Source organism: Poecile atricapillus, chromosome 13, assembly GCF_030490865.1.
Source record: "Poecile atricapillus isolate bPoeAtr1 chromosome 13, bPoeAtr1.hap1, whole genome shotgun sequence".
Taxonomy (NCBI): Eukaryota; Metazoa; Chordata; class Aves; order Passeriformes; family Paridae; genus Poecile; species Poecile atricapillus.
In genome coordinates this window covers 2,698,963-2,764,324 of record NC_081261.1, presented here as the reverse complement: position 1 = coordinate 2,764,324, position 65,362 = coordinate 2,698,963, and the positions used below count along the sequence as shown (strand labels likewise).

Below are 65,362 nucleotides of genomic sequence, written 5' to 3'. Positions count from 1 at the left end.
CCATATCAGGGAAAGGTTCTTTCCCCAGAGGGTGCTGGCACTGCCCAGGCTCCCCAGGGAATGGTCCCGGCCCCGAGGCTGCCAGAGCTCCAGGAGAGCTTGGACAGCGCTCCAGGGATGGAGCTGGGATTGTTGGGGGTCTGTGCAGGGCCAGGAGCTGGATCAATGACCTTTGTGGTTCTCTTCCACTCAGGATATTGTGGTTCTACAATTCTCAATTCCACTCCTTCACAAACCCAGACTCCCTCCTCCTCTGTCAAAACCTGCACTAACCAACTGTACCAGTGAGGCTGCAGCCAGTGAGTTCAGTTTGGGATACTAAACCCAAAAGCTTCATTAAAAAGGTCCTGGCCTACAAACTTCACCAGGTCCATCCATCCCAAAGCCCTGGTAAAGAAATCCCTTCTTTAGCTTCAATGCTGCCCACACCACCACCCCCCAGTGAATCCTCACACACAAACCTAAAGAGCCCCCGTGTTCATTCCATGACTGTCTCTGCATTGTGCAGGAACACTCGCTGCTGTATCTGCCAGGGCAGGAGCTGCCTGTGCCAGCTGGCAGCTGCTTCCTTCCTCCGGCCTCCTCGGGGCACCACGGCTGCCAAGGCAGTGGTTTCTCAGCACCTGTACTCACAGAAATGCTTCCACCCTGCTAATACAAACACACAGACCTCGTGGGGCACATTTTGTCCACTTTTCCCAACAGCACATTTGCCAGCGCTTTGATCTCAAATGCAAATTCAGCTCAGATCCTTTCTAGGATCTGCTGCTACTCAGAAAAATCAATGCCACCTAAAATCTCTCTGCAGATCTGTCAAGTTCAGCTATTTTAGCTGCACGCTGCTCTTCACCCACCTTTCCACATGTGTGAACTGACTACCAGCTGGCCACTATCTCTGTGTGAATCACTCTGAGCAAACATCTCAGCTTTTCACCACAGCTGCAACTGTCTGGTTAAAACCAGCCCAGATTCCAGATTTCAGCCTGCACCTCATCGTGCGCTTGCTTTGTGCTCCAGTGGCAGCTCCTCCATCTCACGACTTGAGCCGGTTCCTGAATTCCATTGTTTCAGTTTTGCTTTGGCCAAGGATGTGTCATCATCCGTGAGCTCTGACAGCCCTTTTAAAATGAGGCAGTTTCTGGTGCCTACAGCCGCTGCCAAGGAGAAGGAAGGAGCCATTGGGACATTGCTGCATGCATGGTCGGTGATTCCCTGCAAAAACCCACCCTTCTGCTGCTGGTGGAGATTTAGCTTTCTCTGAGTGTTCTTTGCAGTGGAAAGTACTGACATGATTCCACAGAATTCATGGAAACACAGAATGGGTTGGGTGGGACCTTTAAAGATCATCTCATTTTGGCCATTCAGGGACACCTTCCACTGTCCCAGGCTGCTCCAAGCCCCATCCAACCTGGCCTTGGACACTTCCAGGGATCCAGAGGGCAACCTGTGCCAAGGCCTTCCCATCCTCACAGGGTGAAATTTATTCCATACATCTCACCTAAGCTCACCCTAAAATTCAACATACGCCAAGCAAGGCCATTGCTCATTAACTGTAACATTATCTTGATCAACTGCAAAGGGTGAATACATCTGAAGTAAGATTCTGACACTGTGAACAGGGAAAAGTGTGCTCATTCTGACAACAGCTGCACTCAAACCTTGTTAATTATACCCTCTGCAGTAGCACAAACAATTATTCTATCACCTTCATTTTCACAGAATATTTAATAAGTCACTGGAATGAGGGATTTCATTAGTATGTGGTTACTGCACAAAAGACACTGGGGACCATTTATTAGTGTAACTAGGAATCATTACAAAAACAAAAGTCATGCCTTCAGCTTCTTCTTAGTTGTAAAATTTCATCATTTAGCCTGGCTAAATGGGGTAGCAAAGAGAGAAAATGGAACAGCACCTGCATTTCACAGCAGTGAACCTGCACAGCTCCCACTGCTTTACAAACCACACACATGGGAATCCCTTCCTCCACACCACTCATAAGGAGAAGCCAGTTCTCCCATCTCTTCATGCTGTGCATAAAAATATTGAGCAGACTATAAACTGTGTTACATAAAAGCCTGAGCCTCCCCTAGAGAGATTCCCAAATCAGTGAGAAGATCCATAGGCTTTACAGCAAAACCCACGTCAAGGAGATCAAACCCTCTGGCTTAGCAGAACTTTGTGTTACAGCATTTCAACAGATTGCCAATTGGAAATAAAACTATAGGGAAAACTCAAGGAGACAAAATGAGCCCTGATATTGCACCAGAATGACACAGCATGATTTCCAGGAAAGGCTGGTAGTCAAGTGGATGAAGCAGAAGGCAGGTGAAGATTTCACTTGCTCTGATTTCATTTTCCAAATGAAAAATGAACTAAATGTTAAAGTTACTGGTATTTGTTTCCAAATTGGAGACAGGGAAACTTTCCCAAGCTTTAGGCGGCAGAGACTATGATATTAAAGATTAAAAGTCTCCTGTTCAGGGGAATGTGCAGTTAGATCCTGAGAGAACACACAGCTGAGGAAGTTCAGCCCTTCCTGCCATTACCCTCCAGATACTGAAAGAATCCTGGTCCATGCAGATGTAAAATGCAAAAATCTCCAAATCATCCCCAAATTCAGCATTAATGTAGATAACCCAAGATCAAGCACAGAAAGCTCATGATTTCTTACTTCTCCTCTGAGATCCAACAGGATCCCAGGCCAAGGCGTGACCACCAATGCACCTGGCTGCAGGAGTGCCCATCCCTGGAGGTGTCCCAGGAAGGGCTGGAGGTGGCACTCAGTGCTCTGGGCTGGGGACAAGATGGGCATCGGGCACAGCTTGGACCCCATGGATTCTGAGGTCTTTTCTGACCCAAAAGGTTCTGGGATTCTCAGCAGCAAGGCCACCCTCTAATGGCACTGAGCATCCCCTCCTCCCTCCCCCAGAGACAGCAGGCTGCTGCCAGGGAAGGAGCAGAGCAGGGCTCTGTCTCCATGGATTGCTCTCTCTGCAGAGAAAATGGCAGCAGTCACTGCTTTGTTCTGCCCTCACATTCCTCCACAGACACCCCCTGTGACAGCAACGCTTGAGCAAATTCCCTTTCCACTGACTGAAGAGCTGGGCTGATTTTGCCAGTGTGTACAGAGCATCTGTCCGTGCACAGCTGGCCCAGTGCAGCAGAGCTGGGGGCTACTGCTGCTGCTTCCAGGAGAATCCCTCAGAAACTTAAGGGATCCCACTTAAACTCAGAAACACTCGGCATGAACGAGCTCCCAACCCAGCCCAGCACTCAGCATCAGCTTAAAGCCACAAGCAGTGCCTTGCAAAGTGACACTTGGCCAAACTGACAACTTAATGCACAGCAAGGCCTGAACAATCCCTGGGCAAACTGATCCTGCTCTGTGAGTCAGCAGCGATGTCAGGTGGTGATTTACACTGAGCAAACATTTTTTTTCAAGCCTTGCATTGGAGAAGACTGGCAGGTTTGTTTTTTTTTTAATGCATTGCTCTCCTTCCATGGATTTCAGATCTTGTCTGAGTTACTGAGGCACACAGTCTGTGTCCACTGCATTTACCCCATCACTCTGCCATTTGAAACCAACGTTTTTCACTCCCATGAAAATCAATGCAACTCATAGTTTTGGGATAAAAAAAAATATTCCATGGCTAAGAGGAATAAAACTATGTCCCTTTTAAACATTAAGAATAATACAAACCCAAAAATGTGTCCTCACAGTCATCCTTGACCTGTGCAGTGCCCAGAGGAGTTAATCTCAGCTTTCATGACTCACCAAAATTAAATTTCAGGAGGAAGAATACAATCAAACACTGACTTAACACATCTCTATATTTTATGTTTAGCAGGAGGACTGAGAATTTTGGACCAGCAAATTTAGTGGAGGAACGTTAACGGAACACGGTCTCCCACGCTCCATAAACAAAGTGACTGAGACAGCTTCCCTTAGGGAGAGATGCATTCAAATAAATCAGCATTTAGTATTAAATTGTCTCTCTGACAAGCCCTACAAGAAGTCAGGAAATTATAGTTCCTGTGCCATGAAAACAGGTGATATCTGATGGCATCAATCAGAGCATGGGGATGCAGGAAGACTTTCAGTGATGTATTCAGAGCACTGATTCACCCCCTTCAGTTCCTCTGAGTGCACAGACAGCTGCGAGGATATTCTTATCCCACAGGCTGTTTTTCACTCTGACAAACTGAATCAGCTCATTTCACACAGGGAAAAGGATGGCAGCGCTTCTCCTCATCTCCCCTTTCCGAGGCTATGACTCGTCCCAGATTCCCTGGAGCCGCACGGAGCGTTTTGGGAGAGTCAGGACTGAGCAGAAAGTGTCCCAAAACAACCTGACAGCTCAGAGCCCATCCCGGAGATCAGCTTAGCCTTGAAATCAGGGGGAGATTGCTTCCATCCACCTCCTGCACCCGCCTGGAATGTGGCAGCTCCTTCAGGGCAAGTGGCACCTGAGAGAGCTCGGGGGAGTGTGATGGGGGCAGCTCCTGGTGGAAGGAAAAAGCTGGGATTCACACACGGTGGGAATTGGGGAATTCCACCCAGCAGGGCTTACCTCCATCTTCTGGAGTCTGCCTGCAGCTTTTACTTACAGCTTCAGTGCAAAGTGAAACCCAAAACGGATTTGTTGTGTCATCTGCCCAAGAAACCAGCAATTTAGAATCAGCCCATCACTCCCAACAGTGATTATTCGGAGTTTTGAATGATCCAGACCTTTCCCCTTATTGATTTCAATGTTTTAGGGTCTGCCTAGTAAGAAAACTTAAACATTCACCAAGTATTCCGCAATCTTCAGAACAGGAGAATTTTAGAATGAATATACACTATAATCCCCAGCTGTAAATCAGATATTGGATCCTGAGAAACTCTCTTAAGTTTGCAGGACTTTGAATTAGAGTCAGGCAGGGAGTGCCCTGTTTGTGAAGGATGTTGGGATTCCACCACCACAGCATCCAAAGCCTTAAACCTTCCATACTCCAGGACCAGATTTCAAGTCTGTCACACTTGCATGCATCCCAGCTTTCTGTTCTAACAGTCATGGCAAGGGAATTGGGAATATCTGCGTGGAACCACCAGCAAAGCTTTGCATTCCTGTTAAAAAACAATTTCCAAAGGCAGAAGCTGCTCCACTGCACCAGATGAAGGCAAAAGCAAGTGGAGTGATCAGCACTGGCAGAACTAATCCCATCAGAGCTGCAGGATCTGCGGAGCACCCACACAAAGGAATGAGACTCACCATCCACTGAGCATTTGCACCACAATTCCTTCAGTGATGGCACTCGAGATTAGCGGCACAACTGGAGATTCCTTAAGCACCTGTTGAACAGCCCTTGAGGAGCACATCTGGAAGGTAGCAACACTTCACACGACTTTCCAGGTATTTCAAGCTTAGATATTTTACATTAAAGGCTGAAACAAGCAATTGTCTAAAATGTCAGATGCCTTCCCTCTGTTACTGTCAGATCACAAGGGTGAGACAATTAAAAGGATTCCTTGTCTGTCCCTGCCTCGCTGGGCTCTGCCCTGGCTCCGCTCTGGCTCTCTCTGTGTCCCACTGCTCCGTGGTCTCTGACAGCCTGAAGGAGCTGGGATTGTTCAACCTGGAAAAGAGAAGGATTTGGTTGACCCAGCTGTGGCCTTCCAGTAGCTGAAGGAAAGATGGAGAAAGACCCTTTTCCAAGGGATGGAGTGTCAGGACACAGGGAATGGCTTCACACTGACAAAGAGCAGGTTTAGATGGGATATTGGCAAGAAATTCCTCCCTGTGTGGGTGGGGAGGCCCTGGCACAGGTGCCCAGAGCAGCTGTGGCTGCCCCTGGATCCCTGGAAGTGCCCAAGGCCAGGCTGGACAGGGCTGGGAGCAGCCTGGGATGGTGGAAGGTGTCCCTGCCATGGCAGGGGCGGCTCTGGATGATTTTTAAGGTCCCTTCCAGCCCAAACCGTTGTGGGCTTACCTGTACCTCGGTGGTTCTCTCCTCACCTGCTCCATCTTCACCTCCCCAAGGAACTTCTGCTGCATCTGTGACCAGAACAGGGCAGCAGAACTTCCCCTAAAGCCCTTTTCACCCCACACTGCCCAACAAAATCCCCTCCCCAAGCCTCAGGAGCTTCGGCCACAAAGGAACGAGTTCCTACAGGAAGCTCAAAGTAAAAAGGTTAAGGAGAAACATTGAGTTAAAAGTTTTATTCATTCAACATCTCACATTACAAATATTTAAAAATTATATGCATACTGGTATAAATAGTCATTTGCAAACTATTTAATAACATTAATTTTCACTAGCACTTCAACAAATGAACTCTTTAAAAAAAGTAACTTGTGTTATATAACTTAGAGTAGAACATACAAAAATATGAACTTAAACGTGAAAATGACTTTAATAAAAAATGAATTACCCTTATTTAAAATGCTATAATAAATACTACAACCTCCCCATACACAGTAAAAACTATATGGAAATTCAGCCAAGTAGTACAATTAACTGACATACTTAAATAACTTTTCCTTCTGATAATATGAGCAATACATTGGGGGAAAAACATATTAGGGATTAGTAAAAACTAGACACCCACTTGCTAAAAGTTTCACTTCCAAAAAATATAACAAAAAAATCTGATGAAAATTATAAAAACTAATTATACTTTAAAATTTAAAAATATAAAAAATAAAACAGTTGAATACAATATTGTCCCAATTCTTACAACGCTATCACAGTAGCTTTAAAATAAGATAATAAAATAAAGCAAATGACCAAAACGTTTTATTCCATTTTTTTTTAAAAATAATCTCAAATTTACATTAGTAGAAAGATTGATTTCTGATTCTTTTCTTTAGAAACACCAGCAAGAAAGAGGATTTACTAGAACAGTAGAAAATGACATTTTTAAATGTCTGCAATTAAAAACAAAGAATTACACTGCAAAGATCTTCCAGAAGTCTGAAATAGGTATTGCACATAACTTGAAGTTAACTTGCCACAATTCATCACATTCAAGTTTTAAATCACCTTTGAACAGAAGGTTTGAACTCTTCAAAAAACACAAGGGGTGAATTATCAAGTCTTTCCAACAGCATCCTTATAAAACGCTAAATTCAGTCACTGCAAGGTTGAAATTTGCATTCTGCAGAGGTCTGTGTATGGAGAAGTAGAGACTATACCAAAAAAGCACGGGGCAGTGGGGTTCCTTTACATATAAAATAATCAGAAACACTTTATTTTACATTGCAAAAATAACCATGGAATTACTCTGTCACTCCCCCGGGCACGCCGCTGCTCATTAATGACACCCCCCCCACCGGTAGCTAATTACACGTTAATGAGCCTGGGGCTACACGGTAACCCCAAAGAGCCCCGTGCAATCAGGAGGCTTGGCCAGCACTGCTGAAGCACAGAGTAATGGAGAGAATTGTTTATGCCCTGTAAATCGAAGTGTAACCAAAGGATCTGTAAACACGCTTGTCACACAATCACAAGTGAATATTAGTAGAATAACGATTTCTTACATTAGTCATGCATACTAACATTACATGCCTGCCACCTAGCAGGCTCTCTTTTATTCTTTAAATATAATTTAAAAGAGCAGACACGGTTCTGCATCAAACACCTAACATCGATTCTTTATTAATAATAAAAATGGCTAAACATTCACCAAAAACGTCTGCATTTGTGTATAATTTTTAAAAACTCAGTAAGAAGCGGTAGACAATTTTGATGGTTCTTGACTTTTAAATTTCTACACTATATTTATGCATTTAAATTTCATGGGTCTAAAGACAAGTGTCATTTGTCACTTTCATGCTTTTTCTTCTTTAATTCTCAACTTTACATATACTATTTCTTAAATTATATGTACACCAAATACCTGGTGCTGGGCTAAGATGTTTAAGCAACATGCTTTCTTTTCTCTGCAGATTCTAAAATAGCATTGCCAGTGCACAACATCCATAATTCAAAATGTATGCAGAGCACTGAAATGTATAAAAAGCAGAATATAAGAAAATAAAATTTATTAAAATTATTTATATTAAAAAATGAAGTATATGAAGATCTCTCAGTAATAAAAGTACAAAAAGCTACTCTTTGCAATATGAAAAATTGAGGTATTGCATAAAGAGATATCCCGTCAGTGAAAAGTGTGCCTAAAAATGCTCACTGTTGGAAAAACAAGATATACAAAAGTAGTGCATAACAAATATACATTATGTGCATGACAAAATAAGTTAGCTACAAAAACACTGTACCGAAATTCAGCAGGTCATGTACAAAGGGAAAAAATTATTATTCAAAGCTAGTTCTCAAACAGTGTTATTTTCTTGTAATGGAAACCCACCTCACCTGTTTGCTGGGTAGGATCGGCACAATAGCACACCCCAAGCCACCTACAAGCATTAAAAAAATGAAAGGAACATTCCAACTAGAATTATGTACTTCAGAGAAAAAAAAGGTCCCTGACAATCTACACAAGAGCACTCTGCATTTGCATTACTGTTGTCAATATTTTCAGGGATTTCAGTAAAAGCAGCTCCCTTGCTATACTTGACTAATAGACAGCAAATGTCTCCATTTTGACCTTTGGAACTTGGTAAGGTATCAGTTCATTAAAGCCTGTATTGAACAGAAAAACTGCTTCTCATAAAGATAATGGGGGCAGGGGGAAAGGGAGGAGGGGGGCTTTGAAGGGAGCAGATGTTTTTTCCAAGCAGTGCCAGGGCAAATCTTTGGTTTGGGAGACTCTCGGGTGGTCCCAGGCCCCGGAGGCCGGGCAGAGATTGCCACAGAATCACTTTGTTTGCACACTGCTACATCCTTGGTGGAGAAGTTGGCCAGGGCATTTAGTTCAAAAGTACTAAAAATAAATTTTCAGAACTACTCCTTCATTCATCTGTTTCAAACTAAACCCTCTGCACCCACAGCGTTCGGTTCGCGTGTCCCGGGCTGATGCTTCTCAAGGTAGGACTGAGTTCCAATAAAGCCGGCGTTAATTAGCGATGTTGGCACTTCCACCTGCGTGTCTTTATCTCCCCACAATTAGTTCTGAAGAGCTGGGATCTGAGCTGGGATTCTTTCTATGGGAAGAGTAAGAAAGGCATCTGCACACTCGCACCATTCCACGCACAGAATTCGGCCAAGGGTGCAAAGCGGGATTTGCAAACTCCTTGGGTTCATGCCTTCTGTTACAGCTAAATTTGAGGGGATCGAAAACTGACTTTACAGCCAAGATGGGAAACCAATAAGCAGCCAATTTGAGTTTGTGTGCCACAATGGAATATCAAAACTCCAGTAAAAATCAGTGATATCCTTGAGGTATCTTTAGGTTTTCTATTTTTTCACGTCAAAATGGAGAGCAAAGGCTGGCCCCTGATGAATGTTAGTATATTAGGATATAGAGTTATATATAGCCATCAAAAATAAAATCTATATATTTATCCTTCAGGAGAGGAAATGCCAGTTCACTAGTTGTCATTACTCTAGCTTTGGTAGGATATCTAGGGCTGTAACCAGACAATTGAGTTCTCTTAAAGAAAAAAAAAGTGCACTCCCCCCTCAGTAGTAACTTTACTCAACTTTTACATTCAGGAATTCTTAAAATGTAATCATTTTGATGAAAATATAGTAAGCTCTGCCTATCTTGTTAGTAATTTGGATGTGGGTGGTAGCCAGAGGCACGGTCAGATACACACCGAGCTAAAATTTCAGCCTCAAAACCCTTAAAAGAGTTTAAAAAAAACAAGAAAAACAAAAAAAGATCATTATTATAGTGCTGCTTCAACTTTGCTCATGCATTTCTGTTGCTTTAAACATGCTCTTTCCTGTTGGTAGGTAAATGCTAACTTCATCTGTTGCTGGAAAAATCCAAAGTCCAAACAAAAAAAAAATAAAAAAAATAAAAAGAGAGGCAAAAACAGGCTTCCCTGGGGGAAAAGTGTCAGAACAGACTGATAGTGTTATTGTTACACGGTTATTTAATAAAAGTATTATTATGTTCTTTATTAACAATAATTTAATTAAAAAACCAAAATACTCTATTGTTTCAATTCTCTTCTCTTAATATTTTTCTCTCCTCTAAGAAAACGTTGCAGGAAATTAAGTGTTCTCTCGGTAGTAAAGACAAGAGAATGCAACTCGCTTGCAACATGTTATCGATACGAAAAGGAGTTCCCAATACAGTTTTCAATGACAAGATTCTATAAAATACCCATTTATAGGTCATTCTTTCATTAGACTATTGTTAAATTACAGACTACTACAAAAGGACATGCTGTGAGTGAGGGGAGGGGTGGGGAGGGCAGTCGGGGAGAACAGAAGAGTGCACTTAATTGGAGGCCTGCAAATGAGCGATCCTTTAGTTCCAGCGGAATGAAATATGTCTCGGGCGGTCCCCTCCCTCCTTCACCAGGGGCTTGTGGAATTCCCTGCCGGCACGGGAATGGATAGCAGCCCAGCAATATTCACAGTAATACTGCAGACACGTCACGTTAGCGCAGAAGAACGGGGCGAACTTCCCGCCGCAGCGGGCGCCCTGACACTCGTCACACAGCTGATCGTCCAGGACATATGGCTTAACTTCCACCTGCAGCCACAAAACGAGACAGGGGGTCATTCTTCAGGGCAAACTCTTAATTCCACACCTGTGTTTTAGCAGGGCAGACAGCAGTTATGCAGGAGGGAATGCTGCACGAAAGATTTCCCCACCATGATGCCTGATTGTGGCCGCTGAACACCCAAAATTCCAGGCATTTCAACACTTCTAGCCCCTCCTTGATCCTTAGGAAAAAGCCCAGAAATCAGTGCTGACCATCAGTCTCACTCCTGCTGCCACTGATTTATAGAAAAGCTCTAACAACCTACTGACTGACACCAAAACCTTGGATAATATGGGAGTTGTTTTTGATGCCAAATTAAGCTCTGTCCCTTTCAGGCAGGAATGGAAACTGTTTATACAACACTGCAAATGCTGATTAAATGTGGCCTGCAAATTTCAGTGTCTGAATTTCCAACGTTAAGACAAGTCCTTTATTCTCTAAATAAACACTTCATTTCTGTATTTTTTCCATGGCTTAGTCCTCTCAGCAAAAGGAAATCCACCTGATCTTGTTGGGATCAAGTGAGAGGCTTACCATGGGACTGATGCCCTCCTACGCTGCTGGCATTAAGGGCCAGGTGATGGGCAGGAATTCAGAATGGTAGAAATAAATACAGGTACAACTTCTTGCTCCAGAAAGGTTTGTGAACCTTCTCTAAAGCTCATTTAATGTGATGTTTTCACCAACATTTTCAAACACCCAGGCTGTGACTGGTATCTCTGCTGATATCTCTGCATCTGGCCCAGGACTGCTCCTCTCAGCACCTCACAGGCCTCGGACACACCTCAGGCAAAGAAGGACATTCACCATTTCCTGGGTTTTTAAACCCACCCAATTTTATCACAGTCCAGATGGCACTGCAGTAGCTTGATGTCATTTTTGCTTACAGGACACATAAACTGCTCAGACACGGCACAGCAGCCTTTTTAATGACCTGGTTTTCTCCTCTTTCAGTGCTCCACTTGCATTTCCCAAAACCCCGCCCTGACAACTCAGTCAATTTGTGGAAGAGCAGAAAAGCAGGCAAATATTCCTAACACCACATTCCCCATGCCCTGAGCTGCTGTGCAGTGGGAGGTTGAAGGTTTTTTGAGGACTGCTGCCTTCTCCAAGCGCTAAAAGGACAAAGATGCCACACAGGCCCCACTCATGTGGTGGCTCTGCTCCCTCTGCTCAGCTGCCTTCAGAGGTCAAACTGCAACTCAGGTGTCCTTGGAACATTTTTTCTGAGTGTGACACGGCTGTAACTGCTCCCTGAGCTGGGCACAGAGGATTTCCCAGCTCCAGAGAAAGCCTTGGACACAGAGCTCCATCAGGCCCACTGAGGGTGGGAGGCTCAGCCACTGAACCCTTCCTGTTCATTATCTCAGGGCACACCCTTCAGCAGAACCTCCTTGCCTAATTTTACAGGAAATCCCATCTTGTTGCTGTTTTTTGAAGTAATTTTATTTTTCTTTTCACAGAAAAACAGTTTGGAAATTGTTAATAAATAGAATCTCAATAAAAACCAGTGCTGCTGGATTTTTACCTCCCTCATGCACCCAATCTCTCCTAGAATAAATCCTCTCTGAGTATTTATCTCCCCACACAAAATTTATAGAAAAAATGAGGAAATAAGGAGTGGGAGGAGAGAAGGAAGGGGAAATAGATTGCAAAAGTTTTTTTTCAGAGTTCACAAGTACTTACTTAAATTTGTAGTCCCTCCAGTTTCAATGGACCTATTCACCCAAGTGTCTGCTTATGCAAGCACAAGTTGCACAAGGGCAGCCCAAATTATTTGTTCAAAGCTGTACAGAACTTATTTCAGAGCCAAGATTAGAACAAAGACATTCCAATTCACAGGCCCACAGTCAAATTGTTGTTACAATTCTTCTGCTTTATAGCCGAAGCAGAAGTGAAATGATAATGGGCTAATCAGCCAAGTTTGGAGGTTTTCCACTGTATTAACTATAAAATTAAGATCAGCAGTGACAGTCATGTAGGAAAAATCCAGAGACAAAGGATAAATTACAAGAGGAGCTGTGAGCATCTGAGTTTCTCAAAACTGTGGTCTGAAGATCACTGTAACTGGCAGTTATATTTTAGAGAGATGAAGAGGGAAGAAAGCTAAGTGCTGATCCATTTGGCATATTCCTCTAATTTAAAATAAGAAGGAGCACAATAACAAAGGGATGCAATAACCAAGCCCAGCCTTTGCACAGGCTGTGGAGGGTGACTGCAAGGCTGCAGGGCACAGTAACAAGTTTACAAGGCACTACCAGGATGCTCTTGGACACCCAGCACACACTGGGGTGGTTCTGCCTGCTCTAAAATCTGCAGAGCAGGAGTAAGAGCTGCCCCATCCTTGGCAGGCACGTCCCTCCCTGCATCTCACAAACACTACAAATCCTTGCAGTGGGTGCATCTGAGGAGCCCAGTATTCTTGGAAAAGGCCAAGGCAGCTGCCACACTTCCCACTACACTCAGCAACTCGAGAAAATCTTTTTCACAGTCACCTCCCACGTGCCAGCACCAGCAGCTCCCCACCACTCCGGTTTTACTCTGTGCTGCATTTAGGAGTCCCTAAAACTGGGATTGAGCCGGTGTGACATTCCCAAGGAGCCTGGTGAGGCAGGGAGGGGCGGAGGGGGGCAGGCCTTACCCGTTTATCAATCTCCCCGTGCTGCAGCTGGACGAAGCGGGCGCTGATAGCAGCAATGTAGCTCTGTTGGTTGGAAAACGCCACCCGCCCGGCTCCCTTGGGGTACTTGAGCTCGGGGTCGGTGTCGATGCCGGCGTAGCAAACCCCTCCGTAGAGCCGGTCCATGATCATCGCCAGCTCCACTGCAGCACAAAGCAAAACCAAACAGCTCTAGGCTCGCTTGTTTCTCTCAAAGCACCACCTCAGGCCGCTCGGTGTCCCCCACTGCGGCACCACGCTCGATATTCCCTCGCTGCCAGGCTCGCTTCCCCCAGTGCTCCCCAAACCAGGCTGCACATCCAACATGCCCAGTGCTGCAGTGTGTACCTGCTCGTAAAGGCCGAGGAACACCACCAACAAAAATGGTTTTTCTTGGGTCAAGAGGCTGGGAACCATCCATAACAAAATCACTATCACTAAGGTTCCAAGGCCGGATCTGAACCTAAGGACAAAAAGCCTGGGTTTTTTAACCATTCACAATTCAAAGTGTCTCAGTAATATAAATTACAACAGTGTCCTACAGAGAAGAAAACTTCTTAAACAGCTATACTTTCTAACTCTACTTGTTCAGCAATCATTTCTCCAAATGAAATGGTAACGAGTTCTCTTAAGACAGACCGTTTGAGGATGCTAAATTTCATCACTTGCTCGTTACCTAAGTTTCTGGGGAAAAAGCCCTCACCCTCTGCTGACACATTTACTTAATCATGACAGAGCTGTGCTGTACAACCCCCCTGGTCACACAGATCTGCACTGCTCCTCTTGTCCCAGCCTTATCTCAGTGCAGCAGACTCCAGACCTGCCTGTTTAGTTACTGTGCTGCTCTGTATGTGGTTACAGCTGGCCAAAATTTGAAGCACAGGACTAGAGCAGAATTCTCCCCAACTATTGACAGACTTGCATCAGCCCCCCAGCCATTTGTGTATTAATAATTTACAGTTCAGTGCCATGGTATGCTTTTTAGGATTTATCTGTTACAGACAACACTCAGACAATATGAATTCTACATGTTCATCATTAGCAAGCATAAAATACCTGTCTGGAAATACATTTTTTTCTAATAAAAACAGGCATTGTAACTAGACTATAAAACTTCCTTATGTCTAGTTCAAAAGCAGTAAGTTGGTCTTTTGCTTATTTGACACCTTAAAGAAATTTTAACATTAACGTTCTGAGGACAGAAAAAACTGCATGTGAAGAGCCCAGTTTGTGATTATCACCCAGGAATTGTGCAGGCCCTGACAATTCCACCTACCGGTTTGTCTTTGATAGTGGGGCTGGAAACACAGAGATAGAGCTTTCCATCTTCTTCAATGCATGCATCAATCAGTGCCTGCACAGAGCTTTCATCTTGGAACAGCAAAAATGCATATCCTGGCCAAGGGAAAACACAAACATCACTGCTGTCTGTTTGTCTATAGGATCAGAACTTGACTCAGAATTAGCTTTGACATCATGCTGCCACACAGGAAGGGAAAAGATTTAAGGTGCTCTCAGCACACATTTCCAAGCCACAAGTGCTCTGGTTTTTCATCCCAGCTGCTGTGGAAGGCATTTAGTGCCTTTAAAAAGCTCTTATTACATGTACAACAACGGGGGGGAAGAGGGAAAATGGAATAAAGTAAAAACAGGAAGTTAAGGAAGAATTCTTTTAGTGAATAACAACTGCAAAGCCATATTCAAAACCAGCTGAGAACAATCCCAAGGATTAAATTCTTTTTTCCCCCTAAACATCGTGCCACTGTCAGACCAATCTTATGTTTTCTCACAAAAAGATATTCTAAAATGCTAATTTTATTGGTTTGCAGGCATTTACCTTTAGGAGGAAAATAAGATTTGCTCTCTGCCTTGTGTGGCCAGTCTACAATCAAAGGTCCAAAGCGCCGAAAACTTGCAGTGATCTCATCTGGAACAGGAGAGAAGGGAAAAGGCATTAGCTTAAAATAAACTGAACTTCAGGCATTTGAAAGACACTGATTTCAGGTAGCTTCATCCATAAATAAACATTCTGTGACCCTCCAGGTCCAGCAGCTCACAGCAGTGCTCAGTAGCAGATGGGGAATCTTTGTGACAAGTCAGAACACTCCTTATAAAACAAGACAGGCCAAAGCTCAAACTTTTCTTTCTACTGATAATTATAAATAAAAGCTCATAACCCACTAATTCAGAGAAGCTGAGCCACTCCATCTTTACAGTTATAATAATCCAGCTTCAACTACTCTCATGGATGACATGAAATTTAAGTTGCCATGTCCCAGCAGTGCATTACAAACTCTGACACAGAAAAAGTGGGGAGTAAAACAATTCTGTGATTAAGAAAAAAATCTTTTCAGCTTTGTAGTTGTATTTCTTCTAACCATTATCCCAGCAGGCTCATACCCACACAACACAGAGCTCTGGTGAAACGTAGCTTCTCAACACCTATAAGTGACTTTTAAATTTTATTTTAACAACTGCAGTGTTCTGCCACCTGTGTCTTGTGATGGACCCACCACAAACCCCTGGTGCCTCAGGAAGCCCTGCACAGATCCAGTCTGGGTTCTCACCACACACAGGTCAGAAGTTACCACAGGACAAAAATCATTGCTGGAAACAACCTCAGCTACACAGGAGGAACCAGAGTTAGGTCTTGGTACCCCACACAGACCTTATAAAACTACGAGCAGCTTTTCCTGCTGCTGACTTCTGGGGCCTGTAAAATGATTGCAATGGATTTATGAGTTTCCACAGGTGATATTGGCTTGTTTAATTTTGCACTTCTGTACTTTTTATCCTGCTGAAGTCAGTTTAAATCATGGCAAGGTGAGGCAGAACAACACCACAGCCTAAACTCAGAAAGATCCATTTCCATATCAAAGCTTGGAAAACACCCATCCCATGAGCTGGCAGCCAGAAGGTTTCCCAGCCCAGCAGCTGTTCTGGGTGAGGTTTTGTACCTTCATCGATGTCCGGAGGCAGCCCCCCAACAAAGACTTTTCGGGAATAGCGTTCCACACGCTCCCCGTTCTGGTGGGAGAAGCAGTGAGGAGACCCCAACCCGCTGTGCAGGCTCTGATCCCCACGCCCATCGTCCAGGAACCCATCCTCCATCGGGAACAGCGAAGACTGACCTGAAGAGGGGGTTGGAAAAAAAGAAAAACAGGGAAAAAAAACCATACTAACAGAACAAAGCGCACACTGTTGGAATAATTGGGGAAAATGCACCAGTTGCTGCATCAGCAGAACTGGGAGTGCTTTGCACTCTGAATGAGCAGTTATGTTCTCGATTTCATTGCACCCTTTTAGTTTTCAGTATCACCCAGCAGATCAAATGCTTCATTTCAGAGGAAAGGTCCCTCCTCGTAACAAACCAGGATTTCTAACGGGTGCTCGAGCTGACTGCTTTCCATAATATTTTGTGTTTCCAATGAGGTTTTTTTTTAAAAGTACAAAAAGGAAAGGGAACAGCCAATTTGGTTTCTGGAGCTTTCACAATATCAAGCCATATATTCAATTTTCCAATGAACAGCTTCTTCCAGGGAATAGATACAATTTCAAGATGAAAATGGGAAAATAAGAATTCTACCAATTAAATATATTACACGTTTAAATTACCTGATATGAAAACATATCATAAACCACCCACTAATAAATAACAAAAATAACCTGAGGAAAACAGGAAAACCCACTGTCATTTACAGCAAACACTGAAAATTTTGTCCCCCCTACAACTTTTCTTCAGTGTTACAACAAAGTTTTGTTAATGGTCTCACCCTAAGACAAAATGTTGTAAAATGAGAAATGTTCCCCTCACAGTCCAGCATCTTTCTATGATAATCCTTTATCATAGAGTTCCTTAATAATATTTCTTTTAAATAAGATTATTTGTTATAAATGCCGCTGTATAATATCATAAACAGAGCACAGGAGCTGTTCTCTGCCATGAATTCCCTGTTTAGTTCCAATATTCAACAGCTACACAACAAACTATTCATTTAAGGAATAAATATATATAGGGAGAGTAAGTAATGAGGCATGCTACAAGTTTTAGGATACATTTCCTTTTGTCTATGATGTGATACACTGTGTCTGCTTTTTCAGGATTCATCCCAATCTACCACAGAAATGTACTGCTGAGGTTAATTTCTCCTGGTTTTGCTTCCTGGCCTTGAAAGAAATTGATTTTAAAAAAGAAAACATCTTGAAAACAGAAAATCTGACCAAGATACAGACATTTTCCATGAAAAAAAATCAAACAGCTAAGAAGCTGAAAGAAAAAAAAAAAAAAAAAGGAGTAAAATCCACGGTCCATAGAATTTACAGGAATAAAAAATGGAAGGCTCGGTCAGGTTGCCTTATTTGAAATTTCAAGAATCTTTTACACACCTTTAATAAAAATAACAGCCAAGTATAATCGGGCCTCTTTCTGTAGCTGGGCAAACTTCATTCCTACTATGATAAAAATATTGTAGTATTGACTTTAGCCTTGTTTTTCCCTAAGGAACTGGTGCATATGTGATTTGTTTCATCTCTCAAGACCCCAATCCTGCAGGTATTGTTGGGAGGGAGCAATTCCCAAACCTAACCCCCCATTCCAGGCTCCTCAGCTGCTCTTGGAGAACTCCACACACACACATTGAACCCAGCAGGTCAGACACTCACTGTCTTTATGCTCCATCAGCACCCAAAATTCCCCAAATAAACTCCTCCAGCATTGGCATTCATAACACACACACACACACACAAACACAGCCCCCCAGGGTCACAAACCATCCAGGTGATGTCCACTGTGATCGTTTCAGCCTCAGGTACTCCCTAATCCAGTTAAAATGCTGATTTATGGCATGCAGACTATGCAAATGTATGTGAAACTGCTCCCTTATAAGCTTAAAGTTTGGACTTTGCCCTCTAGTAAAACTTAATGTTATTTCTCCCATGAGACATTGTCAACATTAGAAAATTAAAGAGGAATATTGTTACCTCGCCTTCTCCCATATGTCCTTGCTGCATGTTAAATGAGAAAGAAAACAGTCTTTCAATCATTGTTATAAGGACCAAAAGACCTCGTTTTATTGCCTTTATACTGACTCAGTGATTCTCAAGCCTTTGTAGATCCAGGTCATTTAAAATAAGTGTTCACAAGCTGTCCCTCCCCACCCCCCGTGGCCTCCTCAGCCCAGCTCTGTTACTTACTGATAAACCACGGCGACAGGAGGCTGACCAAGTGGATATGGATAATCAAAGAGACTTTTGGAAGCAATTTTAGCTCCGAATTTGCACATTTATTTATTTATTTGAGCTATTCCTGGGCGTGTGCCTATAAGCAAATGGATCTTTCCTCATGCACCAGGCTCTCTCTGCCTTGCCAAGCTCCAGAATATTCCAACACTGCTCTCCACCCGAGCTGGAGGAGAAGCCCTGACACAAGGAAAGTGCAAGATTGGTGTGATACTTTCTGTTTTGAAATCAGGTTGCTTTGCACAACCCACGAAATCCTTGGTTCAATTCTGACTGGCAAATAACCAGCTGAAAAACAGGAAAATCAAGGAGAAAACTGGGCCACTAAAGTTGCCTTCTAGACTCAGCAGTGTATCCAACAGGATGGATTCTCTCACACCAACCCAAGACACTGTGCTGGAATAATTCAAGTTACCCACTCATTCCTACTTTTCATGTTTCAGAACAAATCAATTCTACCCCTAAAAACAACAGCATTTTCTGTGCTGGCTTGCAAGAACCCATTGTCAGAGCACGGCCAAACTTTCTAATCAAACTTGCACATTCTTTCTCTTTTAATCTCATTAAAATCTCTTTCTGAAAGCAGGCCAACTGTTTTCAAAACTTGGATTCTTCCTGGCAAGTGCTGTGAGAAACTCTGAGCACATCATGTGCTTGATTTTGCTTCCCCATTCAAAATTGAGGCCAGCAATTAGTTTAAGCATTTCAATATTTGTAAACCACAACAATACAGGAGTCATTTCCTCTTTCCAAATAAAAACTGTATCAATCCAATTTACTTCATGATTATTTAACATCCATAAGATCATTTCACTCCTCTGGTAGAGACTCAGAATTAGCACCAAGAACACAAAACAAAACCCTGGTCTTCAGACTGGAGCATATTCTTGAGGCAAAGGTTTTATGGGAGAATCTGAAGGGCTGAAGACCTTTACAATTACAGTTTTCCCATGGTAATTTTGAATTTAGAAATGCAGGAGGCTGATGTAGTCCTCAAAGGAGAAATGTAAGGAAATCACAAAGCATCAGCAATCTTGCTGTGTCCCTGACTGAGCCCAGCAGCCTTTGCACGTTTTGGAGCACATCAAGCACTTTAAAGCCAGCTCTGCCTATAAAGCCATAAAAATCCTGCTTGTGGTTTCTGACTGAGTGACAAAACCACGCAGCCTCCTCCTCTCTGTGCACTCACTGCTGGCACCAACACCCAGACACGACTGCACCGTGGATGTGAGAGCACAGCTCAGGCCAGGGGACTCCTCACAGCTTCCCCACTCAAGACAAGAGGACTTTTCTCCTTTACCAGGACAAAAAACACCCCAAAAAGGCTCAGCCACCAGCTAGGAATTATTTCCAATGCCAAATGCTACGTTTGGAGAACCAAATACTACGATTTTTTTTCCTCTTCCTCTTCTTAATTTACCTCTTGTTTTCAGCGTTTGCTTCACGTCTAAGCCGCAAAATACCAACATCTGACATTTCAAAACATTTCTCAGGAGCCACAGTTTATGAACTCACCCAGCACAGCACAGATACAAACTTTCTCTGCTCCCTGAATGCAGGGTTCATCACACGCCATTAATTTCACACAATGTGAAACTCTGTGAAATACAAACAGCATTGAGGCAAGGAATGCTCTCTTGGCAGGCCAGGAAGGCAGCTGAGTCCCCCCTTGTGGCTTTCCGAATTTCAGATTAAGAGGAGGCTTTGCTACAGGAGTACCCAGCTAAGCTGCTGCACAAATTAACCTTAAACTGCCACTGACCACAGGAAAAGGTTTCATTTGTAGATCACAACATTTGCCCATCCTTTGCTGAGAAATGAGACAACTGCAGCCTCGGTTTGGATTCCTCAAAGTTGTTTTTCTCATTCCTGTTTCTTCAGTGGTTCAGATAATTGTATAAAGGGCCTAAGATTTATTTCTCATGAGATATCTATGTGAGAATTTCGCTACAAAACCTAAAAAATACAAAGTGTTCATGCAACTGGTTCAACTGCTCATTGATAACCAATGCAGAGATGTTTTTTCAATAAGAGCAGCCTGAAATTTAAAATGCTATTAGCAGCTGCTTCAATTATTTTGTCCCTTCAGCTCTCCCTTTATTTCTGTGTCTAAAATAAAGCCACAGAGAAAGTCAATGATCTTTTGCAAAAATCTGCTGCTTTTAGTTTCATTTTAAGGAACATCAGGAATAAACAACCCACTCAAATTTTTGTGTCTTATCATTTGAGACACTTACTGGGCTCCTGGCCCCTTCCCTTTCTCCTTTCTTTTTGAAAAATTCATATATTTTGTGTCTATACCTCCAATTAAACGTGCTGAGCTCTCTTCCCTCCATAGGAAACACCACAAAGCCTGTCAGCATCTTGGGCATAACCCCAAAAACACATCCTGCTGAAAAACCTTGAAAAATCCAGGGATCCTAAATCACTCAAACCCCAAACCTGCTCTGAGTTTGTGCTGCACAAATTGAGCACCTGGTTCTTGCTGATTCCAGGTGCATTTTGTATTTACACCATCAGCAGCTGTTTGTTAAATATTATATAAATGGAGAAAAGTGTCAGAGGTCAGATTTTTTTTTTTTTAAAGGGTATAATAAGGTTTTCTCTATTGTTACTAAGATTGTTGAGCAGTTGTTTATGTTGGAAAGTAAATATGACCACTATCAGAGAGTTTCAGGCTTTCACTGAAGCTGGGAAGGTGATTTGTGGCCAAGCTGTCCTTTGTTTCCCTTAGGACTTGTACAGAAACAGAAGTATCAAAATTCCACAGGGTTATTTCTAAAAGTGAGCTGGATATCCTTGAATCTACCAGAGAAAACATTTTGACTTGCCTGAATTTTACTTTTAAATTATAGAAAAATAACTGAAGCACAATCTGCTTTAGCCATTATAGCAGCAGAGCTTTATTCCTACTTTTACACTCAACTCTACTTTGCAATTATATCAAGATTGACAACACTGTGCACAAGGCCATTAAAAACATGAACTCTAATATTTTACTACCTTTTCCCCCCACTACTCCCTGAGGGCAGGCACGGTTGGTTCTAACTCCAGAGTGAGATTTTATCATCGCTTTGCATTTCACAACTTTAAGTTTCATGGATCACATGTTTCTGCCACAGGTAAGAGGACATTTCACAAGAGGTTCTGTAAGGTCACCTCGAGCCCTGTTTCACCAGGGAACAAATTAAACATCAGCTTAACCAAACCAAGGGAAGAAAAGGGAAAATTCTAAAGAACATCTCTATTTAATATATATTGGGTTAAATTATCTCTATTAAATGTACAGACCCAAATGGGGATTTTGCAGAGAGCTATATATACTTTGTTAAATTAGAACATACAAAACCTTATCTATCTGCATGTATTACACATATAAATATGTCTTTCTATTTAGTAGAGCCTTACAATTTAATTCTTAGATGACATTTTCAGCATGAAAGCAGGTAATGCCATGAAAAGTTGTTGGAGTGATGGGACAAGGGGGAATGGCCTCAAACTTGACAGAGAGAAGGTTTAGATTAGATTTGGGAAAGGAATTATTCCCTGTGAGGGTGGGGAGGCCCTGACACAGAGAAGCTGTGGCTGCCCCATCCCTGGAAGTGCCCAAGGCCAGCTTGGACAGGGCTGGGAACAACCTGGGATAGTGGAAGATGTCCCTGTCCATGGCAGGGGGATGAAACTAAATCACCTTTAAAGTCCCTTCCAACCCAAGGCACTCTGACTCTGTGGTTCTAAAGCAAGCAAAAAAAAAGTCCTGTTTTTATGCATTCCTTGATTTCAGTTCTAAGCCATGAAAGGATCCCTCACCAGTTCCATGAGTGTCAGCATGAGACATTTGCATTTGTGCAAAAACGTTGCCCAGTTCAGGCACTTAATCTCATTCCAGGCAAATTATTCCAAGCACATGATGTGGAATTATTCCATGCTGGCTGTGGAACAAGAGCCCATACATGGCAGTGGCAGCAGCCCAGGACACCTGATCCAGGAGAAATTCTGTCAATACAGAATAAACTGAACAAAATGGTACCAAATTTGTACTGACAGTGAATCTATTCCTTGTCAGAACTTTGCATTTTACAGTCCCAGCCATCTCTGACACTGTCAAATGAGATCCCTGCCCTAAAAATTGTTTTCCAAACCAAGCCACTAAAAGGGAATATGAGAGATTCCCTTTTTTGTGGATTTCAAGTGCTACCAAACTTCAAAGAGTGAAAACTATTCCAATAATATTTTATTAATCTTAAAACAGTCTTGGAAAAATTAAGCAGCTCTATATGTACATCTGAAGAATGTATATTTGACACACTTTTAGCAATGTCAAAGTCAGCATGAAAACAGCAAAGAAGCCTAAATTTCAGTGCACAAAGCCAAGGATTAGCACCTTTTGAATTACTGATTCTGCAAAATTAAGCAGCTGAGTTGCCAAAACTTGTATTTTTCCTCCTAATTTACTTTTAAAGAAACACAATGTAAAAAGAGAGTAAAAAAAAACCAAAAAAAAAACAAGTAAGAAATACAGCTCTACCTTATGTCCAAAATGTCCAAACAAATGCTGAAAAACAGGAGTATTTTTGTAGATGCAAATATTATGCTTTATTTCAAGTAAAGCCAGATGCCTGAAGACAAGTATTTACCATTCCTTCTGTCAAGAACAGGAACAAAATGAAGTTTCTGTTATTCCACAGCACTCAAGTACAGGTCTGAGTAGAATCTTTAATTTTCAGTTCCAGGTCACCATCACAAAACAACTGACAGACAAAAAAGTAAAGAGGTTTCTTTCCTTTAAAAACCCTGTGGAGAATCATCCTGCAAAATCCTTTGGTAAGTAACACTGTTTTTACCTGTGATTATGTTGAATTAATTGGGTTCACATGGTAGAAAGGTAGAACCTGAATGAGTGGCAGAAAGCAGATTCTCAGCATAATAACTGCGAACAGGGAGTGTTGACAACTTTATACATCAAATAAGCAGGGCTGGAGGAGAGGCTGAGAACACTGCAAGGGAGAGCGACTGTTTCCAAGGCTTGTGGAATGAGCTGCAAGTTTAGAAGGCTCTAATCTGCCTAAAGAAAATCTCACTGGAGAGAAGGGGCAGTCACAGCCAGGAAAGAATTCTCCCTGGGAGGAAGCCCCCCAGACTGTTCTCCCTCTCTGGAGACTTTCCAAACCCCCCTGGATGTGTCCCTGTGTCACCTGCTCCAGGTGACCCTGCCTTGGCAATGGTTGGACTGGATCATCTCCAGAGGTCCCTTCCAAGCCTGGCTATTCTGGGATTCCCTGATTCCCAGGCAGGGACAGGAAGGAGAATCCTGCTTCCAACTCTGCCACTCCAGCCCAGCTTCAAATCCACCTCTGTCAGGAGCTCAAGATAATTCAAGATAATTCAAGATTGGGCAACTGAGGCAGAAAGCCCTGGACATGCTTCCAGAAATTACTGAATCCCTGAATCATTTAGGTTGGAAAAGCACTCCAAGGCCATTGAGTCCAAACTGTGACTGATCCCAATTTTGTCACCCAGCCCAGAGCACTGAGTGCCACATCCAGGCCTTCCTTGGACACCTCCAGGGATGGGAACTCCACAGTTCAAGCCTAAGGGTGAAGGGGAAATGGGATAAAGAAGGTTAACTCTGGAAACCCTGAGTTCAGCTTGTGTGAGGGCTTTAAAAACCAGCAGCAGCATCACTGCTTTGCTGCTGATGCTCTGCCAGCCCAACGGGGCCTCTGGTCCAAAGGAACCTCCAGAAAGGATTTTCTTACATTTCCAAACCACTAAACTGCTCCTGAAATGTGACAAACCCAATTCAGTCTCCCTCATCTCAAAAACACAGAAGCTTCAAAGGTGACTTTGAAGTTTCTTTGCTATCAAACAGCAGAACACAGAGAACTCCTAAACCAACCCACTACAAATCCTAGGCACAGCTACCGCTTTGTCTACCAGGGGTCAATATTTGTTCCTTAATTCCAATTATATTCCAGTGGGATGCTGCAAATCCATTTAAGTGGGAGCTTTAAATATTGTATGTATTTGATTGCAACTCTTCTCCAGGATCCCCCCACAGGGTGTGAGATAAGAAACCAAAAACAGGGGAGCAAATGATGGAGCACAACCATCAGCTGGAGACTGGATGTTAGTTGGAATTATACTGTATATCAGGAAAGCAGGCGCCCTGCTGCTCATGGCACTGAGCTTTATTTTATATTCATGTATGACTGCTGGAAAATAGACACCAAGTTATAAAAACATCCCATCTTTTGCCTCAATACATCTTCCAGTTTGTGATATGGAATAATTGGCAGCATTTATCTTTTGAACACTTCAAGTATTACTGTATTCACTTGAAAAATATGAAATGAAAGGCAGAGTTTGCAGCTGGGAGAAGGAAAAGCATTACAGGAATCAGCTTCTCAACCACAAAACTAGTTCAAACATGGTAACTTCATTAATGACAGACTTTCTGACAGGAGGAAAGAGGAATTGGATGTCATAGGCTAAATATTGCTAGATAAAATTTATTTTGTAAGTGACAAGAAGAATTTATTGAACCTAGTAGAGAATTTATGGAACAACTTATGAGAAGGTGTAAAACCTTCCCAAATCTTTGCTGCCATGGTTTGTATCACTGTGCTCCTGGAGTCTTTATATGAAGCATTTCACCCCCAAGAGCTCTGGTATCTGTCCAATCCATCACCAATTCCTGCACCAGGAATTCTGTCCAGGCTTTTTCCTGGATTACCTGCCTGTGACTTGCAAAAGCTGGATTTACACTGCAAGATCTAAACCTGCAGCTCCTTAAGTACAATAATAGGTTCAAAGCAACTTATTTTTGTCTGTGGAAGGAATGATCACAAGACAGCCTGGAATGCAACACGAGGCCTTGGTTCCTTTTTTAACCATCCTCTTAATTCACTCCCAAACAAGAAGGGAACAGGAACACAAGCAAGTCAACAGCAACCCATGAGGAAAGGCTGAGAAAAATGGGATTGTTCAGCCTGGAGAAGAGAAGGATTTGGGGTGACCTAACTGTGCCTGAAGGAGCCAATGAGAAACATGAGAGGGACAATTTCCAAGGGAGGGAGTGCCAGGATAAGGGGGAATGGATTCCCACTGCCAGAGGGCAGGGAGAGATGGGATATTGGGAAGAAATTCTTCCCTTTGAGAGTGGGCAGGCCCTGGCACAGGTGCCCAGAGAAGCTGTGGCTGCCCCTGGATCCCTGAAAGTGTCCAAGGCCAGGCTGGACAGGGCTTGGAGCAGCCTGGGACAGTGGAAGGTGTTCTGGCCATGGCAGAGGTGGCACTGGATGAGCTTCAAGGTCCTCCCAACCCATCCCAACCCATCCCATCCCATCCCACGGTTCTGTGATGAAGCACACTGAAGTCTGGGCAGCAGAACATTTCCCCATTTTTCATTTTCCAGTGAAGAGCACAGGTAGGACACTCATTTTCTCAGTAACTTGATAAAACTGTACTACACACTTCCCCACACCCAATCCAAATGGGAAGAGAAAATGAAAACATTATTTTAAAAGAATCACCATTTCCCCTGCCTGGATTCAAAAGTGCTGCACAGGACCAGGCACCAGCAGTGTTTATACAAGTACATATTTATATAAGTATCCCCACGTTCCATGTATAACATTTATCTATTTCTCACACCCAATCTGAGTGCTGAGCTGGGATTCCTGCTAATGGGATTTCTGAGTAAAGCTGAAATACCATTCCCTGCACCTCATTTGACATGTGCCTATCTGGAGGCAGAACGTCACTGCTCCACTCACCTGACAGCCCAACCATCAACACTGGAGTGGAAAAAACCTGCCCTCCCAGCTGACCAATCTGCATTCCAACACACAAAGCATTAAGCCAAGGATGGAGAAATCTACTTTAAAATGTGTTTTTAAATTTGCCTCAGCAATAGTTGTTATCATTTTAGCTAATGCTGGATTAAAAGAAGTGGATACTCGATACACAAATTCTATATGCATCGTGATTCCTTCTTGAAATATCTTAAATAATTGATGCAAAATTCAGATTTTAGTCACTCCTGGGTATAAGCAATGACTGCCCATGACTAAAGAAATTATGACTTTCTTAGGACCCAAATTTTCCCTTTTACACTCACTCCTCAGTGTTCATCTCCTTATTTTTGCTAAAAACTCATCCCTTTTCTCATTACACCCATTTCTTCTTTAACTCCTTTTTAAGAAAAGCACTTCAGGTTTTTCTTTCTGCTTCTTTCATGCCATTTCAAGGCTCACAAACATGATGACAGAGATCATGCAAAACGCAGCTAACAAAAGACTCAAATGATTCAACATCAAGGCAAAAAGTGAACAAAGTGAGCAAAAAGGAAAAAGACAGGTAGCTTGAGCAGTTTGGGAAGGGAGGCAGGAGAATTCAGTGTCTTCTAAAACAAGGAACAGACACCACTCATGAAATACAGCTCCAAATTAAAGGCAGCTTTGAAGATGATCCAGAATGGTCAGAGATTATCAAAGCAAGAATTCAGAAAACAAAAAAAAAACAACCCTAAACAAAATGCACTTGGTGGACAGTGACATTAAACAAAGCAGAAGATTAAACACACTTCTAAAAAAATAAGGATGGAATTAATTTCACGAAGCCACAAATACAAAAAAGAAAGCAAGAAAACCTTAGAAAGGTTTTAATCAGATTAGCAAGGCTGCTGTCACGGCATTCAGAACGATTTTGTTGGTTGTACCACTTCTGAAGATCAAATCACCGAGTTAGACATGAAAATATTCAGCACTATTTCAATGTTTTGCTGTGTTTTAAAGAGCTCTGACTGCCACATCATTTCCAGCACATGGATTCCAAGGAAATATCTTGTCTGAGAAGTATGAGAGGCATTTAATTTTCCACGCAGGCTCTGGAGATGGGACAGCATGGCAAGGGGCCTGGGAGAAATGAGTGGACAGAAAAACAGGTCTGCTCCAGTGAATTTCACAGGAATCCTGACACTGATTCTCAAACTGGACTAAGATCAGAAAACCCTGGGATTTTTGCACTGCTCTGAGGTGGCAGAAAATGGAATTTCCTGGTCTCAAAGGGTGGTTACATCAATACCCTGTGCTTTGGTGCTTAATGGCTCTGTTTTGGACAGAGCACACATCAAGGTTCCCCACCTCAAAATCCTGCAGGGGTGAAGTAAAACCAGAGTTGTTTGATGATTGCTTGATATGTGCAGTGTCAAAAGCAGCATTTCTGTAATAGACAGGTATTATCAGAAAGGTTAAACTGCTCAGTGATTCTTGTCTGGCCCCATCCCCTGACACCCCCTGGAGATATTTACTGGGATTAATTAATGGGATCCCCTCTCAGTCCTCCCTTCTCCAGACTGCCCAGGCCCAGCTCCTGGAGTCTGTCCTCACTGGAGATTTTCCCTCTCTGTGTACTACCCAAGACAAATTCCCCTTTTTGCCTTTTTCCTTTCCGTTTTTGCAAAATCAGACATGATTTTTTTTCTTCCCAATTCAATTTTACCTTTCTAATCCTCACCAAATCCAGCATCTCTTCCAAACAATTTCATTGAAGCCACAAACCCAAATGTCCATTTAAATGACTGGAAGTTTATGAGGTAATAACTAATGAGTGTAAAATCACATATTATGTATGGTATGTGTCCATTACTTCTGTGGCAGGTTAAAATCCAATCTGTGAATCTGATCTCAGTGTTTATTAATAGAAGATTTCAGTCCCTTCTTGTTGCCCAGGTGATTTCATTCTCTTATTTTTGGCTGTTTCTAAACAAAAGCTGTGATAAATCCCAAATACTGGAAAGGCTGGGATAACTAAACAAACACTTCAATTAAGAAATTAAAATATTGAGTATTGCCCCCAAATGTTGAATATTAACTGGATTTGGAAAGAAAGTGAGCCCTTGGTTGTTAATATTTTAGAACAGCAAAAGTTGTAATACTTGTACTTGAACCCACCTGAAATCAGTGGATTGTAACAGGAATGGGAACAGCTGATTTCTAATAAAATTCCCACAGAATTTATTCCCCCATCCCAGCTCTCCCAGCATGGGCTGTAGTTCAGTGCTATTAGACCCAGTTCTGCAATATTTTTACACAGCAAAACAATTGATTTTCCTCTTAATTAACAGGCACTCATGTCTGCAAATCCCATTAGCCTTTCCTGGCATAGGAGGTAAAATTCAGGAAGATCCTGAGAATGAAACATTCAACCAATAACTCATCAACAGTTTCCAAAGAAAATGAAGGCAAACCTGAACTGTCTGAGGCCTGAAAGGAAGGGTTTGTTCATTTTATTGGAACCTGGATGCATTAAAAAATTGCAAATGAGTAACCCTTAGGCTCTGGCCAAGGATATCAATCCCAAAGTCAGCTGCAACCACCACTGCATCTGTGAAAAACCTCAAAATCTATTATTTTACATTTTAAAAGAGGTCAGATTTTGTCTTGTGCATATATAAAGGATCCTAAACTTCCCTAAAGAGAATTGGGACTGACTCTCAGCAGGGTTCTCAGTAATATTCTGGACCACACAGAAACCCAAATATCCCATTCTACTCCATTAATATGAACATGCTGCATAATCCATATGGCTCAAAAAGAAACAACCAGTTCAGATTCTTCTTATCCATTATTCAAAAAAGCTCTCAAAACTATCTGGATTCCTTTCATTAAAGAACATTTTATAAGGTCTACACATTTTCTTCAATTTTGACATGCTTTTTTTATATTAAGGGGCTGATGATTGCTTTAAGAATACAGCTTGGTCTCTCCACTTGCTCAGTAAAGTCCTGAATGGTGCAACTTTCCAACATTCTGGCTTTTCAAAATGAAAATTTAGGACTGCTGTTCAACCCTCCCAGGGTCTGACCTTACTCCACTCCTAAACCCTTCCCTTTTGTGCAGAAGTGTGTTTAGTTTTCCAGACTGTGTCGCAGGATTCCTGCAGACACTGAGCTGCTCACACCTGGATTTTACAGGAGTGCTTTGCAGTCCTGGCCTGCTGCTTTCATCCATCCCACCTTGCATCATTTCCAGGCAATAACCTGATATTCTGAACTGAAATATTGGATATTTTAGTAGCAAACCAGTCATAAAGCATTTAAAGACATTTCAGTGTCACTTAACAAGGAAATATTTAGTCAATCTACTACTATTACAGTAATGCTCAAATTGCCATCTGGAAGACCCAGATTCAAAATTCAGGCTCTGGATCCCAGGCTCAGCTCAGGGAGGCCGAGTACATTGTAAAGAAGATGCAATTAAGTCTCCAGGGAAAGGCTTCTGCAGGCTGACATTGGCTGTGCAGCACGCAGCACACTCACTGGGCTGGATAAAAATAACATATTGAAATGGCAGCTGCTCAGCAAAGGAAGAGGATTTGAGCAGGGATAAAAATATACCTTAAAAGAAGGGGAGAGAATGGTAAAATGCCTACTCAAAGCATTAAAAGGTAATACTGAGTGCACTGAATCACTGTAAGAGTCACCTCTTAACCTCACGCAGAAAATATTATTTATTTCATATAGCAAGACAACCTAAGAACATAATTATTACTGATCTAAACAAATCCAAAGCTAGCACAGTTTAATCACCTCAGACACGAAGAACACACTGTGAATGGATTTTGTTCCATTTGGAAGAATTCCTGCTTTTGATTTTATTACAGAATTCCCAGCCTGCTGCTCTGAACATATCATTTAAAGATGGAAATGATGTCCCAGAGACAGCAGGATCCAAACTGTGGCTGATGTCTATTATCATGCCCACACTCTCAGTTGTTTTGATGGGATATTTTACACAGTACCTCTTTCTCTGGCAGTCCATGGCAATATGAAGGGGGTGCTGTTAGTGTCACACACTCAACTCATGCTGAGGCAGGATTAAACCTCTCACAAGATAGCAGTGAGACCTATTAGATCATCTGAATTATTTCCATGCCGTTCTGAGCTTGCTCTCCGCAGTATGTTTTATTACTGTCTTGCCCAGGCTATTTTTAAAGTCTCAAACCCAGAAGCTTTTCCTTTCTGAGAGTATCCAACTTTAGTTCAAAGCACTGCTTGCACTGATTAACCCATTTAAAATGCAAACCGAAAAACTTCTTATGGAGCTGCTGATTTAAATGCAGGTGTTTGAAACAGCAAACAAGATTTGAGCTGACAGCCATAATTTGTCCTATTTAAAGATTTCTATATCCGAGGTTTAAATAAAGATGGGGCAAGAAAAGAGAAAACATGAGACAGGATCTGTGTTAGCAGATGGAAAATAAACACAAAGGGCTCGTGATCACCAGCCCCACTCCAGGCCTGATGGGGAATGTTTTGTCCCAGCAGTTTACAGTTTTTTTCCAGCTGTATCAGTTGGTTTAACTAAAGGTATTTCCTCCCCTTGCAGACCCCACCCTACTCAGGGATGATCTCTGCAGTGTTACCATGGCCCGGCGGATACTGGGTTGAATAAAGATCCATTCCTTAAATACATGACAGGAACTAACTCAGTGAGTGCTGTGCCAGAGCAGCACAGCCAAATTCAGGCACTGCACACTTCACTGGAAGCAAAGTTCATGTTCTTGCTGAGGAGATCCTTGAAAAATGAGGCTTCACAACAAAGTATTTCATGTAGAGTCACTTAAATGTCTCATCTGAGCTTTGAGGCTTTTTTCTGTACAGTTATAAAACTGTTAACTGTGAAACAGTGTAATTCACAAGGAACCTAAGGAATTATTCCCAGCCCAGGACATGATTGATATCCCTATGTTTCAATCAGTGTGAGACAAGGCACACAGAACTTCAGAGCAGCCACAGATGACTCTGCAGAGGGGATTAACACTCAGGCTAAAGCAGGAATTAATGCGTGTCAGAACTATTTGTATTCTTTGCTGACATACTTATTCCATCACTCTTAAAACATGCTAAGCACTCAAAAAGGAATAGTTCAACTGCAAAGAACCTTTTCAAAGCATTTCAACTAAACATCAAGCTACTTTCAGAAGTACCCTTGCTCAGCAGCTGACCATAAATACCTATGAAGCTGTCTTTGTTAAATTCTGATTTAAAGGGAGATTTTATTTGTCCCATGGTCATGTCACCTTGGGGCAGATTTCAGAGCTGTAACCTGGTTTGGGAGTGCCTGGCAGATGGATAGAAGGTTTTGGGGCAAATCCCAGGTGCTCAGTCAAGGAAGAGCACCTCATTCTTGGTTCTATATTCAGCGCTGGGGGCATGGGATGTTGCCAGACAGAAAATAAACCAAATAAAAGCTGTTAGTACTTGTTACTAATAAAAGCCTGGTCCCCACTGCATAAGAGGAGGAAGATATTTTGGGGTTTTAATTCATTTGGCATCACTTTTATCCACATCAAGCTCTCCCTGTCATTTCAACAGGCAAGTATTTCATGGTGTTTCTCACCACACTGAATTTCTGCACAGCACTGGGGACGGGAAACTCGAGCTGCATTTCCAGACCACAGAGAAGGCAACAAACACAAGTTCTTGCCAGTTTATCAAAGGTTGGTCTTCTAAGCAAGAATCACTATTAAAACAAGTCAGATTTCATTACCACCACAAGCCTTGATATCAAAAGGAATTTACTTGCAGAAACCACAAGAGCAGGTTTGTTTTTTTTTTAGTGGTCTCATGACTGGTAACAAAAGTGAGTGGTTAGATAAGAAGCGTGTGTGAGAATTTGACTACTCCACTCATACAAGTAACCACTGAACTGAAATGGATTACTCATCCTACAGGACATGAAACTACAGCTCTGAGTTTTTGACCATAAGCAGTTTCTATTCAGACAAAATTATGTGCAGACAATACTTTGAATACTTTGTAAGCTGAGGTATTTTCAAAGCAAGATTACCTTCGCCAAAAAAACAAAAGGAAGAAAAAAAGATAAATCCCAAATGCGAGTCACTTCAACCTCTCTTTTTCTTTACAAACGGTTCCAAAAAGGTAAAAAAAGACAAAATACTCTGTTTTTCTCAAAAGGACATGGATAAACCTCATTCCTTCCCAAGACAGAAAAAACTATGAGTTCATTAAGGAAACCCTATTAAGCAAAAAGTTACTTCTTGCTGAGCCACACAAGATTCCTGAAGTTGATCCAAACCCCTGGCAAGTAACACAACAGGTCAGCCTGTGTTTGTGCTCTGCCCTGCTCTGGACAAGGACAGACACCCTCAAGCACTCCTGTGCTGTAACAGCTTCACTCACACAACTGAAAAAAGCCATCAGGTGCACAAGGGAAATTTGCTTTTCCTATCCAAAACTGGAGTCTTTTATTTTCAATAAGCCCCTCTCCCCAATTATTTACTGCAGGAAATAATCTCTGTCTAAATTTACCTTTCAGTGAATCATTTTCAGCCCTCATTATGTCAATTAAGGAGTTCTCCAGTGAGTGCATGTCAAAAGTCCTCGTGCGATCCTGCAAGCAAACACAAACAGAGCCACTGTTAAACACCAGCACCTGAAACACAAAAACTTCAATTTTCTTCTGCATAACCACAGCAGAATTAAGCAAAAAGTACATACTGCCAAAGGATAGAAGAGTATTAAAAATTTCCTCTTATAGCAGAATATTAAAAATTATATTATTATTACATATGATCTATAATAACCTAATCATAACCAATGAAGTCTAACATCAACTATTTCTCCTTCCTATAAACCAAAGCCATTATTTAACACATGCACAGGTCAGACCTTCTCAACCAAACAAGAAATTCCATATCATACAAATCTGATGTTAGAGGAGCAAAGCACAAAGTAAAATACCCTGGCACTGCTTTAATTTAATTGACAAATTCAGAAGAACTGAAATTTCTTATAATCTCTCAAATCTTTGCAGTATCATAAAAGATCCCAAAAGGAGTAAAAATCATTCCAATTCCCAATATTATTCACACATCCATGCTTTCTGTGTATTTATACATTACAACTTGAGAATTTTATACAATTACATTAATCCAGCCTGATTTTAATTTTTTTTCTGTCCAAGAAGCTCTCTACCATCAGCACTAAAGATTTTATTTCATTCCTGTCCCAAGGAATCCCCTCTGAACTGAGCTCAAGCAGTGGAAAGTCTCTGTTCAAACAAGAGAAACGTGAGCAATTTAGAACATTTTTGCTCTTGACTCCTTCTCCACAACCCTTGTTATTCCAGCACTGAGTGTGTTTTTTGTCCCTAACACTGGCTGTGAAGCTGAAATTTCTCCAAAGCACACAGATCCAGCTTGGAATATTTTTAAAGGCAGTGGTGAGTTATAAAGTGCTTTATTTCAGTGCTGAAGCAGGAGTGATTGTGTGTTGCAAGGGCCATTCCTGATTTCACTGATCTCTCATTCTGCACTTCAAATACCTCAGACTATTCCAAGAGCAGGAACTCACCAGCTCCTGATCCATTTCCAAGCTGTAAATTACATTCTGATCACTAAAAAATACCATTTTTCAATCGAATTTCCTGGTATTTTTCCTCTCTTCAGAACAGTTTATTACTGAGACAGAACAGGCCACGTATTCCAACCCGGATGTGCTGTGTCTCAAATAGCATTAAAAAGGCCAGAGTTTGGAACCAGTTCCTTTATTAAGTCTAGCAAATATCAAATTTGCTATAAAAAGCACAGCACTGCCCTGTCTCCCTACAGGATTGATTTCCTTAGTCATTTCTATTACAAGATAATTGAGGCACCTTAGAGAAAATATCAGGAGCATTTAAATTCTTAAATTTTGTGCTTTTCTTTCACATATTTCCTAGAGTTTCCTGCTTTTCCTAGCAGATTTAATTTATTGGTTTGGTTTAAACATTGCTACGTCTTACCTATTTCAAACTTTAGTTACATTAGAATCCCTTAGCAGGAGTGAGTACAAGCCCTCAGGTTTTGGATCCATTAGGATCCAACAGTTGAGTAATTCAGGAATGGATATTAAAAGGCAACTTCTGCATTTCCAGTCTTCACAAAATTACCAAAATAGCCTAAAACACAGGTGGGAGCATTTGCTGGAAACCTGATGTCCCTCAGCAGCTTCTCCTTCCTGAATTCTTGTGTTAACCTCAAGCCCACCCCATGAACAGCTACAAAGCTCTTATTTCACAAAGTGCAGATCCTCAGTAATTCCAAATCTTTGTGGAATTGTGGCACTTCACATTTCAGTTGTATGAGAGACACAAAGGAAGTGACCCAGGCCAAGCAATTCGCAGTTTATTGTGCTGAGCACCTGTGCCTGAAGCAACTCTTTTCTCTCTAAAATATCTGTGTTATGTTGGCTTGAGCTGTAGGAACAAAGGCTTTGCTGCAATGCTAATTTTTAATATTGAGAACAGAGAATTGAAACATTTGAAGGGAAAAAAAGTGAATTGAACTGGTTGGCTCTTAGGGAAGTGCATTCTCCAGTGGAAGCTTTTGGTGCTGAGGAATTTATTTTCCTTTTCAAGTGAACCACAAGCTGTCCCTTTTTCAGGGTGATGTCCATAAACTGCAGATCCCACTGCAAACTCTTTAAAACACAACCCTGCACAATGATACAAAAGATTATGGTGATATTCCCACCTGCAGCTATCAGCAATCCCAGAAAAAGGAGGAATGCCTAAAACTTGGGATATATAAAGAAGACTCTGTACATCTACCCTGTGAAAAGATGTCAGGCCTAAATAAAGACCAGCCAAGGTGCCAAGCTGGGTCACAGGTTTGCACAGTGCTTATTATTAAAAAGAAAATTCCATCAGTTAAGTTGATTATTTGCCCTGACAGGTTGCACACTACTAGAGAAAGTCACCATTGGTAGTTTTGAGAAATTTTAATACAAATTAAAGTCCTTTTTATAGTGAAACTCCTTTGAAAACAGCAGGACAGATTTCATCAGTCTTATTTTCCAAGACATTTTACCAGAACCAGATCTGAAATATATCCATTTATTATGCACCTAAAGAAAAAATAAAGGCTGATGAAGGTCAGTGGGAATGGCCAAACCCCTGAGGAAATGCATAACTCTGCATTTCATCACAGAACATCAAAAATAGCTCCAATAATCAAGATATTGATCACAAATCAGTAACTAAATGTGGGGTTTTCTCAGATACATATTACTTAAGCACATAAACCACGCTGAACTTAGGAAAAAAATGTTTTCTTGAAAAGATTTCATGTAGAGAGAGTTAATAACAATATGGTGATGGTTTTAATGAAGCAATTCACAAAGTTACAGTGCTTCGGAGCTGGATTGCTACGGTACACTTATTTATTTATAAAGAAAATATACAGGGGTAATGACTACCCTGGACTAAAGCAGAGTATGTACAATTCAGTAACAAAATGTGGCAACCACAGCCTGATATTATTTACCTGGGTTCCAAAAGAACTTGGCTTTACACAAGTTTGTTTAGGGAATTTAAAATGTTGCTTTATCAGAGGGCTCAAGGGCTACACGCTTTTATCCTTGGGAAACAGAACTGAAGCAGAAAAACATCAGGTAAACACGAGGACACAATAAAAAAATGAAAAAAAGAAAACCCAAACAAACAAGACACAAACCAAATTAAACAAACTAAAGCCACAAAAGAACAAAAAAGAAAGAATTAAACCTGCAGTCTTAGCACATGAGTGTGTTTAAAATTTCAGCCAACGTTTCAGAAGACATTCATTAAACATAATTTGGAATAAGCAGTGATGTTTGCACAATGTACAAGAGGTGACAGCCTGCAGATCTGGTGAAAAATGAGTTATTAAGTCTGGAAATGTCCTACAATAACCAACCAACCACTTCAGGACTCTACCCTGGCCATCTCTGCCTACAAAATAATTAAATTCTAATCCCTGTTCCAACTTTATTTTTCAAAGTCCAAAGACATTTCATGCCCACAAGAAAGTCACTTGGTGCTTAACATGTATGATACACACTGGGTCATCTTCCCATGCAAAAGAAATTCCACGTGAATCTTTCCTGCACAGGAAAATCATACTTTGAATTGAAAAATCCCATACATTAATTCTCCTGCTTATCAGAAAAATTCACATTTAATTTAACTATTAATTCATTATAGATTCATTATATTTAATCTGCACCCACAGCATCACCATCACCTGAATAATTAAGATGCCAGAACCTGAAAGCACTTCCCAGGATGGGCCTCCCAGTAAATCCCAATTTGGTAAATCCTAAATTGCACAAAAAAATCAAGGTATGAACACTTGCTGGTAATTAAGATTGGGTCTGGTCTCTTAAGATTGATCTGAAGTCCAAGGCATCAATAATAATGTAAAAGATGTCATTGCATTAAGCAATTTATTGATCAGCATTTATGGAGTAGGTGTAGTTATAAAATTGGGGCTTGTTTTATACATTGAAATCTTTGTCAAATCAGAACATTTGTGCAAATCAAAAACCTCTCAGCTACATTTGTACCTTAATTACAGCAGGAGAAGCCTGAAACTTTCTGAAACCCTGTTCCCATTTCCCACAGTTCCAATGCCACGTGTCTCAGGCACATGAGAGGCAGTATCACCATATTTATCATCATAAATACAAGTTCCACACTTCTCTTTCAACTGCAACACAAATTTGGACTGGATTATGCTTCTGGGGAAGCTTCTCCTCCTTCCCAGCACCCTGCAAATGCTCTATACCAGCTCCCAGTCCAGTATCCAGTGAATTAAAGGCTTTGAATAAACAGGTTTTTCCTGAAAGGATGTTGCTGTATTCTGCCCAGATCATCTTTTATAGCTTCACCAGGGAACAATAAGAAAGAGCTGGAAAAGTGAAGTGGCACAAAACACAAAGTTTAGTCCAACCTGAACTTTTTAAGTGTTAGAAATGACAAACCTTTACTGGAAATGTTTGTAACATGTGTGATTCTATTTGAGCTGCATATTAAGTTCACCATGTATCTTCCAGAATGATTTTCAATATCTTCCAGAAATGATTTTCCATGATATCGTGTATTCTCACTCTTTGCTGGGCTGCTAAGTATGCAACTTCCAATGCAAAATGCTTAATAAGAGTACTCCTTTTAATCTTAGGAAAAAGACAAACATAATTCAAATAGCTTCTTAACAAAAGCTCTCTTTAAACAGAAACCCTGAGGTCAAAAACACACAGGAGGGCCAAAGCCCAAGTATTAACATCAGTAGTAAGTTTAGAAAACAAGAACAGTGTTAACTTCCACAGCACTTAACTTGTGCATGTCATACCACATTAGAGTGCTGCTAATCCCACAGATCAGTAGCTGTGGGGAACAGCACACAAAACACTAATTACTGCACAGCTGATGGAGTGACAGAAAAATGGGGGAACAAGTTTAAAAACCCAACTTCAAGGATTTGCTCTCTTTTCAAAAGATACCTTGGAATTATTGGGAATAATTGCTGTTGCTAGAATAAAAAATTAAATTCTGCAAAACAAATAAGCTCTTTTTTGTGCAGCCAGCCATCGTGAGTTATGAAAAGGTTCCTCAAACCCAAATATTAAAACAAGAGGAACGGTAAAGAAATTTATTTGCAAGATCCCTTCAAGAGGAAAGTTTGGCAAACGCATTCAAGAGGCTATTTTTTTAATTCCAGTTCCCTGTGAATTTGTTTAATGCACTTATTAAATCAGGCCATTTCTATGGGCAAACAAATGCTGACGTAGAGGTCGGAATTCAAACACGTTTTGTAATCACGAATGTGTTTTCTCAAACATTCCATATCTGCCTGGGGGAAGAGCAAGGCTCCCTGGCACAGGCCCTGGCTGGATTTGGAAGGGGTTATATACCTGGAAACCAGCCACTGGGGAAGAAAGGAAAAAACATTTTGAACAAGTGGATACAATGAACTGCTCTCATGTACAAAATTCTTTGAAATGGGCAGTTATTTTCGAGCCTGATTCCGGGAAGAAACACAAATTCTTTTAAAGCATTTTTACAGAAAGCTGAGCACTATTGCTTCATTTGCTTGTGCCTTCAGAGAGCCATTTAAAAAACATCATCACGCACGGAAGATGAGATCTGGAAAGCTGGAAATGCCTATCAAAGCAAGATTTATGCATTGCATAACAGGCAGGATGTTCCACTCATGAGGAAGTGCAAGTACACAGCCAAAGGAAAGCCAAAACAATCTTGAAGGCAGCGCGGCCGTGAAATGCAATTACTGAGCACCGAGTTTGTCAGTGCTGCTGGGAGAGAAGGACAAGGAATTACTCTTAAAAATCACTAACTTGGTAAGGTGCCACAGTCACAGTCAAAGCATTTTCATATATTAATTCTCAGGGAAGGCTCTGCGAGCCAAAAGACTCAGTTTTTTGCTTTTTAATTTTAATTCAGGAACCATTTTTTCATTTGGAGACCATTTCCTTTTCAAACGAACACACAAAGAACAATGGCTTTTCTCTTTTCAAAAGATCTTTGAAGGGGGGAGCCTGCCCAGTGGCTAAAGCACAACATCAAAACTTAATTTCATTAACAGATCTGGTTAAGTCTTCTCTGACCTTGATGCCAGTTCCATCCCTGCAAGAGGTTCCTACGGACGTTGTGGTTTGGGAATTGCAGGAGACAGGATTCCAAATGGAAAACACTTAGAGCAGAGAGCACAGGCTTTGCACGCAGCTCTCAGTGCCAAGGCAAGGCATCATCAAATTGCAAGGTTATCAAACTGATCACCACAGTATTTTCCTTTCATCTGCACCATTTGGAGCACCCATTTCATCCCATGGGCAGGGATGTTGGAAGGGAGCACATCAGTGGCTTACAGGGAAATTATGCAATGCCATCCTCTCCAAAAAGAAAAAGAGCTCTTAACTCCTGGTCACCCCAAGATTTCCATCAAAACACAGAATCATGTGTGTCACCAAGCTCTGGAATAGATACAACCTTTGAGGAAAAGAAAAAAGAAAGTGATCCCCCAATATTTGCAATTGCTGGTTTACATTTTGCCTTCTAAAGAAACTCATTTTCACTAGATTGCAGCACCGCTTGTTAATGATTTAAGCAGCAAAACATAAATATTAAATGAAAGGGATTGTTGTATCAAATTACTCCATTATGTCGCTGCAGCAAAGACAGCTTTCAATTATTTCCTAAACAGGAATCTAAGAAGATTCCAGTAACAAAATAGCCTTGTCCAGTACATGATTGCATCAGCAAGGATACTTCAGGGGCAGAGAGAGATGCATCAACATATATTTATATATATATATATATATATATATATGTAATATTATATATGTAATAAGCAAAATTCTGCTTTGAGTCAGAAATAGAATCAGCATAATCAAGAAAAAAATAAAACTACATCAAAGGTCAATTTTTACATCATTTGTTTCCAGTGACTCAAAAATTCACTGTGCTTTCAATGCTCAGCTGAAGTGACCAAAGCAGCTAAAGATTTTATACAAAAGAAAAAAAGTTGTAATAAGCGGTTGTCCAAGATGGCTTCAAAATTAATCAGCATCTTTCTAGGGCTGCAGTGCTGAAGTCCTGCTCTGCTGCCCTGCCCTTTTCCTCACAGAAGTGATAGTAGCAGACTGGAAAGCACTTCACTCCACACTTTCCTTTTCTTGGCATGAAGGAGTGTCAGACTCGGTCTTGACATGTACAGCCTCATCAGAGTGTTTATGTAAACAGACACCAACATGCTACACCAAAATGATTTCTTTACCATGATCAAACTACGTGTGTCTGCTATTCTGTGGCTGGAACACCATCCAGAAGTCAAGGTTGACTTTGCCAGTTTCCTGAAATTTCCTTGATGCCAATCCAAGCACATTGCTCTGCCTGTGTATATATTTGGGGCTTACACACAGCAGCAAGGACACCCTTGATCTCATTCTGTCACTCTCAACATCAGCTACGTGTCAGGGTACAGAGTGAATCAAACCGTGAGCCAAGGCTCGCTGCAGTGAGGCTGAAAAAAGACCAGCTCCAGCTGGGTCCCTTTTTTTAATGGTTCCACTGGATAAATTGGGTATGCTGGACACAGCTTCATTATATTCATTACAAATCCTGACATTAAAATCAATTATTACTCTGCATTCTAAATTTGGAAGGGCTCTACCTGATACTGAACCAGTCAGTAGCACTGCAGTGGAAAAAAAGGGCTCTGAAGGAAAGTTATTGCCAGCAGCTGCTGTGCTGTCAGCAGGGCCTGCACACCACCAAAAACCTGCAGTTTGCAAAGAACCCAACTATCCCCAAACCCACAAAGTCACCGTTAATTGTATTTCTGTCTCTTTACATCATGAGACACATTGCAGTTTGTATCTTTGAAATTGTATTTAAGTAGGTCACCCCGCTTCTTGCAGCATGGCAAGAAATACTGCAATCACGTTGAGAATTTTACTTTTGCCCTCATTTGAAGAGCTTGAAAAACAACCCTGGAAATGTAAAAGAACTCTTGGGTCTTTTAATTCACCCTAAAGGAGTTTACAAAAGGCGCACACACACATAAAAGCTGGGTTTAACTGGTGGTCAGATGAAAAGAAGGGGACTTCTGATTTAATTCCTACTGCAAATTAGGTTCAACATTATACAGTTCTTTTCAAATTCATAACAAGTCAGCCCAGAAGGAGAGGCTGAGCTGCCAGACAACCTGCCTCCTGCCAGGAGAAGGCCACAGCAAAATACAGGAGACCACCAACTGATCTCATCCACATCTATTTTTAGTGCTGATTTAATGGCCTGTAACCAAAAGTTGCTGCCATTCCTGAGGAGAACAAACTGCACTGATTACCATTATTTGTAAAAAGCAAAGTTTCCCCCAAAAATGCTACAAAAATTATGTTGCACTGCAAGCCCATGTGATACTGTAAAACCAAACACAATCATTCTATACTTCTTTTTTCTCAGATGTGGTACATTGCTGCGTACTTTAAAAGGCCTCAGATCTCTCATACTCCACCAGGCACTTTTTTTTTTTTTCCTTTTTCTTCTTTGTTGAAATACTTGTCAGTGAATTTCTTCATTGGCTATTTCTGTCTGTGTGTATTAAGCTGAAGCAAAGTGGCCAATACAGATGGCTGGTGGGCAATAGATATTTATGACCATCACTGTTAAAAAAAAAACCCCATGAATCACAGCTTGGAGGATCATTCCCACTATGACATTTCAAGTTAGCCATATGGTTTTTTTCAGTTGCAAGCACAGAAATCCCACAACCAGGGCTACTTTAATGCTCTTTGGGGAGGGTTGTTTTTTTTTTTTTCTTATGGATACAACAGAGTGCGCTCACCTGAAAAGGAAAAATGTTGTCAGCTCTGTTCAAGCTGTCGTCCATCCAGGATTTGGGAGCGAAGGCCGAGCTGGGTCGTGCATACTTCTGCAGCTGGATATGATTACTTGCAAAATTCTTCTTTAAGGGCGAGATGGAGTTCAAGGGGGTGATGCCTCCGTTCAGTCCCCGGCGGTGGTCTCGGCCCTGGGACCCTCCCCAGCCGCCGTATCCGCCGCCGCCGGGGCTCCAGGAGGACGGGGTGGGCGATGGGCTTTGGTAGCTGCTCCACGGAGAAGGTGGCTTGTTAAGATTATTGGCCAAATGAGGCAACTGATTAAAAGCAGCATTTCTGTGTGTGAATGGAGGTGGGTGAGGACTTGCAGGAGACCTCCTCTGTTGCTGATGCTGATTGTGATGATGCTGGAAATGGGGGTGATGAGGATGGTGCTGAGAGAGGGGTCCGATCTGGGGGGAAAAGCTACCACCAAAGCCAGGGCTGACGTGATGTGGAAAATTCTGAAACAGCAGAGCACCATTATTAGCTGAGGCAGTAGGGACCCCTCCCTGGTGGAAAAAACTTGCATCTTCATTGATTATTGTAGAAGAGGAAGGAGCAATAGCTGCAGACCAGTTACTAAAACCAGTCAGAGAAGATGCGGTGGATGTCAAGGGCTGTGTCGAAGTACCGAGCCCCGAAGCCTCCTGGTAATCAAATCCTGTTAAAACCGGCGATTCTATTCTTATTTTCTCCTTTCCATTGCCGTTCTCTGAAGAATTATCGGCCTGGTTTTCTTCAGTTTTAGCTTTCTCGGGTTCGGAGAGCATGCCTGCTTCCTGACTTTGACCAGGGGAAAGCTGCTGTTTTTCTAGGGACTCTTGCTTTTCCTGTTGCTGAGTTTTAGATTTTTCTGACCCCAGAATCTCATCCTGAATATTATGGGCAGCTGGAGCAGGAAAGAGCCAAGCTGACCCAGCACTACTGCCATTGGCAGCTGTGTTATTATTTATAAAAGCAGCGGGGCTGGGGGTTGCATTTTGATGATGGTGTGGAGGCTGCAGATGTGGATGAAATCTGACTGGAAAAGCTGACTTATTTCCAGTGTTGTTTTGCACTAACACTCCGAACCCGTAATCCCCCATTTATTATATTTAGGGTTTGAATCCTCCCTGTAGGAACAAGTTGATGTTTAGTGTTTAGCTTGTCCTCTTGTGAGGCAAGATTAGCAAGTATTCTGGTTTTTGCTAGATATTCCAGTGTCTCCCTCCACGCTATTAATTTCAGATTTGGATAAAGATGTTTTGCTTTTTTTTTTTTTTTTTTTGCAAAAGATAGATCTCTTCAACTATTTCAATGTGTCAATTTGTGTCCGTTTCCTTCCTTTGGCCAGGAGGAAGGGAAAAATAAATCTTTGGTTCACAAAATAAGAGGTTTCCTTTTTCTAAAGGAAATGCACAGCAATGAGAGAATAAGCTTCTGGGAAATAAGGATAAAGAGATTCTAACTATCCTGTTTTTTTCCTCCTCAGCAGCCTTGACTCGCCCATAAATGAGTTAAGAGGGGAGGAAAAAAAAAAATACAATGACGTCTGGTCCCTCAACCCCTTGGCAGCAAAAAATAGATTTAAATCTGGAATAATTTAATACATCTCTATAATCTAATATATATTTGTGTCCTGTTCAAAAAGAGTCTTTGCTGTGGACAAGGGAAAAATTTACCTCAGGATTTCAGCATTCAGAAGGGTGAAATGGGGGAGTGAGTTGCAGAAGAGGCTTTATCCCGTGCTGCTGGGTTTAACCTATTATATTTAGCAATAATATACACCGTGTGTGTGCGTGTGTGGTTGTTTAAAGGGGTAAGATCTTATCTCAGGAAATCAGTATTCTCTGTGTGTTGGGTGGGGAGTGAGTTGTGCAGGAGAAGGGTGGATTCTTGATGCTGCTCCTTCTGGGCTGGGTTTCTGAGCTCGCCAGACTCGCTTCTTATTTATGATCCAGTATTTGCGTGTCCTTCATATGAGTCCTGGCTGTCCGAGGAGGAAGGTTTTCATCTCAGAAATCAGCGTTCACCGTTCGGGAAAGGGAAGGGAGGGGACAGCGAGTTGTGCAGGAGGAAGGGGAAGGAGGTTTTTTCTCGCTCTCTGCTGCCGGGAGGGTGTTTTGTGGTGCGGGGCTCGCCTCCTTCCCCGGGAATCGCGGCTCCCGCAGCCCAGCGAGCCCCCGGAACGCGCTCCCTCCTCAGGCACTCGGCATCCAGCGGGGCCGGGCTGTGGGTGCCCCGCGCGTCCCCCGCCCTCGCTCGAGCCGGGCAAGGCAGGAGGGGTTTTACCTCAGCAGCGCAGCAGCCTCCGGCAGGGAGGGGAAGGCGCGGCCGGCCGGGCTCCTCTCTCCCCCATGGAAGGTGTTTAAGCGGCTCTCCCGGGTCGCCCGGCGGGGTCGGGGCAGGTTCTGGCTCGGGGCGCAGCGCTCGGGGCTCCGGCGGCGGCTCGGGGCGCTCCCTGCCCTGCGGCGGCTCGGCTGGGCTGCGGCCGGGCCGTGCCCCTCATGTACCGGCCGCACCGGGGGGGGGGTCTCCGCGGGCTCGATGCTGCGGGGAGCTGGAAGGACGAGGCGATCGACAGCTCTCGGTAGCCGGCGACGTGTCCCCGGCGCGCAGCCCCCGCTGCCGCCGCCTCGTTTTGCGTCTTTTTCCGTGTGTTTTTTCTGCCGCCTTCCCCGCCCCCCACCCCCCCGGCGGCCGCCGCAGCCGGTACCTCGCTGGTCCCCGCGCGGCCGCTGCCCAGCCCGTGCCGCCCGGACCGAGCGGCCGCACCAAATGACAACCAGCTGGCGGGGGCCGCGCGGCGCTTCCGGGGCGGCGGCGGCCGCGCCCCCGGCCCGCCCCCGGCACCGGCTCCGGCTCCGCCCGGCGCCGCGCCGCCATCTTTGGTGCGGGCAGGGACTCCCGGCCGGGGCGGCCACCTCGGGGCTGGGCGCGCACCGCCCGCGGCGCCGCCGCCATCTTAGGTGTGGGCGGGAGGTCAGGCGGATGCCGGCGGCGCCGCCATCTTGGAGTGAGGAGCGCGGCGCCCGCCATGTTTGTGCAGGGCAGGGCGTCACCTGTCACTGTCAGTGCCCGGTGTCACAGCCAGCCGCCGCGCTCCGCAGCGACATTAAACAGCTTCTCATTCCACCCCTGCCGTGGCAGGGACACCTTCCGCTATCCCAGGTTGCTCCAAGCCCCGTCCAGCCTGGCCTTGGACACCTCCAGGGATGGGCCCTCTCCACCCTCACAGGGCAACCTGTGCCGGGGCCTTCCCACCCTCACAGCAAAAATTTTTTTCCATACACGCAACCTAAGTAGTCCAAGGGCAAGCATCAAAAAGTCTGGCTACTGCAGATCTGGTTTATACACAACTTCATTTTGGGGATGGATGCTGTATTTTGCACACCGACAGACTACAACACGCAAATGAAAATAAAGTTTGAAAATTAATATCAAAATATAGTGACATTAAAATAACTATATGTAGGTACACCATTAGAAAAATCAAGCTTAAAAGGAAAGATGCAGAGACCTTTCCTCAAAAGTTTTCTCTTAGTAGAGGGCTGTCCTTGACTTGCTCCAAGACTCCTCAGACACATGATTTGATTTGGATGATACTTTTGCCAAACAAAGTATTTCCCAACAATTTTATTAAATAAACTTTCTTCTTTGCAGTCACAGACACCTTGTTTCTATGTGTAAAAACCGCCTTGTTTACATATGGTGAAAACATCATTGTGAAAATGTAATTACTGGGTTATAATTTCTCTTTCTGTTTACTGTTTGCAACTTCTGTGAGCCCATTTGATACTGAGCATTATTTTCCTTTGTATTTTTCTAGTCATAATGTTGTTGTCATGATCATAGGGTTGAGGGTTAACAGGCACTTCTGTTCAGACGCCACGGACCTGGCTCCAGCAGCAGATTGCTGTTCCATGAATAGTTTGGGAAAGACTGAGTAGATGGCCTTAATTTAATTTCAGGCACACCCTTGCAATGCATTAGGGTAGATGCAGATGGACTGGAGTGATACAAGCAGAATTTCTAAAATCTGACTTTAATACTGTAATCACTTTGCCTGACAAACATCATTTGCTGAAACCACGGGAGGCTCCTCAACGGCCGGTGCTGGGATGGTTCAGCTGCCCAGCAGGATTTGTGGCTATTTATTCAACCTCTCTGAGAAAAAAATGCCTGACCAATATGCAGGGATTGCAGGCATTAGTTACCAAGAAGAAGAAGTCACTGAAGAAAGTCAGGATTGTCTATAAATAAGTGGATTTAACTATCTGTGAGAAAATTCTCACTTTGATGGCTGGATGATGTAAGGAGAGTCTCAAAGAATACAAAGGATGGCAGTGTCACAGAATCACGGATGGTTTGTGTTGGAAGAGGCTTTAAAGATCATCCAGTTCCAAACCCTTCCATGGCAGGGATATCTTCCACTAGACCACGTTGCTCCAATGTTTTAAATCACTCAAGCCATAAGCACAAATCCCTGTAGAGTCAAATTAACCCCTTTATCACACTGGTTTTGCCTTAGCTTCTGCCATGACCTAACTTTTGGACAAAATTTGAAACATAAGATTCAAATAATTAGAAAAACTTCACCACAACAGTAAATATTCAAGATTTTTGAAATGGGAAGGAAAGGGGAGAGCTCTCTCAGTAGCATTTGTTCACACACAATGGTGCAATTCATGCCCAGATTTGCTGCCACATCCACCAAATCGGTCCCTGCAGCTCAGTCCTGATGTACCCAACACTTTTCACCTGAAAGAGGTTTCTGTTTGAATGACACTTGAAGTACTTTAAGTCATCACAGTACCTTTTGCTAATCACCATCAGCATCTAATGGATTCATTTCTGGAAGCACTTTAGCTCCTCTGGGTTCCTTGGAGGAGAGGATTCCTCTGGCCACTCCAGCTGCCATCATTAGGCAGCTTTAGCTGACGACTGCCAATGGCTCTGTGCTCTACCCAGGCTCCCCCCAGCATCAATCTCCAGGATCACAAACCCCTTAACAACCTCTTCACTGCGAGACTAAACCACAAGTGGGAACATATTGCTCTCCTCTGAGGATTAGATTTCTTAGCCTGCTTTTATTCTGCCAGTCTCACTGTGAATGTCACATAATAAGTGCTTGACCGTGACTCAGGTCACAGGAAAAACTGAGCGTGGCTGAACTGGTGTAGAGAAATCCGTGTGCTTGCTTTTGCTCAGTTAGGAACAACCCCGAGGTCTGTGGTTTGCTCGGCCTTTCAGTGCCCCATACCCTTTAAAACACAGCAAAGGGGAACAGCTTCAGTTTTATCAGGTGTGCTCAAAAGGCCACGTGCCTCGCAAGAGGTGGAATTTCTACTGATAATTTAGTAGAATAAGCTCACAGATAAACTGAACCTGAAAGCAAGTGGGATCCCCAGGAAGCAGCTCTCCAGCTCAGTCACACAGCTCATCCTGGCAGAGCAGATGTGCCATTTGTGATACGCTCCCAGTGTTATCAAATCAAGGTCCCATTGAGCGAAGAAGTGAAAGGACTTGCAGAGCTGAGAAGGAACTCCTTGTGAAAATGCCTTGCCAGCAACCCTCTCTTTTTTAAATCAAAGCACTGCCAGCTCTCAGGCATCTGCTGGTTGCAGCTGTCACGGTGTCATCCGGAGGGAAAGGTGAGCCCTCGGTGACTCAACACCCGAACGTCAAACACTGACACTGCTCACGCTGCAGAAACATCAGATTGCTGCATCTATTTCACACTGTTGATGGGGAAACAGAGAATTCAAGTCTCATTTAAATCATCTTCTGCCTTAGAAGAAAAGGAACAGAAAGAGGATAAGAATCTCTTTTCTAAGGGCAAAATTATCAGCTGTTTCTTATGTCTCAAAAAAGCGTAACTGATGTTTTCTTGAATGTCAAAAGACCTATTAGGATGTTCAGATCTCCAGTTTTACACTAAACATTGTTGCTGTGTCTTGTCCACCCAACAGCATATTAATACAGTTTAGTAAATCAAATTTAAAATCAAAATTAACCCTATACTTACAGCACAGGGATTTTAGGAAGCGTGCAGTGGGATATATCAAAATTCAGAGGGATCATTTATGGGGTTGTTAGTCACTCAGATGTTCCTCCACAATTCCTTTAGGTCTGATGTATCAAAGAAGACACAGGACTTGCTCACATTCAATGCTAATAAAAGCAGCCAACAGACCTGAAAAGCTGCATCAACATTTTATCCTAAACAATTGCTCCAGGAAGGCTGAGCTAAAAACCCCAGGCAAGCTGTCAGTAGCTAATATTAGCCTACACATACGGAAATTTTTTAATTCCAGAGCAATTTCCAAAGACTGCAGAAAATGTTCTCTAGACTGCAGAGAAAATCCAACAGTTCATTTTTGTGCTGATGCAGCTGCAACTGCTGTTTGCTAGATCCTATCTCAGCTTGGTTGTTGCAATATCAAAGTATGATTTTATAAACCTTTTAACTCTTGTGTAAAGCACATTATACATGCTAATGGCTTCATTTGACTAAGCTGGCTTCGTCATTTTGCTGCAGCTGGATGAAGGTACTATATATTGATATACCCTCATATGTTAAGCAACCCTTTAATGGAATACATTGCCTTGGAGTCTTTATTTTTTATGAAAAAAATCCTTATCACTGCCCAGAGAACTATTTTGTGTGCAGTAATTATGTAATATTAATGAACAGTATTACATGCAACTATTTTCTAGCCCTATTCTTTGTATGGCATGTACTTTAGAATGACCTGACACTGCAAAAAATGCCTCTAGCTTCCATGGCTCATGTAAAATACAATAAATACATAAATAATTGAGAAGAGGAAATAGGTAAGGTTGCAAAGGCTGTGGTGTTCTTACCACTGCACTTCTAAATCTGTCGATGTGACCTTTGCAAATGCGCTTTTCTTCTTTCATTTAAGGATGACGCTTCCTTGAGCTGGACAAAAAAAAAAAAATCCACACAGGCACAGAGTTTTAAATTTGAAAACTCACTTTGTAATCTTATTTCTGAAATTGTAGAAGGAAAGAAGCACCCAGGGGATGAGCCAGGATAGTCCAGGGACACCACCAGAGGCACCTGGAGAGCGATGGCCAGCTGGTGAATTCCCTGGGACAGAAGCTGTTTATCCCATGGAGACTAAGCTTCCCAATCTCTTGGGGTTTGGAAGTTTTTTTTCCCCCCACTTCTCAAATAAATAACTGCTTATTTAATTCCTCTTAATAAAGGAGGAATACGGGGCTGTGTCAGGGGCCCATTAGTCAGGGCTTGCAAAGTACACTGGTGCCGTTTTTTACTGCAACTCGGTGACACCTTCATTTCTCAAAGTAAGATTTCATAGCCTGCTCATTTACAAAGTGGGCTAGTGCCTTTGGGTATTTGGGAAGGGCAAAAAGACAAATTGAAAAAGCATCAAATCATTTAATTTCAAAGTGCATTAAGCGCACGCCTTCCAATTTTCTGACTAAAACGTTCGTTGGCTTTTTCCAAAGAGGTTTATATTCAGGGCACAGAAATAGTTTGTGGATTTTAGATTCCTGAAATACTTAACAATGTTATTCAGGGGGAAAAAAACACAGGCTTCTTGTCCTAAAAAACCCAGATTCACGTGCAAAGTGTTAATGAACCCAAGTGACAGCTTAAGAATAAAAATAGCATAACCAACCCTCTCTTCCCCCTGCAAATGGTAGCTAATCAAACATTTTCTAGAACAGAATTTCTGAGTGTAAAACAAAACAAACAAAAAGGACAATATTAGGAGTCCAATTCAGCGAGACCAAAATGAAGTTGGCCTTGTTTTCCACCTGGGAGCCACAGTACCTCCAGCCCCTGGATCTCCTGGCTCCTTTTGGAGCATTGCTTGCTGGAATCTGTAGTCTCCAGGCTGCATCTCCATTATTAAACAGGAGAGCAGTGGTAATCTGCTCCATTTGAGGCAAATTAAGTGCAGCTCTTTGGCTCCTGGCACATTCCCAACACGGCCCTGAGATGAGCATAATTCCACAAAATCCGTAAGATTTAGGGCCCATGACTGCCACTGTTCCCCCTTCCCTGGCCTTGCAGGTAATGGGAAGTCCTTTGGTGGGGTCCTTGAAGGGGAGAAAGATATTCTGGATGAGTTTAACGAATATTTGGTTTCTGTGTGGTGAGGGAACCAGTTCAAGAGAGACTTCCAGTTTTCCCTTGGAGTTCCTTACCTGATGGGTTTCATGTCACATTTCTGCTGGCGAGGGAAGGGGAGGATGTTGCATATTCAGTGTTCCCCTCCTCGTGCCTTGCAGGGGGAACAGGGTGTGTTTCTTCAGAATAGAATGAACTCGTGCTTTCCAATTTTTCCCCACGTTAAGAAATAGGTCCTGTCTCATTACTGGTGACAGCACATATTGGTAGGTCATAGAGCAAAGGGAGAGCCTTGCGTAGAACAGCTGGGGCCCAGAGCCAGAAATCTCATTAAAGTAAGCTGCTGCTATTTCCAGCCTGTAATAGAGCTTTGGAGCTTGATTATATTCAGTGAAAGCAGGTCATTACAAACACACTGCTTTTTGCATATTATCTAAATTGAAATAATAATATGTTCTCTCCTTTCATGTGCTATATTGATAAATCCCAACTTATGAATGAAACATGTTGATTAGTTAGTTAAAAATAATTAGTTCCGTATTATGCCTCCAAGTTTAAGGCTTGATTAGTGCAAACAAATAACTTTTCTTGATAATAAGTCATTTACAGAGTATTCTCTTAAGTGGAGCACACAGGCATAAAAATAATCTGCAGCAGTAAATTGTGTTATTTGTTCACTCTTTTCTCTTTGACTTCAAATGTAACAGTACTTTTAGAACTTGAGACACACAATATCTATATGCAGATTCTGATCTCAACAGCAACTGCTGCAGTGCTACTCTGGCATTATTTGATGGAGGTGGCAGAGCTCCAGATAAGAATGTGACCCATAAATGTTCTTTGATTCAGCCTTCCTGGCCACGTAGCCCCAAAAGAAGAACAATTATTTTTTCCAGTGACTGAGAATAACTTGCATTTAAATATTCTGATATTTGCATCAGAAGTGAGCTAATGACTGGGTTTCCTGAGCAGTGGAAGTTCTTTTGAAGGAAAACAAAACCCTGCATGAACCTTATTTTTAGTTGTCAGTTCACTGAAGCCAGCACTATTCAACAATGTTCATAAAGCTTAAACCTCTTCCTGAATATGAACATTTTCCTGAACCAAGGCTTAGGGTCATCATAAAGTAATTTATTTTTTTTAGCTCCCCATAGGGTTTGTCTCATATAGGCCAAAGATGGGTCCAAAACTGTGCACAGGAGACATCCCTTAAAGAAAGGCTATACCTTGATAGGATTATGGTATAAATACTACAATAAAATTAGATAACATCGTGATAAAAAGCCTCAACTCTGTTGATACTGCTGTCTGTGCTGCTGCTCCCACCTACAGAGCCTCTCTGATGGAAAGTTATGGCTCTCAATTATCACTGTGAAAATCCAGCCCTATTTTGGGAGTGCTCATAACTTTGAGCAGTCATCGAGGTGTGGGAGTTTGACGGCGTTGTTGGAGAATAACAGCCTTCGTGTTGAGGCGCTGAGGCATGACGAGCCTGCCGGAGGCAAATAATACACCTCTGTAGAGCACTTCTGTAAAACTCTTCCCTTCCTGGTTGACAGGAAAACTTGCAAAGCCTGGGAAGAGGACTAGACCTGTGCTTTCAAGCTGCCAGGAAGGGAATTAACCCAATGGCAGCAGTTGTGGTCTCAGCAGATGACACTGAAGATCACCAGTTTTCCGACTCCACATAATCACCAGACAGCCACGAGATGGAAAAGGCTAAATCTCTACTTTTTTGTGAGAGAACTGAGGTGACTTACTGGTTAAAAACTCCTCAGTCCTCCCCAGTCCTCTCAGAGGGCACTTACTGAGAAATGGTAATGGTTTACAGTCTCAGAGTGCTTTTAGAGCACTCAGTGTCAGAAAAAATGGCATTAACCCACTCCCCTCCCCATATTCTGGACCTGTTTCTTAATGCTAATCAGGAGTAATTTCACTGAAGTGAAGGGAGTCATACAAGACCTGTGTGAAAGTGGAATCAAATCCATGTATCTTACATTTAAGATTCCTGGCAAAATATGCTCTATTTACTTGAGGAAATTAAAACATTTCAGAGTCTGGATGATTTAAGGGCTATGTTCTTACTTCCTGGAAATTAGAACAGTACCTCATGTAATCAATAAATGTATAAAACTGTCTGAAATGCAAGCATTGCAGAGGTCAGGAGTGGAAAAAACACAGCTGAAATCACTTTACATGACATACTGGAAAAGCAACATTATTTTTACCAACAGCACAAGGAAGCCATTGCAAAAGGCACGAAACTGATTGAATGGCATGGCAAAGAGCATTCGTTTGATAAAGTCAATTTTGCCACTTCCATGGCAACTAAAACACAAAATTAGACTGTTAAGGGAAGCATTTTGGTTCCAGCCTCCTTTGAACTTTAAGAAATTTGGGGGAAAAAGCCTTTGGGTTGGGCCCATCTGTGTGGGAAACACCACACTGCATTCACACCACACTAGCAGAGTTATTTTCACATCAGATCACAAGCAGCAGGCAGGGTGGGCTGTATTCTCTCCTCCATGGCCTGGAATAGAAATTACTCAGTTCCACGTGAAGCCTTTCCAGTGTTTTCCACAAGAAGTGGCTCCATTAAGACCAACAAAAGTGCTGATTGTGCAAAAGAGATGCTGCAGATCCTCCAGGAGAGCTGTAGGACAGAAATGGGCTCTTAAACATGTGGAGAGTCACTCAGCTCCCACCCTCAAACCTGAAAGAGCTGCTTGAGGTGGTTTTGTGGAAGCACAAAATCTCCTGAGCTGGAGGAGATTCACGGGGATCATCCAGGGCAGCTCCTGGCCCTGCACAGACCCCCAACAATCCCAGTTCCATCCCTGGAGCACTGTCCAAGCTCTCCTGGAGCTCTGGCAGCCTTGGGGCCATTCCCTGGGGAGCCTGGGCAGTGCCAGCACCCTCTGGGGGAAGAACCTTTCCCAAAATCCAACCCAAACCTCCCCTGGCCCAGCTCCAGCCCTTCCCTGGTCCTGTCCCTGTCACAGCAGCAGAGATCAGAGCTGCCCCTGCTTTGCCCCCTCAGGAAGAAGTTGCAGATTTGATGAAACCTGGAGGTAAATAAGACATGGAAGGAACTATCCTGGACTTTCAAAGCTCAAAGAAGCAGCATGTGCTTTTCTGACTCGTAATAACTCACAGATCACTGTATCAGCTCCTGGGCTACTGCAGGAGTAGGAGTTTGCTGGAAAGAGGAACAAACCCTCCTCTGTGCTGCCCCTTCCCCCTGTGTTACAATACACCAGAGCTTGTGATGCTTGGCCAAAGAATGGTGAAACCCAGGAGTGACTCTGGACACTTGCTGGTGATCCTGAGTCACTGGCTCATGCTAAAGTCAGACGTGGGGTGTGCAATGGGGACTTTGCCATCAGTGCTTTATGCCTGACTTTTGCATCACAAATGCTCCTGGAGTCATTAAAAGACATTTCAGTGAACATCCAGTGAGGAGAATCGACCCCTGCAGAGCCAGTCTCAGTTTTGAATGGCTTGGCTTTTTGGGCTTGTCACATCTTCCCAGTGCCCAAACCTTTGTATTGTAACGTGGTGTGCCGTAAATATCGGGAATGGAACGGATTACATCAGCCACCCTCGTGCTGCCAACCTCAATATTAAACTCTGCAGCAGCAAGGAGCCCTGCCCAGAGGACTATGACAACTATTCAGCTGCATTTCTATTAGAATACAAAGTACAGAATAAACCCACAGCGTTTCTGGCAACTGATACTACGTGTCAGATAAGAATGGCACAGGGGAGAACAATGCCAGAGCACTGAAGTTCCTTCTTAGATTAAGAGCTGAGGATACTCGATATGTGCCCTTCCAGAACGTGCTGTAGGTCAGGCATTTTTTTTTTTTTATTTGGATTTTTTAAATAGTAAAAGCAAAATGTAATTTCCTATTTCTACACCCACTGACTCTTTTCAGGGTGTTTTGGCTGCAACAAGGGAGAGAGAGGGATGTGGTTGGATTTTAATGTATTTTCACCTCATTTCAGTTACTCAAAAGACACTGGTTTAAATGCATAAAAATATGTTCAACATTTCCTGGCAGTTTCTCTTTGCTCATTCAGCTGCACATCCACTGTACTGCCCTCACTGCAATTTCAAGTTTGCTTGAGGTTGTTTGGGCCAAATAAAATCCCATTCTTATGAGATAAGCCAACATTAATTTCCAGGGAGTTTGACCAGAACTGTTGTCCCCATGTTAGACTGTTCATCAGAACTTTTTCTTTTCCAAACCTCATCATAAATATTCTTGGGAGAGACTGCTCAAAGATTTAGGTAGCAAGTTTGAAATAATTAGACTCAGTGGAGCACAGGTTCTAAAGAGTGGAAGGCATGATTCAGCATTTCATCTTTTCTGTATTAATGATTTGTTGTTTATTTTTTGCAGATCTTCAAGGGAAAAACTGGACTGACTCCTCTGCGTGGGACTTAGAGATCCTGGAACTGGAAAGATAAAGGAGTTGGCAAGAACTTGCTTTATCCACCATGCTGCTCCCTGACTGCTGCTGGCCCCACAGAGATGGCTTCATTCCATCAGTATTTATTGCATATAATTTGCAAACAGCTCGTTGAGATGCTCTGAAAGATGCAATAAAAACACAGAAAATATGAACGCTCAAAAAATGGCATTGTCTGCTGTAGGAATATGGAACCAGATCCCTGGGTCCTGTGCCTTTATTTCAGCAAAGGAGCTGGGCTATTGTTTCTATTTAAAATTGGTTGCCATGGTGGTTTCATCCGGGCTTTTGCCCTGATGAAAATTGTTTGTATCAGTGACGCAGCAGCGCTGGCAACCCAATGTTTGCATCTACCTCCAACAGAGCAGCAACTGTGGAACTGGAACCTCACATTTCAGCTGTGCACCCCAAACAGGTTCCTCAAACACCCCAGGACCCCTGGCTGTCAGACCTGAGCAGCAGTGGGAACCCAGCCACCACGCAGGTGCTTTGAGTGCCTGCAGCTCCTGAGGCTCTGACAAAATGGAAATGCTGAAGTGAGAGCCCATGGCCAGGGGGATCATTCCCCAGGTGTGACCCTGGTGTGCTGGTTGGATTTTGCAGCACCACCTGGAAATTTCTGGGAAATTTTAGGTCTCACGTTTTGAAAGTGATGGGAAGCCCTGCCTGACATTCAGATCTGCTGATACAAGAGTCTCTCCCATTTTCTAATGAGCCTCAATCATTAGCCTCCTTATGTCACAGGCAGCACAGTGATCCCATTAATTAGGTGAATGGCAGCCACTGGAACACTCAGAAATGTTTATGAATAATACAGGTTAAAAAAGGAACTCTTCATATGCATTTATTTCAGGTGACAGTTCAACTTCTGGCCTAAACTCGAGGGTCCTCCAAAACTTCACTTTGCTTCCCACTTGGTGCTGGTTCTGTAGGGCACATTCACAGGGACAAAGCCAGGACAGTCTGAGATCTCAAAGAGACTTTTAGGCTTAAAGCTTTCTCTTTAATGAAAAAAGGTCTTTTGGAATAGAAAACCTCCTGCAAGGGACAGAGGGGGTTAATGCTCCTCCCTGCATTGTCTGTCAGCACTATACCGTGCACAGAACAGCAGCAGATTTCCTAGCTGGAGCAGTGCTGCTTAAATTGATTTAGATCTGGAACATGAGTACCAGTCCCTTCATCTTTACTGGGAAATCCTCCTTTCCAGCAGATGTGATAAGTGGGGGAGGAGGAACCCAAGAGCAGCTGTGAACAATGAACAAGGACCAAACGTTATCAGCAGAAAGAGAAGCTGGCAGTGCCAAGAGCACGATGGCAGCTCACGCTGTGCCGAGCAGAGTGCCCGCGGTGCCAGCTCTGTGTTCCTTCCTAGCCTGCAAATGAAACAGCCTGGCAGTCTGTCTTTCCTGCATGAAGATTGGATTTCAGCTGATGTGCCTGCAGTGCTGAGCTGCAAGTGAAAGATCTGCTGAGTAAGAAATTATTAAAGGCCAGCAAGAGCTTCGTTGGCTTTTGGTGCTGTCGGTGCAAACTTTCTCGATAATGGAGCAGCTTTTCCAGGAACACAATCAGGAGAGCCCAGGCTGTGTTAGCACCTCGCTGCTCCAGTCAGCTGTTCCAGGAAGGGAGCTCTGCACAGAGGCTTTGCTGTTCCTTTATTCCAGAGGCTCGGGATGTCAGAGCTGAGGCAGTGCTCCATGTGATTCATCGCCTCCCCCACACACACTCGCAGGCTTAAAAGCATCACAGGCTCCAAACTGGGACTATTTTAGAATGGACTGGTCTGTCTGCAGCAGCCTGGAGCCCAGGGGGATCTTTGGAGGGAGAGCTGAGGGTGAACACAGCCCTGTGAACCTGCAGTGCTGATTTTTCCATTGAAGAGAGGAAAGCTGCAGGTCAGAGCTTCACCCCATCAATATCACCGGGATATGGCAAGACTCAGACCAGAGCACCTGGATACTTCAACCAGGAGCTTTGTATAAAACTGAGACACAGATTCCTGAAAGCTCCCTGTTAAAAGCTGGCACCCCAAGGATGGCAGAAGCCAGGTGACTCTGTACCACTGCTGCAGATGACATCTTTCTCTTAAACCCTTTAAATCAATACACTACTCTAAAAGAGGCCAACCTGTAATAAATGCAGGAAAATATCAGCATATGAGAGGAAAATATCAGAGGTTGAACTTGGTTAGGCCTCTCCTACATGCACAATCTGAATGATAGAAGCTGAGAGCTGTGCTCTCCTGGCAGCAGTTCTTGTGGGACAGAATTTCACCCCTTACCATGGATCTTGTGGGTTACTCTGAAGGCATAACAGGGGTAGGAATTGTGCCCTGCAAGGCTCTGCTACCCTGGCACGCTTTGGGTAAGGCTCTGGCCCCTTCTCAAGCTCAGCCTTATCATTAGACTGCAATCAGGAGAGGCAAGAGAGATTTCTGCAGTAAATATTGTATCAGGCAGTCTGGGCTGCTTCAAATGAGAGCAGCTCATAAGGAGCTACTAAATATAAAATCATCCTCAGGGCAGCTCCAGTTTAAGCCAGGGCATATCAGCCCTCAGAGATGCACAGAATCTCTGGGATGTAAATAAGAGAAAGGGAGGGTGAAGGGGAAAATTAGAAGCTTACAATTGAAATTCTGAAAAACAAATGGAAGGTATGCCGTGCAAAGAGAGAGGACCAAAAAAACCTCAACCATCAGGAACATGAAATGTCCAATATCTGCAGTCCTAGTTTGGAATTTCAAGTGTCCTCTGCCACAGCTTCATGCACTGCTGCCTCACACAAATCACCCTACATACCATGGTGGCTCCTCTACCTTGGAGGACCTTTCAGCTCATTCTAACCCTTCTCTGCCCTCTGCTTTCTCCAGACCATTCCTCCCCCTGTGTCTGTACATAACCCACAACACATTGATGTCCCCAAAGCCTCTAGCAATAAGCAGAAATGCAATAATTAAATGTCTCAGCAGCAGAAGTGAATTTCCCATTGCTGCAGATTAAACTCCACCTCCTAAAAAGGCAGAAGATGTTCTCTGTGGTTTTCCTGTTCTGTGGATGGGAGATCTGGACCCAGTTTTACACTTGCTGTGGGTGAAACGTGGTCTGATGGAGGTGCAAGGGAAGCAGATCCAAAAACCTCCCAAGACAGTCACAGAATCTGCTGGGGTCAGGTTCCTGCTGGATGTTATTGAACTAGTTCAGCGATCCAAAACTAGATCTGAACTTTGCTGCTCTGGCCTATATCTGAGGGAGATAAAAGCTGCTATCTATATCCTTGGGGCCATTGCTGAGCCACATTGTGTTTCCAGGTTCTGTTACCAACAGCTGACTCTGCTGACTTCTTGCCTCTGATTCATTCCTTACTTTTATCTGCCTTTTCAGAACACAACTAATCCCAAAACATACGGAAACCAACAATTACCAGTAAATTTAACGAGGTGGCAGCAGGACACCCTGATTGGCAGTTAATCCTACGAGCCAGACCATGCTGACAGGTTTGCAAATACCTTTGCTAAGCTTCAGTGTCAACACAATTTTATATTTTGGAGGCAGGTCCTCTCTTGAAGGGCACTTGCATCATGCTTGGGGTTGGTGCCCTGGTGCTTTTTGAACACTCTCTATTCCAAAGGCATGCCTCTGAGATGTCTTCCAAATTCTCACCATACCTGGGCCAAGTGCACTGCATGTAATTAATTTTCATTCTGACAGTAATATTTTAATCACAGCATTAAAAGCATCAGCTTAAAAGAAATAATAAAAAAAAATATTATAAACATATTCTACAGTACAACACTAGTAAGGAAAAATATCCACATCCCAATCTGTTACAGGCCAGCTCAATTTGACCTGTGTTTTTATCATCTCCTGCTGTGTCAATTTCGACCTATCAGACCTACTTTTGTACACACATCTTCTAAAAGGCTGTTTACCCCTGCAGCAGGTGCCTCTCGGTCTTTTATCTCTGGCACCCTATGAAAAACGAGCAAGGAAATGAAGCAGGACACATCTGACAAGCTGGAGTGGAGGGAGATTAGGTGAGCACCTAAACAGGAACTGGGAATTTAATCTGTTTTGGTATCAACTGTACTCAAACCTCTAAACATCTTTTACTACCTTGACCCAATTGACTTGGACACAATTCACCCAATAAATCTGTAGCAAAGCAATTCAAGTGTCCCCAGGTCATCTGCTGGCACCCAAAATAACAAACTGAGGGTTTGGGATCCTAATAAATGGTTCTTCAGGACAGTGGAAGTGTTACATTTGACCTGCTGGGCCAGCAAGAACCCACTTCTTGTGCAACCTTGACTTCATTCTGGCAGCTTTCCTGAGGCTTGTCCTACTACTGTAGGCTGTGAGCTGAAATTCATCCAAGGCTTTGGAGATCTTGGAGCCAAACTCTTGCTCTTTGTGCAAAATGTGTTGCATCAGTCAAACCCTGCTGAGCCCCAGCAAGCAGGGTGGGAATTGCAGCAGCTGGGTGTTGGGACTGGGGATGGATCTGTGCTCTAAACAGGAACACCAACCTGCAGAGCATGGAGCAGTTGTTGCTGGGAGGCTTCAGAGCTGATTTCTGAAGTTCTCCTTTGCTTTGTTTGGATTTTTAAGCGATTTTGGGAGCTAAATACAGCTGGATCAAAATCACTGTAAAAGGGAATTGGATTTGGTGACCCTCCATTTCCTGAGAGTAGTATTTCTGGGCACAAAACAACTGTTTGAATCTGTCTTTGAAAGATTCAAGCATGAAAAGCAGGGGGTTTGGAACTATTTATTTGCATGAAGATTGGAGCTGGGTAGCTCAGTCCAGAATGCATGGAGCACACACACACAATATACACTTCTATCATCATTAAAGCCACAGGGGTATATAAATATATTTACAGAGCATACAAACAAACCTGTTTTTACATTCAGGTGTGTGGTTTAGTTATCAGAACACTCCTGAGAGAGCCAGGTACAACCTAATCTTTCATAGTCCCTGGTGACCAAAACCATATCATCAATTTACACTTTTGAATGTCTCAATCACAACTCAGTTTGTCAACACATTACTCTAATTTCTAATTTGAGTTCCTCAGAAAGTCACTTTCTATCCTTCTGGCTGGACAGTAGAACCTGAGGACCTCTCTGTTTCACAGACAGATTAAAAATGGGTGAAAATAGATCCAGCAAAATTGGTTTGCTCGGGACCTTTGATGAAAGGAAGGCACAAACTTCTTTGCTGCATTCCAGATCTGGGGGCTTTTACCCAAACAGTTTCTATACAGTCTTATGGGAGAGAAGACACTGCCCTTTTCCCCCTTAAAACTTAAAATTGTTTCCTTATTGCCAGCTTTTACAGCCAAGTTACAAATGTTATCAGCATGATGGCAAAAGGAGGGAAGATTGGATTGACTTTGGAGAAGGACAGAAATTTTAATAAAGCCAAGACATCCACTGGCAAGAGAGACATGAGAAAGGCCATAAAAGTAAGCACACACAAGTATTTAAATAATATGACCAAAAGCAGAGTTATCACACCAAGCCTATGCTCTCCAACTTTGCACCAAGTGCCTCAGCTCTCTGAAGAGAAGCTGATATCTTTCCTAGAGTCCAGCTAGTCTGAGAGCCACTCATTTAAAGCAGATTTTTTTTAGCCCCATTGCCACAGTAAATCATCAGGATGGATGGAAAATGTGTTTAAACGTGGTAAACAGTGATGAATCACCAAATCTGCTGCCTGGCTGAGATGGATCACTCCTCACATGGGATCTGCTCCTCCTGCCTTTGGCTGAGGTGCTGCTGATTCTCACTGAGAGTTCAATAAAACCACAGCTTTTTCCCAGTACCTTCAAGAGCAATTTGTATATTTGATTCATGCTTCAGGAGTGGAAAAATCATTAAGCCCATTAAAGGAATAATATCGAAAGGCACAGTGCAGGGAGGGGGGAAAGTCCATGGCTGCAACTGGGTTGGGAAGGGAGGGAGAAACCCGAAGGTTGCCCTGCATAAAGCAGCACATTTTTAGTGTGGCTGAAGCATCTGCCTGAGACAGAGATGCTCTCACTGAGGACAGAGAGAAACGTTCATCAACAGCAACAAAAGACCTTGGAGCATCCCTCCCCAGCCCTTTATTTGCTGAGAGTGTAAGGCATGAATGATGAGAGCGCCGAGGGTTAAAGTAAAAATAAAAAATCACTCTCCAGGAAAACATGGGAGAAAAGGGCAGCTAAATCTCTGACAGATGAGAATGCTCTCGGGGTGTCAGCAACAGGAGTTCTGATTTACACTATCTGGAGGGAGAGATAAGGACTCCACAGCACAGCAGCATCTAATAAATGATGCCTGCAGCACAATAACAAGAGCGCGCTCTTCATTTTATTTATTTATTTCGCAGTTAATTTAGTGTTCCTGAAAGCCAGGGCTTTTTTTATACCTCTGGTCACTGACAGTACAGCCAAGTCCTCCCTCACTCACAGCTCTGTCAAAAGACACTTTATAAATAACTGGAGATGAGGATCTCCCCCCCAGCCTGTGGGATCCAGCACTTGAAAAGAAATGAGCAGCAGTGGCAGGCAGAGCCCAGCCCGGCTCTGCAGGGTCTCACAGCCCTGCCTGGCTCAGACCTGCCTTCAAAGCCTGAGCAGCAGGGCCATGTGGATGTGCTGAGCACCTGATGCACAGAACCAGCAGCTCCTGTTGTCAAACTGATCTCATTTCCACTTCTGGGGTCTGCTGCAAGGCTTTGAAATGAAGGCTGGAGACAAGAGAGATGATCAGATAAAAGTTGGAAGTATAGAATAACAACTCCTCCATTCTCCCCCTCAATAGGTAAAAAAAAAAGGTGCTAATTTCAGAGACAAGTAAAAAAATCACTCAAACACCTGATTTCGGGTCGTTCCCCCTGCTTTGCAGGAAGGATTGATTGCTGCATGGCAATGATTTCAATGCACTTGTTCAGAACAAGAGGTGTTGCAAACACCTACTTTGTTTTTGCTGCTGCTTCCATGTTCCTCATTCCCTGCAGTCTGTCCCTGGCTCATTAGTCATGTTGGGGCAATGATAAGGTGGAGAATGATTACATAGTTGGCTCAGACTTTTCCCTTCCCAGTACAGAGTGTGCTTGGATCTCTCCTGGGTGGAGACTGACCTGAATGCTTTCTTTAAACCATGCACATGCAGGCCTGTAGTGTAATGATTTCCACTTTGGTTATGTACCTGTTCCTGTTCTCATTCCCAGGGCCCAGCTTTCCAAACAGGATGGTCCTGATTCAGGCTCTGTTGTTGGCTGAATTGAGTGAAAAAGCTGCAGATCCACATTGAAACAACTCAGCTTTTCTCAGCTGTATTTAGGAAAAGCTTTATTCTGTGCATTCCTCACCTGTTATTCCGTGTAGTGAATTCATGAGTGAGTGTTGTGACAGTCCCCTGAGGAATATTGCCTCTGGGAGTAACTTTCTGAGCTCTTCATGAAGTGTTTGTGAGTGACTGCATTTGTGGGGAGGTTCTGGGTTTGTCTCTCTGTCTTTTATTAGGACAGGGGTGGTTTTTACCCACCTCAATACAGGTATCTCCTACGCCGAGGCAGGCCAGGGATCACTTCACTGGGTAACAGTCACAGCACAGGACAGCTGTGAAGAACCAAGAATCCAAGGTTGTGCTCAATCCTCTTCCCTCGTGTGTTTTTATTTTGCAGAAGGCACTAATGTCCCTTCTCTACCAGTCTGAGCCTCAGCTTCCTCCTTGTCTCAGTCTTTGACTCACCATTACGTTGACTCTGCGTCATTTCTCTTGCCATATGCTCCATTTCAGCCTTTCCTCTATTCCCACCCTGCCAGGAGTAGCCCAAACACAAACTGTGGTGGCTTGCCTGCAGCAAACCCCTCCTTTCTGCCCCAACACCACCAGAATTACCTGTTCAAAGCCACCCCGACCGTTCCTCCTGGTGCTCCACAGCCTCCCACTGCTGACGCCCTCACATCCCTGCCCTCTGCATGCAGTGCTGATGGAAAAGCAGGTGGGAGATGAGGAGAGGGGGTTGCAGAGAGAGCTTTGGGCAGTGAGACACAGCTCCTCTGCCAAGGTACCACCGCTCCTGCCCCGAGCTCCTGCTCAGCCCTGAGCTCCACCTGCTCTGCCAGTTCCCAGCTGTCAAAACACTTCTGCCAGGGAAAGCAGCGCTCTCCCCCACCTGCCCTGCCCACGTGCCTTTCCTGCCTTAATCCTTGCCTGAAACCTCTCCTGCTGCTTTGCACCTCTGCATCCTGCCCTGCTCTGCCTCAACTTGGCAAGGTCTGACCTGCTCGGGTCTGTGCCCACTTCTGATACCTCTGTGCCCACTTCTGATACCTCTGTGCCCACTTCTGATACCTCTGTGTCCCTTCTGATACCTCTGTGTCCCTTCTGATACCTCTGTGTCCCTTCTGATACCTCTGTGCCCACTTCTGATACCTCTGTGCCCACTTCTGATACCTCTGTGCCCACTTCTGATACCTCTGTGTCCCTTCTGATACCTCTGTGCCCACTTCTGATACCTCTGTGTCCCTTCTGATACCTCTGTGTCCCTTCTGACACCTCTGTGTCCCTTCTGATACCTCTGTGCCCACTTCTGATACCTCTGTGCCCACTTCTGACACCTCTGTGCCCACTTCTGATACCTCTGTGCCCACTTCTGACACCTCTGTGTCATCCCTGGACGTGGCAGTCCCAAAGAGAAGCAGGTCCCACTTGGCCTCCTCTGCACCAGCTTTGTTTCTTTTTCACGTCAACTTCAGTTCCCCCAGATTCTCCCATTGTTGCCCAAACACCAGAGCCCGTCTGAGCCCTGCTGTCTTGGCAGACTGTGGTGAACTCACTACTGAGGCATCCATCCATTCCACTGAAATACACAAAAAACAAGGAATTAACATATTCTAGGCATTAAATCAGACACCTGAAGTCATCATCAACTTATTCTGCTTTTTAAGTCCCTCAATGATAAAAGGAACCTCGACAGAGATGGTTCAGAGCTGCTTTGGGATTTAGATTAATCTAATTTGGGGGTTTGGGCACCTACACATCTTAGGTTGCACTGCAAATCCCAAGCTAAACTGATTTTTTATGTGGGAGAAGATGCTGCTTCCCAAAGCAAAGGGAACTGCTTGCCTTGAAGCCAGAATCCACAAAGTCAAAAAGGCTGGAGGGGACTGGAGAAGAAGGAGGGGAGGCACATTCCCAGTGGAAAATGCTATTGATCCTTTGCCCTAACAGCACTAGCCAGTAATGCTCCAACATGAACTAACCTGCCCACCAAAGCAAAGCGCTCAGCAATTTGTAAAAATCCCCTCCAGAATGTAAAGAACAAGACCACAAATGCTATTGAAGGTTTGCAGGTTTCCTTGGGCAATGAAAGGAGCAGAAGCCTGATTAATCTCTGATTTGTTCCCCTGCAGGAGAACAAACACATCCCCTGTGCTCACACACAGCTCGCTGGTGTTGGGTTTGTCAGTGCATGGGGAGAACGTGCAGAGAGAGGGGGAGAGGGAGGAAAACATTTTTCCTACCACAGGAACATTCCCTCAGTTGAAGGCACAGCTCTCCCATCCTGGGCTCACCCAGCCAGCCCCAGCAGGATGAGCTTGGGGAACATCCTGACTTGGATGAATTTTGTGAGAGGAAGGGATCACCTCTGATAAATAAAATAAAAAAAAAAAAAACCCTGATAAAACTTCTTGTTTTCTTTTTCAGAGCTAGAACTCACTAGGTGTACTCTGAAATGCTGGGGAGGCAATTTCTGCTGATGTAGAGGAGCCAGTAATAGAATTTGGGATTGTAATGTTCCAGACAGAGGCTGAAATGAGCATACCACTACTGCCTGCTCCCAGAAAAACCCTCTGGAGAACCACAGGAAACCATTCCCATCTGACAGGCCAGCACTCAGCTCTGGACTCAGCCCTGGGGCAGAAACTCAGGAGCACTGGGCAGCACAGGTGGGGAAAATGAGGAAGGTGAGAATTCCTCAGACCTTCCACGGTGTGGCTTGAAATGGGAAGAGACGCAATGCTGGATGTCTCCTGGCTTCCCAGGGAAGAGGATCAGATCACTGAATATTACAATTGTAATAAACAGAGCCCAAGGTGCCTCAGGAATGAAGGAGGCTCCGTTGAGCTGTGGTGCATCAGCCCTTCCCAAGCAAAATGTGGCACGGGTGGATGAGAGGAGCGAGTGGGTACAGACAGATCTGGCAGGGGAGCATGGGAGTTTTCAGATGGCTGACAATTCTGTAAACACAAATGAGTAATTTTGTTTGATATTTTAGAAGTTATAAAGAGGCAGCTTGGCACTGGGCAAAAAAATGTTTCCCGCTGGACTTTGTTATAACCAAACTCCAGAACATTCTTAAATGAAGAGTCAGCCTGAATCAAAACAAGGATTAAAAAACAAACAGCAAAAAGAAAAAGATGTGTTTGAAATGTCAGATGAAATGGTCTGGACATTTCTGTGCCTTTTTCAAAATTAAGCCAAAATGGTGTTTTGGAAAATCTTATCCTTCCAAATTTTATTTTCTTGCAAGAAGGAACAACTGGGCTGGAGGCAAAGCATCTTATCCCACTCCCTGCAAAGATCCCATGGAAACAAGCCTCGCTATCTAGATGACATGGCAGCTGCCAAACCACTGCTGAGGTTCTCAGTGCACTGCTGGGCTGAGGAGGATTTTGAGGAAGAACGTGGAAAGAGAGAGGGAAGCCTTGAAAGGACGACCACCCTGCTGGCCTGTCACACATGGGCTGGGAGAGGCCTGGGCAAGAGAAGCCCTTTCCTCCCTCCATTTGAAACAACTCCTGCATAAACAGTGCTTTTGTCTATTATTTAATATCATTTCACAAGCTATTTACTTTCCACCCTCTAATTATTATTATTTGATATTCAGGTATCGACTGGAATTCATTCCTGCTCTGTAATGTGAGAAATAAAACTGCTGGGGAGTTTTCCCTCTGTGAAAAAATATTCCCCATATAAAGTTTGTTCCTCTGCAAGCCCTTGCCTACGTGAGCTCAGTATTTCCACCCGTGCAAGGACTACGTAGCTGTGTGG

General features: G+C 43.2%; 1 protein-coding gene across 1 annotated transcript; it reads right to left on the bottom strand.

Moving 5' to 3' along the window:
- Nucleotides 1-6,188: 6,188 nt before the first annotated feature.
- On the bottom strand, nt 6,189-43,618 carry CPEB4 (cytoplasmic polyadenylation element binding protein 4). The gene is made up of 8 exons (XM_058849067.1): nt 41,692-43,618; nt 32,840-32,921; nt 16,221-16,394; nt 15,101-15,190; nt 14,540-14,658; nt 13,612-13,726; nt 13,246-13,427; nt 6,189-10,591 (listed from the first exon to the last, which is right to left on the bottom strand). Exons 1-8 carry the CDS (start codon nt 42,811-42,813, stop codon nt 10,364-10,366), a joined length of 2,112 nt encoding a protein of 703 aa, XP_058705050.1. The 5' UTR covers nt 42,814-43,618; the 3' UTR covers nt 6,189-10,363.
- Between the last annotated feature and the right edge of the window lie 21,744 nt (nt 43,619-65,362).

What these genes read in the sequence shown, in the direction of transcription:
- CPEB4 (XM_058849067.1), bottom strand. Translation starts at nt 42,813, where the DNA reads ATGGGGGATTACGGGTTCGGAGTGTTAGTGCAAAACAACACTGGAAAT. An exon ending in ACAACATTTTTCCTTTTCAG is followed by an intron (nt 32,922 to 41,691) that starts GTGAGCGCACTC and finishes GTTTGCTTGCAG; the next exon opens with GATCGCACGAGGACTTTTGA. An exon ending in GCCTCCGGACATCGATGAAG is followed by an intron (nt 15,191 to 16,220) that starts GTACAAAACCTC and finishes CTCCTGTTCCAG; the next exon opens with ATGAGATCACTGCAAGTTTT.